The 72,089-nt window shown below is 35.9% G+C and overlaps 2 protein-coding genes and 1 non-coding gene across 3 annotated transcripts; 1 reads left to right on the top strand and 2 right to left on the bottom strand.

Annotated features, from left to right (window-relative positions):
* Positions 1–34,090: 34,090 nt before the first annotated feature.
* LOC128287311 (small nucleolar RNA R71) lies at positions 34,091–34,197 on the top strand. Its single transcript, XR_008278010.1, has one exon. It is a non-coding gene; the product is annotated as a small nucleolar RNA R71 (small nucleolar RNA).
* A 26,310-nt stretch (positions 34,198–60,507) lies between these two features.
* On the bottom strand, positions 60,508–61,308 carry LOC108462108 (uncharacterized). Its single transcript, XM_017762102.1, has one exon. The coding sequence runs from the start codon at positions 61,306–61,308 to the stop codon at positions 60,508–60,510; it is 801 nt and encodes a 266-aa protein (XP_017617591.1).
* A 4,076-nt stretch (positions 61,309–65,384) lies between these two features.
* On the bottom strand, positions 65,385–67,265 carry LOC108462109 (uncharacterized). The gene is made up of 2 exons (XM_017762103.1): positions 66,482–67,265; positions 65,385–66,397 (listed from the first exon to the last, which is right to left on the bottom strand). The coding sequence occupies exons 1-2, from the start codon at positions 67,263–67,265 to the stop codon at positions 65,385–65,387; spliced, it is 1,797 nt and encodes a 598-aa protein (XP_017617592.1).
* Positions 67,266–72,089: the final 4,824 nt, after the last annotated feature.

Genomic DNA, 72,089 nt, shown 5'->3' with positions numbered 1-72,089 from the left:
ACAGAAAACCCGAAGAGGTAGTCTCAATTTAAACTCTTTCTTCTCATATGCTTCTAATCTTTGAGTTTGGTTAGTTCTAAATAATTGTCCTGTTTTAGGTTCCTGTACTATTTAGAAACTTTCAGAGTAATAAGCAGAACTCTTTTTGTGAAAATGGTTTTTAGTCCATTAATCATCATTTCAATGTAAAATGCTTGAAAAAGATTATAGTAATGATGGAATTTGAAATTTATCAGAAACAAAATTTGAAGGGAATAGATTCATCACGGACAACAAACATTGCTGGAATAAAAAATAAATAAGAAGGGAATAGGTGCCCCAAATATCGCAACGTGAGCTTCTCTGTACTGGCTTCTTGAGGACTCCTTTTTGCCCAATATGTGTTTAGGGGATCTAGAGTACTCTTGTAGATGCCCCAAAATGTAACATCTCTCCTCTTTGTTAATTTTAGATATCATAAGACCATCGCATGCCCCTCCTTTGATTAAAATTTGAATCGCCCTTTACGGGTTTTCAATTTAAAATCCCTTTGGTCTCAAGGTGCTTTTTGCGAGTTTTCACCCTAGCCTCTCCCCCTTTTTTTATTTTTTTTTAGGCGAAGTATTTCTTAACCGAGTCCAAATTTAAGGGATTGGGTAAGGTCTTGCCATCCATTTCAACCAATATCAATGCTCCTCCAGAAAAGGCTTTCTTTACCACATAAGGTCCTTCCCAATTAGGCATCCATTTTCTTCTAAAATCTTTTTGTATGGGCAGGATCTTTTTCAATACTAGGTCTCCCTCGTGGAATTCTCTGGGACGAACCTTTTTGTTGTAAGCTCGCATCATTCGCTTTTGGTACATCTGACCATGATGGATAGCCCTTAGCCTCTTTTCTTCAATCGAATTCAACTGATCATATCGGGACTGGATCAATTCTGCTTCATCTATCTTTACTTCTGACAAAACTCTCAGGGAAGGAATCTTGACCTCGATAGGTAAAACCGCCTCCATTCCATAGACTAATGAGAAAGGCGTTGCCCCGGTAGAAGTCCTGATAGACGTTCGATAAGCATAGAGGGCGAATGGTAACTTCTCATGCCAGTCTTTATAAGTTTCAGTCATTTTCCCACGATCTTTTAATGTTTTTATTAGTCGCCTCAATCGCTTTGTTCATTTTTGGCGTACGGTGACGAGTTGTGGTGTCTGATCTTGAAATGACTGCAGACTTTCGCTATCATGCTATTGTTCAAATTCAATGCGTTGTCAGATATGATCCTTTCTGGCATTCCATATCGACAAATAATTTCCTTTTTTAGGAACTTGCTAACTGTCGATTTTGTAACATTGGCATATGAAGCGGCTTCCACCCACTTGGTGAAATAATCGATGACCACAAAGATGAAACGATGTCTATTTGAAGCTTTTGGTGAAATTGGCCCAATCACATCCATGCCCCACATCGAGAAATGCCATGGCGAAGTCATGACATGCAGAGGTGAGGGAGGTACATTAATCTTGTCTCCATAGATTTGACACTTATGACATCTTTTGGCGTAGTTAATACAGTCTCCTTCCATGGTGGACCAATAATATCCAAACCTCATAATTTGCCTAGCCATTGTAAACCCATTAGCATGTGTCCCACAGACGCCCTCATGGACTTCCTTTAAGATTTTCTTAGCCTCTATAGCATCTACATATCTCAACAGTATTTGATCCTTCCTTCTTTTGTATAGGATCTCCGCATCTAAGACATAGTCATGGGTTAGTCTTCTCAACGTTCTTTTGTCATTCTCGATAGCTTGATCGGGGTATTCACGATTCTTCACATATCGTAGGATATCATGGTACCAAGGGCGATCATCAATTTCTCCTTCTTCTTCGAGGTTGTAACAATGAGCCGGAGCTTCATAAATGCTCATTTAGATTGGTTTCACATCCTCTGGTTGGTTCAACTTGATCATAGAAGCTAAAGTTGCTAGGGCGTCAGCCATCTGATTTTCTTCTCGTGGGAGGTAGTAGAAGACAATATCATCAAACTCTTTAATTAATTCAAGGATCAACCTCCGATAATTGATCAATTTGGGATCTCTTGTCTTCCATTCACCTTTGAGTTGATAAATTACTAGGGCAGAATCTATATATACCTCTAACACCTTGATTTTACGTTCTATGGCTGCACGTATTCCCATGATACATACTTCGTATTCTGTCATGTTGTTCGTGCAGTCAAAATCCAATTTACTAGTGAAGGGATAATGATCTCCGTTCGGGGATACCAGGACTGCTCCGATTCCATTGCCCACGGCATTTGATGCTCCGTCAAAGTTTAGCTTCCAAGGATGACCTTCTTGAGAGTTTTCTTCAGTGGTTGCTATGTATATTAGATCTTCATTTGGGAAGTCAAAGTTTAGAGGCTCGTAGTCCTCTAGGGCTCTGCTGGCTAGGAAATCTACTATCGCACTCCCCTTTATGGCCTTCTAGTTCACATAGACTATATCAAATTCAGAAAGTAGAATTTGCCATCGGGCCATCCTCCCGTTCAAAGCAGTCGACTCCATCAAGTACTTCAAAGGGTCCATTTTAGAGATTAGCCAAGTTATGTGATACAACATGTATTGTCTCAGTCTTCGGGTTGTCCAGATTAAGGCACAACACAACCTTTCAATGAACGAGTATCTCGTCTCGCACTCAGTGAACTTTTTACTGAGGTAATATATCGTCATTTCTTTCCTTCCCGATTCATCGTGTTGGCCAAGCACGCATCCCATAGAATTTTCAAATACCGTCAAATACAGTATCAGTGGTTTATCTGGACTAGGTGGTGTCAACACTGGGGCATTAGACAAACATTGCTTAACCTTGTCAAAGGTCTTCTGGCATTCTTCGTTCCAAATGCCAGGGTCGTGTTTCTTAAGGAGACGGAATATGGGGTCACATTTCTCGGTTAGTTGTGAAATAAACCGAGCGATGTAATTTAATCTTCCTAGGAATCCCCAAACTTCCTTTTGAGTACGCGGCGGAGGTAACTCTTGTATGGCTTTGACTTTATCTGGGTCAATCTCAATTCACCAAGTAGTTTTCCAGACCTGGCCCCGAAGGTACACTTTGCTGGATTGAGTTTCAGCTGGAATTTTCTCAACCTAAAAAATAATTTCCTCAAGACTTGTACATGCTCTTCTTCAGTTCGAGATTTGGAAATCATGTCGTCGACATAGACTTCAATTTCTTTATGCATCATATCATGGAATAGGGTTACCATGGCTCTCTGATATGTTGCTCCCGCATTTTTCAATCCGAACGGCATCACCTTATAGCAAAAGGTTCCCCACATAGTCACTAATGTGGTTTTATTCATGTCTTCAGGATGCATCTTGATCTGATTATACCCCGAGAAACCATCCATGAAGGAGAAGAGTGAGTAGCCTACCGTGTTATCCACTAAAGTGTCAATATGAGGCAACGGGAAATTATCTTTCGGGCTGGCTTTGTTTAAGTCTCTGTAGTCTACACACATCCATACCTTTTCATCTTTTTTAGGGACAGGGACAATGTTGGCTACCCATTCCGAGTACTTAACTACTTGTAAGAAGCCTGTTTCAAATTGTTTCTTGACCTCCTCTTTTATTTTCAACAAAACATCGGGCCGCATCCTTCGAAGCTTTTGCTGAACTGGCTTGCATTTTTCTTTGATGGGGAGCCTGTGTACCACAATGTTAGTACTTAGCCCAGGCATATCTTGATATGACCATGTGAAGACATCCTTGAACTCTTGGAGTAACTCAATGAGGTCCCACTTTGTCTCTGTGGTAATGCAAGCTCCGATCTTTACTTCTTTCCTTTCCAGTTCATCTCCCAAGTTCACGATTTCTACGGTCTCTTTGTGGGGTAGAATCTGTTTCTCCTCGTGTTCTACCATCTTTAACAAATCAGGGGATAAGTTACAGTCTCCGTCATCCTCAAAGTCCTGAGATCCTTCTAGACACATATCCCGCTCAAAAGGAGACTCTGAATGAGTAGCAACGTCGCTCACATCATTGATATCTGGAGACCTGTTGTAGGTGTGAAGGAAGATACAAAAAATAAGAGAATCTAAGAACAAATATATGTATGGTATGATCATGAATGAAAGAATAAATGAATATTTGTATGGAATAAGTCAAAAGGATGCATTTTATTGAAATAACGATTTCGAACATAAGCCTATTTCACAAGAGGACACTTGTTACTCCTAGGCCTAGAGCAATAAGTGTGTTTTGGACATTACTCTGAGTTAGTTCTAAAGACTACAGAAATCTCTTCCACAGTCCAATTATTCAGAACGTTTCCCGGCTCATAGGGGCGAATGCCCGACAAATTTTTTACCCCAGTTCCTTCTTCATATGTGGCGTTGATGTCCAAACTCTCCATCATTCTTTCCAAGATTTCCTTTCCCGACGTCTTCCGCTCGGAGTGAATGACCCCTCCAGACACAAAAGTCTTCGATATATGGGGGAAGATCATTGGTTCCCATTCGATTTCTCCCCCGCTCAATCGCACTCTCCTTCTTTCTTGCTTCTTCTCAAGTTCCTTCTTTCTTTGTTTCATGTCTGGCTTAAACCCTAACCCAAAACGGTCTTGTTTGTCTTTCATCATTGGTACATTAATCCTTCCTTGGAGGTATCTCCCGAGTCCTCTTCCCGGTAGAGCCCCTTTTCCAATAGTTAGTCGTAGTCCCATTCTTGTAGTCTTAGATAACCTCGGTATTGGAATCTTATTTCTTTCGGTGATAAATGTCACGTTCACAAACTCCAAAGATCAAAAAGAGCACTTGATTGCTTCATCATTTGCCTCGAGATATGGGGCGTCACTGGTTATTGTCGCGATGATATCCTCTTCAGCATTGATCGTTACTAACTGACCTTCAGTCACTAATTTCAACTTTTGGTACAGTGATGAAGGGACTACCCCTGCCGAGTGTATCCATGATCTCCCCAATAGGCAATTATACGAAGGCTTAATGTTAATGACCAAGAAATCTACCTCATACGTGCTCGGTCCTATTAAGAGGGGTACTTCAATTCTCCCCATTACCTTTCTTTCTGTGCCATCAAATGCTCTTACTACACTTTGGCATGTCTTCATATGGGAACTATCCACTGGCAACCTACTCAGCGTAGATAGGGGTAGGACATTCAGCGCAGACCCATTGTCGATCAATACCCCCGGTAATGTGTACCCTTTACAGCGAGCCGTGATATGCAAAGCTTTAGTTAGTCCTCGGCCCCCTGGCGGTACCTCATCGTCATTGAAGAATATGAAGTTGTCAGCACTTATATTGTTGACTAAACGGTCCAGTTTGTTTACAGAGATATCATTAGCAACATAAGTTTCATTCAGCACCTTCATCAATGCGCTGCGATAGGTTTCAGAGCTTGAAAGTAAGGCCGATCTGATATATGCTACGGCTATTTGTGCAACTGTTCTACGACACTATATTCGTTGTGCTTTAGAAATTTTAAGAATTCCTTGGCTTCTTTGTCAGTCACTGATTCATTAACAGTTGGTTCAGGCCCCGTCGGCTTCTCTTTCTTTTGCTCAATTGCTAATGATTTTTCTTTAACCTGTTCAACTTTTGTACTTAGGGTATAACGTCTTCCGCTGCGCGTATAAAAACCCTCGTCTTGAACTTCCTCTGATGCATTAATCGGGGTCTCCTCTCCCGGGAATGTCACATTGCAGCTATAGTTCCACGGTACCCTTTTGCTATCCTTGTAAAGGAAAGCAACGGGCTTATGGATCACGACCTTTAGCGCAACTTGTGCCCCGGCTTTATTCATTCTCGGACGTGATATGATAACTACTGGGTGGTTGGCTTTGTAAACACCCTTCATCGATCCTTCTTCGGAGGTACACACATCTGTTTCTCCCGGGCTCCCGACATATTTGGGGTATGGAGGTTGCATTGGCTTCAGATAGAAGGGAGACACGACATGTGCATCAAATAAACTCTGGTATAACTCCTTGTACGTCATTGGAATGGGCGTAAATTGAAGTTTCTCCCTATTTTGTTTTGTGTTGGGCTCTGGTCTGAGTGGGCCCTGCTGTCCAGTAGTTGTCGACCTTGGTTGGCTTACGGTGATCGATTTCGAATATGAGCTCACATTATTCACCTCGTGCTCTTTCTTTCTCTACACGACCTCTTAGCGTTTTCCCAACCTCTATTTTCCCACATCTTATGGCATTTTCTATCATTTCTCCAGACATTACTATGTCCGAAAAACTCTTGGCTACGCTACCCAGCATGTGGTTAATAAAAGGTGCCTTCAGGGTATTGATGAAGAGCAGAGTAGTTTCCTTTTCCAACAGAGGGGGTTGGACCTGTGTGTCCACTTCTCTCCATCGCCATGCGTCTTGCCTAAAGCTCTCATTATGCTTTTTCCATATTCGTAAAGTGATTCTATCAGGGCTATGTCCGCCACATGACCGTCTTCTTTGCATGAAGGCTTGTGCTAAATCTTTCCATGAACTGATCTGGTAGCGACTCGGTTGGTTGTACCGCCTAGAAGCATTTCAACCAGACTTTCTTGGAAGCAATGAATTAATAGTTGGTCATTGTTGACATGGCCTGCCATTCGTCTGTAGAACATAGTGATGTGAGCTTCGGGACAGCTAGTCCCGTTTTATTTCTCAAATTCCGGAGTTTTGAACTTGGGAAGGAGTACCAGGTCCGGAACCAAACTTAATTCCTTAGCATCGATTCCACCATGATAGTCGGTGCTTTCCATTTCTTTAAATTTTTCTTCCAACCATCTACACCTTTCTTCAAGCTCTCTCGGGAGTTCTACCCTTGTCTTTTCTGCTTCTGTTACTTCATCAAGATTGAGGATCACAGGGTTGGTTGGGTTGTCCCCCGGATTAGAGCCCGAGCCGGCCTGATAATTCATCGGTGCTGAAACACCGGCCTGAAATGGTTGGGGCCTAATTGTGACCGATAACCTTCTTGGGTACATGTCAGGTTGTGTCTGAACGTTCGCTAGGGCAAAACCCGGAGGGTAGGTAGGATCTTCATTATCTTCTCCCGCATTGATCAAAGGGCTTTTCTCTTTTTCTAATCCGCCAGCCAATAGACGAGTTAATTGGTCCATCATGCTTTTCTAGGACTCCAACATATGGTCCCTCATATCTTGCTGGATTTTGGCAAGCTATTCTTGCATACGTGTTTGTAATTGATCTTGCATCTCTTTTTGCATTTGTTCCAATCTCTCTAACCTTTGATCCATTGCTCTTGTTTTTCCTCTTGTACCGTAATGATGTTCCAGGGTAACTACCATGATTTTTAGGGTTTTTTGTGAGTTTTAGTGCGTGTGATGCAATGCCGATGCATGAATGCAATGAATGCAATGAATGCAAAAAAGCGTTGATTCCAATTCGATTTCATTAGAGTAACTTTTCTAGAAAACAAGTTTCTTTACATAAAATATATTACATATAAGGCTTGGCCCTGATACTTAAGGCCTTGACCTCCCTAAGAAGCCAAGCTAGCTTTCGGCCTCGATCCGATTCTGACTCGTATTTTAAACTCAGTACATCGGCTTGTACTGCTAATGTTTGCAAGTGGTCAGCCACTTCTCGCACTTGAGTCAAAGCTTCGCCCATGACATAGTCCCTGCTCCTGACTTGGTCTTGAGATTGATGAAGTTGCTCCTTCCATCGCTCGTTATTTACCTCGAGAAGTTCTATCTGAAGTTCACGATTTTGCAACACTATTTTAAGTTCTTCTATATTCTCTTTTAATTCTTCGATTCTATTCTGACTAGCTTTCAACTCGATTGCAGAGTTACGCGAGTGATACTGATACAATGGCCTCTCTAACTCTGATACTCGGGTCTTTAACCCTTCTTTCTCATTCTGGCTTTCTACCAAACTTCTTTTTAGAGCACCTTCTCGAGCTTAAGCATCGCGAAATTTTTCTTCCCACTGGTTGGCTTTGCTTTGTTCTTCTTTAACTTCATGTCGCCACTGTTCGGATGTTTTTCCTAACCCAGCAGTTCTCATTGATCTGTGCAGCTTCTTATAGTCCATTTTCAAATTGTCCAAGTCCTCTTCAGCCTTGTTTTTCCTTTTTCTGAGTTTTTTAGCTTCTAGTTTCTGGACATCGACATCTAACCTTAACTGCATCTTTTCTTCTTCCAACTGCTCGATCCTTTTTTCTAGCTCCAGACTCTTTCTCTCAAAATCTTGCCTGATGATTTCTAGCTCAGAGGGGATTACTTTCAAGTGCTCTTCTATCGACTGAGGATTCCCTTGATCTGATGTAGGGATGTTGTCGTTAAGTCTCTGATTCCACCATCGGTCGTATTCAGGAGTAGTCATGGGATTGGCAGCAATTTTTTTCATTCTACGAGTCTGGTTCCAAGCATGTGATATCTCGCGAACTTTCTTTTTGTAATTATTCCCTGTGAACATGAACTCGCACTAGGCTAACCCATATGTTGGTGGTGTAAATTGTCTGGATCTATACTGTCGCAATGCAAGTAGAGGAGCATACCCGACAGCTCCCCATATTCCTAACAAGGGAACCCAATCGAAGTCTCCGCATCGATATAATATTTCATCAGGAACCATCCACGGGGCTCTCATTTCAACATCTTCTTCTTGCAAATTTTGGAGAATCGTCATCCAATTTTCTTCTGTAACATCATCTCGCCTCGGTGTAGCCACTAACTCTTTCAGCGGAGAGTAATTTTCAGAGAAGATACGATACGTGACCTTTTTCACTTTCCAAAAATGGCTGTGGAACCAAGATAACAAGAGCTGTGCGCATCCAATAAATCTCCCTTCACCCGCTCTTCTACAAGCATTCAATGATATGAAAGTTTCAGCCAAGATTGCGGGTATAGGTGTGGTTCCTTTACCAAGCCTGTCAAAAATTCGGCAACAGCCTCGTCTACATGCCCCAAAGCTTTGGGGAAAATGATCAGTCCATAAATGCTCAATGGGAAGACATCTACCCTTTTCTTCACATCGGGGTGCGCTAAGATTAGATCCCTCAGGTTCCTCCAAGGAATGCATTTACCATCTTCTTTTTGTTTGATCCGAGTTGTCAGCCACTGTTCGCTCATCCCTGTGATGTTCATCAGCTTTTTTGAAAATGTTGGGACGTTAGCAGGTCTGGCATAAATTCTGTTAACCTGAATCTTTGGGCAATAGAGCAAGGTCGTATATTCTTCTATAGTAGGTACCAAATCTACTTTCCCAAAAGTGAAGCAACTGTAAGCAGAATTCTAATATTGGGCAAGGGCTCGAAACAGGTGTTCATCTACCTTGACATCGAGCAGATAAGGTAAATCACCGTAATGACAATAGAATAGCTGTTTGACCTCGTCATCCCACTGGCCCCATATTTCTTTCATCTCTTGGAGATTATTCTGAGTTACGCTGATCCGAGTAAAATTCCATAACTCTGACACGTACCCATCGGTAAGACCGTTACCTTTCTCTTGTTGTGTTGTCTAAGCCCATATCCAGACAGCCGCGTTGTCTTCTACTTTATCAAAAAACCCCTTTTCCATGATAAGCTATCTATTTAGGAACCAAATGCGAATCAACACCTTTTATGATGAAAATGCCATGCAAATGCAATCAAAGTAAAACAAAGCAAGTCAGTAATTTATACGCAGTTCAAAGCAAGCAAAGAATAATAAATATAGCACTTGCTCAGGTAACCACTAGGGTTTCGGAGTGGCTCTACCTAGGGTGGGTTCTTAAGGCTTGCTACATGGGGTTTGGTTCTAGAATAAGGGTACTTGAACCAGCAGATTCCTCAATCCTCACCCATTATAGGCTCATCTGCATCGAAGTTCGATTCGGGAATACATTTCCTATGGTCGCACGGAGATGAAAATCTCACGAAGACATAGGTACGGATGTATCCCGAAAGTGATCCACTATCCTGCACGAAGGTGAAAACCTCACGAAGGAGTAGTTTCTCACTCCCACTTAAAGAGGTGTGAGCACAGCGGCCATGCAATGCAATATGCGAGGATATATGCATAACAACTCGAAGCGATTAAAGAAAATAGGAGTAAAATGATGAAAACCGCAAGGAAAACGGGTGAAATGCAATGAAGGGATCGTATATCAAAATCAAAATTTTAATTTTCGACAAAAAGACAAGAGTTAATCAACTTGTGGCTTGACTCTCTTATTCGTGTCTTGTCCCCAGTGGAGTCACAAAGCTGTCGTAACCATTTTTTGAAAAAAACGGGGATCGACTTTGGTTTTGAAAATGGAAACGAAAATTGGGAGTCGCCACCAATCTTTTTAGGTGTGATTGGATCACCTTGTAAAAGTGGTTGTTTTTAGTAAATGGTTTAATTTATTTAAACAACGATTTTGGTCCACGTAAATTAAGAAAACAGGTTCGGGAGTCGATTACGCACGAGGAAGGATTAGCACCCTCGTAACGCCCAAAAATTGGTACCTAGTTGATTAATTAATGTCTTAGTGTCAAAAATTGAAAGCTTGAAAGACACTGAAATACGATCCTTCTTCGTAAAAACGCTAATTTGAAAATGACCAAATAAATTAAAACAAATGTTAAAGACTTTCTCATCTCGAAGTAATAAAATGTGGCCTTGATGAAGTTAGGACACTATATCTCAAACTTGAGAATGAGCTTGCCTTTATTTAAAATTCAGATATTCTAAAATTTTTTAAATGTTGTTCGGTTATTTAGGATAAACAAGAAAAGTCGAAACCTAGTAAGTTAGGGCACGTTTTCTCGAATTTCCTAATACCAAATATTGCCTTTATTTTAAAACAAATTCTTACTTTGAGGTGACAAAGTGTCATACCCAGTAAGTTAGGGCACAACACCTCATACTTCTGAAAATAAGTATTATTTATTTTTTTTAAAAAAAACTCGTATAGCGATTTAAAAGAGTATTCCGTATTTTAAATTAAATGAGAAAAAATCGAAACCCAGTAAGTTAGGGCACAATTTTCTCAAATTGTCTAAATATGAAACTTGTTTTGTTTTAGAAAACACAATTATATGCGTCGAGTAAAGGACCAACGTAATCATAATCACATGGTGAAATGAGAAGCAAATCGCAGCATTAACATGCATAATAATAACAAAGGTGATGACATAAACACCATAATAATGACGAGTAACATAAACTTGCAGATATATAGATACATGTATGAATAAGCGAATAAATATAATGAAATAATGATAATGAGAGCAAAACAAAATAAAATGAAATAAATATGATGATAAATGAAATAACAAAACAAATTGTAGTGTAAATTTGATTCTAAATCGAGGATAAGCAAATAAACATATGAGAAAATAAACAAACTTAAAAAATGATAAAAAATAATAATGGTATAAATATAAATAAGTATTATATGAAACAAAATAATGATACAAAATAAAAAAATTTCAAAGTTCAAATTACATGAAAGTATAAACGAATACATAATAAAATCAAAGTATTATATAAGAAAAACGTAAGTGTATAAAAGAGAAACCATAATAATAATAGTAGTAGTCATAATAAAAGTAAGAATAATACTAAATATAACAATAGTGATATCAGTTAATAAAAATGAAAAAAATAATAGCTATAAAAATAAAAATAAGAACCATGGCAATAAAGAATAATGATAGTAATAATAATAATGAAAATAAGAGTAATATTAATAGTACATTAAAATACAATTGTAAAATAATGACAATAGTAGTTATAATATATGGGTAATACATAATAGAAAGAATACAAAAATATAATAATAATAATGATGATATAAATAATAATATATATACATAAAAATAAAAGATAGAAATAAAAATAATGGAAGTAGTAATAACAATACAAAAATAATGGAAGTAGTAATAACAATAGTAATAGTAATAAAGATAACAACAAGAATAATAATAATAATATATTTAATTCATTAATTTAATTAAAATATCAAAAAATAAGAAAGAGGACTAAATTAAACCTAGAGTAAAAGTTCGGGGCCAAATCAAAAAAATAAAAATAAGGGGAAGGACCCATTTGGAGTGCTTGCGAATAACATGGGGGACTAAAAGGAAATTTTCCTTTCCCAAAACGCTGCACTTTAATCGGGACCAAAATGTAAACGAAATAAAATTAAAGGGGTGAATTTAAAAACATAACAAATTTAATTGAAAAATGATGAAAAAGCGGAGGGGCCAAAAGCGCAAATAACCCCTCCGCTTAAAAAACACGCGGATCTAAAGCCGGACGGGTCGGGTCGGGTCGGTCCAAGAGCAAAACGACGTCGTTTTGGGCATTTGAGGTCAGCCCCAAAACGACGTCGTTTTGGGGGCCTATATAAGTCAAATTTTTTGGAAAAAAATCATTTCATCCCTTGTTTTAGAAAAAAAAAACTTCAAGAAGTTCTCTCTCCCCCTCTTCTTCAGTCCTCATTCCGGCCATAGATCCAGCTCTGTCCGCCACCATCGCCGCCATCGGCCATCGTCACGTTCATCACAAGCGGTGGTGGAACTCGAAAGGTAAATTTTTTTTTAAAATATGTATATATATGTATTTAGTAAAAAGGAAATAGGTTCTAAAAAAAATAAAATGAAATAACCAAAACGAAGATAATAAACCTTTTATTGAAGCCTTTGAACTCTTCTTTTTTTTTTTTGCTGCGATTTTGTGCCCGTATCTTTATCTCTTTCTTGTGTTTAAATCCATTCTTTTTATTGATTAAAAAAAAAGTCCCCACTACATTGTGTTTTGATGGCTTTTATAGCCTTGTTACATGCTTTATTTTATATTATCTATCTTTTCTCTTCCTTTTGCATGTGTAAGTAGAGTGGTGGCACAGTGGTAGTGGGGTAGGTGGCCAAGGTGGGTGGCCGACAAGGGTGGTGGAGCAGGTGGCCAAGGTAGGGCGACGGCTAGGGTTATTCTTTTCTTTGCTGAAAATTGTTGAGGTTTGGGCTAGGGTTTTTTTTGGGGGGCTAAATTGGGTTGGTTAGGGTTGGTTTAAGTTGGGCCAAAATTGGGCCTCAACAGGCACTATTCAGATTTCATGGGAATGTATTGGATGCTTTTATTCCAGCTAAGAGAAGTAATGAGGGTAAGAGGTTTGGGTTTGTAAGGCTTACTAAGCTGGAGGATGCTTAAAGGGCAATTGCTAAGCTCTATGGCTTTGTGATGTTAAGAAAAAAGATATGGGTGAAGATGGCCAGGTTCAGCGGCAAAAGAAAAATCTTGAAAAAAGTACAGGCTAAAGAAGATATTAGCCAATTGAAGGTGAGGGAGTTGAGAGGGATGGAATATCAGGATAGGAGTGGGGATATATCGAATGTCAAAGTGGTGAACAATTCAAAAGTCGTTGTTGGCCATGTTGAGAACGAACAATTATGGAAGCTTCAACGTTGCTTGATAGGGGAGACGACATCTTTTTGCAACTCATATTGCCTATCAGAGAGAATTGCTTACATGGGCCTTGGAGAATTAAAAGTTAAGAGAATTCAGGGTAGATATTTCCTTATTGAAGTCCCTGACGAAGAGCTTCTAGAGATGTTAAGACAAAGAGAATGGGCATATCTTAAAGAATTCTTTATCAATGTAGAACCATGGTCGGAAAAATTTAAAGTTTTGGAGAGGGCAACATGGATTGAAATTGCAGGGATTCCTCTTCATTGCTAGAACTATCAAACATTTAAGAGAGTGGTTGATTTATATGGGGTGAGATTATTGCGATGGGTTAAAATCTTACAATGGCTAACAATTTTGAAAAGATAGATATTTTGATTCTTACTAAGCAAGATCATAAGCTTGAAGATGTGATAATGTTGGAAGTCGAAAGTGAAAAATTTCCAATTCGTATTACAGAAAGAGGCCTGGTGGAAAAATCAAACGAAAATCATAAAAAGGGTTAATGATTCTATCGATTAGGGGCCTAGGCCCTTCAAGTTTGTAAATGCTTGGCTTAAAAACAAAGGTTGTATGAGTTTGATTGAAAGGGAATGGTTAGGAATGGAGTGTTTAAGAGGGAAAATGGCAGTTAAGTTGCTAAAATTGAAGAGAGCTCTTAAAAAATAAAATGTTGATGATGGAAACATTCTGGAAAAAAGAATTATCGAAAGCGAAGTTAGAATAAAGGAGATTGATAAAGCAAGTGAAAAAGAAAGTTGACCGAGAAGGAATTGGAGGAGTTAAAACAATTAAACATCGAGCTTTAGGAAGTAATAAAATTTAAAGAATCCATTTGGCATAAGAAATCGAGGATGTTATGGTTAAAAGAAGGGGATGCCAATAGTGTTTTTTTCCATAAAGTCATGAAAACCAATGCTAAGAGAAAAATGGAGTTTAGTTTAAGAATAAAGGGTCAGTGGTTCAAGGAGCCTAAGAAAATGAAAAAAGGGTTGTTCAATTATTTCAAAAACTACTTTGATTGCTCTGCAAGAAGATGGAAAATGGGATTAGACTTGAAATTCAAAATGCTTAACTAGGAAAGGTCGCTGAAATTAGAGGAAATGTTGGGAGATTGTAAAGAATGATTTATTTGTGTTGGAATGTTTCACATCCGGGAAGCTTGAGAAAAGTATAAACTCATTTTTTATTACTCTTATTCTGAAGGTGGAAAATCCTACTGAAATTTCAGATTTTAGGCCAATTTGTATGGTGAACTCATTGTACAAGATTGTGTCAAAGGTGTTGTCTCGAAGATTAATAGAGATTGTAGGAGAGGTGGTTAATGACACACAATGTGCTTTCATCAGGGGTAGACAGATTTTCGATGGGGATTTAATAGCAAATGAATTAATCCATACGGTAAAGAAGAAATGTGAAGATGGGGGGTATCTAATTTTTAAATTAGATTTTTCTAAAGCTTATGATTGCGTTCGGTGGGATTTTCTGGAGTTGGTGTTATTCAAAATAGGGTTCAAGGAAAAATGGAAAGGCTGAATGTTGGAATATTTTTCTACGGCGTGAGCAGCCATGATCATTAATGGCTCGTCATCAAAAGAATTTGGTTTCCGTAGAGGGCTTCGACAAGGAGACTAATTTTCTCCTTTCTTATTTATTTTAGTAGATGTGCTTTATTTGGCGTTAGATAATACTGTGGAATTAGGATTAATGGAAGGACTTAAAAATATTATCCCTAGGTTGAGTTTTTCTCATCTTCAATTCGTGGACGACACAATTCTTTTCTTAAAAGCTGATGAAAATGAGATGAGCAATGTGAAGTATATTCTAAGGTGTTTTGAGATTTTCTTGGGTTTGAGTATTAATTTAAAAAATCTTGCTTAGTGGGATTCGATGTGAATGAAGAATTATTATTTAGGTTGGCTGCTATTTGTAAATGTAAAATTGGCTCTTTGCCTTCAATTATTTGGGGATTCCACTAGGTGCGAATTCGAAGAAAATAGCCATATGGGAATCAAGTATTGATAGTGTTAGGAAGAAATTATAAGGCTGAAAATGTCGTACTCTATCTTGGACTGAAAAAGTTGTCCTCATAAATGTTATGTTGTCGCCTTTGCCGATTTATTTTATGTCTTTGTTTCATGCTTTGGTGATAGTTATAAAAAGGGTCGACAAGATTAGAAGGAATTTCCTTTGGGGGAATTTGATAGGAAGAAGAAGATGGTGAAGATTAGATAGAATATTATTTGTAGGCATAAGGTTAAAGGCGAAGCAGGTGTGGTAAATTTAGGTGTTAAAAACAAAGCCTTATTGGCTAAATAGAGTTGGAAATTTGCGATTGAAAAAGAAGCGTTATGGCAAAAGGTTATTCTAGCAAAATATGGGTCGAACGTACAAAGGTGGTTGTTTAAGACACCTTTTCAAAAAGACATGTCAGCTGTTTGGAGAGGTATAATGATACCGAAGTAACTAAGTGTATGGGGATAGAATCTTTCTATTGGAGGATTAGGAATGGTAGGGCGGCTTTGTTTTGATGGGACATTTGGTGTGGGAATCAACCATTAAAATTGATGTTTCCAAGGCTTTTCCGTCTTGCTAAAAAAAAGGATTGTATAGAAGTTGAAGTATTAAATTTTTTTAGGGTATGGTAGAGTTAGTTTGAATGAATTTTTTTCTAGATCGTTGTTGGGTAGGGAGGAAGGGATGTGCAAAGAGTTGGCAGAAAGGGTGAGTGGTATGCTGTTGAATTCAGACATTGAGGATAGGTTGTGTTGGACAAATGATAAATTTGGGGAGTTTTCGGTTAACAAATGCATTGAATTTTTATTTCGGATGACGGGGAGAATATTAATTTTGCTTGCGGTAAATTATGGAAAATTAAGGTTCCTCCTAGAGTGCGTTGTTTCCTTTGGATGCTCGTGATTTACAGAATCCCGACTAAGCATTTCCTGGTTAAAAGAGGGGTGAATATTCAAAATTTATAGATAAAATGTCTGTGGTGTGTTGGAGTGCCGAGTGCTCTTCACGCCTGTTCTTTAAATGCAAATTCATTGAAGGATTTTGGGTAAAAATTTTCAATTGGTGGGAGGTGGCTCGGAAGTAGGTAGATGGCTTTGTGGACTTATTTTCTTTATGCAACAATGTGAAAATGGCCGAAATAAGGAAAAGCTTATGGTTGATATCTATTGCGGTAGCTTGCTGGACAATTTGGTTAGCAAGAAATGGGTTGGTTTTTGATAGAAAGAGAGTGAGTATGAAAAATTTCGTGTTCCAATCAAAGATGAGAGCCTTGTTGTGGATTAGATCTATTCATGATGAAGTTATGCTGCAAGAGAATTTTTTGTGGATTTCGCCACACAGATGTTAGGTCGATTCCTCTAAATCCAAACCTGTTGCTTCCTTTTGGAGGCCTCTTCCACATGGTTGGTTAAAGTTCAACGTGTGTGGGATTGCATTAGAAGATAGCGTAGGGCGCGAAGGTGTTTTGAGGGATATAGAGGGTGTCGCAAGAGTGCTATTTTCGGGTGCTGTTGTCGCAAATGATGCTGAGGTGGCTGAGATTGGTGTGGTGAAGGTTGCTCTTGAAGTTTTTTTAGCTATGAATTGTAAGACTTATGAATCTTTATTTATTGAAATAGGTTCATTGATGGCATTCTCGTGGTGTGCTAACAAGGTTTTAAGACCTTGGTCGCTTCAAACAATTTTTGTAGAGATTGAGATTGCTATGTTTAATGTGGGAACTGTTGTTTTCTCATTGGTGGACAAGAATGGTAATGATATGGCTTTCTCCTTGACGATGGTAGGTGTTAATCGGGCGCAAATGTTTAAAGCTTGGTGGTGAAATTTTGTTTTGTATAATTAGCAGGTTGTTTTATTTCTTTTCATGGTTTGTGTTCTAAGTTCTGTTTGCTGTAAGTTTGAATTGTTTTGTTGTTGCTCTGTTTTGTCTTCAACAACAGTGCAATTTGAATGAAGCAAAAAAAAAAAAAAATAGATACAAGGATCTCTAGATTATCCAATTGGATGGTGACCTCATTATATTCCTGTTTCTGAAGTAGAAGTAAGCCATCCAAAATGCCCTAGAGCTCAGCTACAGCGATCGAACATTTCCCCAAAAAGCGATTATAGCTCAAGATCCAATTTGTCTTACTATCACATATTACTCCACTTGCAGCAGAGAAATTGAAACCAGAGTGAAAATCACCATCAGTATTAAGGTAAAAGTACATACCGGATTTCGGGCTTTTAGAAGTCTAGTGTGTATTAATCTCCAAAACTTCATTTTGGACAGAGATAAATTGTTTCGCCTAACTGTAAGAAACCTTAATGCTTATTATTGAATACAATATTCTTTAATTAATGCACATTTACATTTCTTCGTAAATATACCATTACACATATAACCTCTCTTTTTTTTTTTTTTCATTCTGAAAATCACATATAACCATTTTAAAAATTAAAACAAATTTGATAGAATTTGTGTATTCAACCAGGTTTTTTTATATTTGTTATTGGCCGTATTTATTTCAATTTTATTATTTTCTATTTTTAATTTCATTTTATAATACAAATACTAATATATCACCTCCTTAAAAAGATTTCGTTAAAATTAGAGAACAAACAATTTATATATCAGATACATAGAATAAGAAAATGCTTAAAGAATAAAATGAGAAATGTTTAAAAGAATAAATATAACATACTCTAATAAATAAATATGATCTCAGACAGAAATGTAAACTAGTTAGAATTAAAATCAAGATTGAACTTTAAAAAATCAAAAGTATTAGCTATTATTTATATTAAAATGCAAATCTTTCCTTTTAAAAGTAAAGTGGAAAAAAAGTTATATCAAAAGAATTTGGAAGCTAAAACCCTTTACCAATGCCCCATTCTTTGATTCCAATCATTATAAATAAATACCACTCCTTATAATTCATGAAAGTGTAATTATTAATTATAAAGAATTGTATTTTTATACATATTTGGCTAATAAATTGTGATTACATCATAATTATATATCATATTTGATAATAAAATTTATAATTACACATTTATATAATTTATATTTAAAAATTTATTAGTATGATAAAGTTAATTTCTAAACAAATAAAAGTTTAAAGTCAAATCATCATATTTATTATGTTAGTCTAAAAGATATTTGATAATATGATTACTAAATAAAAATAGAAACCATATACAATTTTATGTAATTGTTCTAGCGCATATTTATTGGGTTGTTCCCTCCTTAATATTTACAATATACTTTTTATCATAATCTGTTGCTCATTGGTTGAGTTCATCATCATCGTCTGAATTTGAATCTACATTAATATTATCAAGATTTCCTTTTTTCATGTACTCTTTGAAGTATAGGCCATCTCAATTCTACCTATGATTGAAATTATAAGATATTCAATATGTCAGTATGACTCAACATTTTTTATGCTGTGGGAAATATTTTTAGATTTGAAATATGAATCATCTCAATTTTACCTATGATTGAAATTATAAAATACTCAATATGTCAATATGACTCAACGTTTTTTATGCTATAGGAAATATTTTTTTAGAACAACAAGTATCTTCTCATCCGTATTTCAAAGCCTTAATGTCTAAAAGGAAAGGGTTCGCGAGTTGTTTATAATGTTTGTGTCTGGCATCGTTATTTCAAATGGTATCATACCCGATGATATAGTGCAAGAAAACATTTTCTATTTTCATAATTAGCACAACCTTATAATATTTGAGTATATAGTCCAAATAATCTGTGAATTTAATTATAGAAACTTATATAAACTTAACTTGGAAAAAATTTATGTTAGGTTATATCCCTTTTATAGAACATAAATTAAATAGAAATAATATAAAATTTATAATATATAACCTTTACAAAATAGTTGTATAAATTGTCCAAACATTATATAGCATTTCCATAAACAATATAACTTTTACTACAACTTTCGAAAACTATTTTTAAAAATATATTATGATAAAAAATTATAACATTTTCTATAAATAAATATATTATTTTTATAATATATAATATGGAAACATAAACAAATTATGTCCATACTTCCTTATCATAACCTTTTATAAATAAATATTATTATAAAACTTTTATAACATGACGATTATTTTTATGATAATTTTTTTCCATAACTATAAAAACATTTAGGATTTAAATAAAATATATTTTTATAATTTTATAAAGTACACAAATTATTTTTATAATATATAAAAATTTTCATAACCATTTCAAACAGTCATACGTATTCATGCTTATAATATAATTCTTATAACTTTTATAAAAATAATTTTAAAATGTTGAAAAGGTATAATTACCTGCATAATTACTCTAATTCTCACCCTTCTATTAAAAGTTAGAAGTGTAATTGAGATATTCTAATTACACCTAATTCAGTAAGCATTAATTACCATGATTACCTAAATATACCACCCTTATATAATGATAAACAATCATATCTAAATTTAATTATTAGATGATTTTTCAATCATTATCAAAATTTCTTGATAATCAACCAAATAATAACTCTTTAAATATTAGTAGAGTTGTTGTTTGTGTGATACGGGTGGATTTAGCGGTCCACTTACCTTAATTTCTAAGTCATCTACGTGTGTATCTTCCTGAGATAAGCAAACACCGATAAGTGTCTCATGACCAAGTGTTCGAATATTCGTAGACTTTAACCCTTTATCCAATTGCTTCAATTTTGTAATTATTATTTAATTTCGTCAAGATAAGGTTTAAAATTGCCACAAACACAGACATCGAAAAAGAAGAAAAAAACAACATAATATTAATATCATTGAGATGGATAAGAATAAAGTTTAATTTTGTCATTTCTGTTTCGGTATCGGCTATTTTAGTTGATATGTTCTCTTCTGTTGCAAACCAGAATCATTAATTTTATGTTCTAGTTTCTCAAATTTGGACATGTTTTAGTCAATGTTGATCTGTATATATCATTTAAAATCTATTTTAATTTTTATAATTATATTAAAATAACTATAATTTATCAAACTTAATAATTTTGGAGTTTACATTATATATATTTGTATGTCATATTAGCGCCATGTAATTAAAATACATAATATATATATATATATCTTTTTATTAATAAACTAGAAATTTAAATTCATGTGTTAGAGTTTGTGTGATTCGAATCCCGTCACTTGTTGAAAAAATAAATACAGTGACAAAATAAGAGGGTCTGTGGAGGTGAGAGGTCGAGGGCCGTGCCGCATAAGTTGAGGCTGTATAGAACTATACTTCTACTATTTAACTTTGATTAGAGCAAGATTTTTCAACTCTTAAATAAATGTAATCGAAATTTCTATTGTATAATTTATTTTCAACATTAATAAATTTCTTTTCCTCTACCCGTGATTTTTTCCCTAAAAGATTTTCACATAAAATTTGTATATTCTTATTTTTCTTTTCTTATTATTTTGCGATCATTCTATTGTCATTATCAACATTTATTATAACAATATGTATTAGTAATAAGACTTTAGCAATATTGACAAATGTTTAGGCTTAGGACTTTAATGTCTCAAGTGTGATTTCTACTCTTTGTGAGTTATTTCTAAATTCATTCGACTTAAATTTAACTTATTTGGCTTCAAATGTATTCGAATTGTTAGTCCATGAGTTTTTGTTACATTCATTAGTTTGATACAAGGTATACTTTTACTAGTAAATCCTTACAAATCTTTAAATCAGAGAAAAAATGTGTCCTCCTCCTAATTATTGCACTGACAATAGTGTTTTTGATAAAATTCAATCCCCAATTTTAATTTATTTTTAGTTATGATTGAATTTGTAAAGTTGAAAGAAATATTAATCGCTGTTAAAAAAAGTACAACTCATCACATATAATTTTCTGATACCGATGATACATCATACTTAATGAAGACATTGAGCTCTATTAGCACTGGAACGAAGGAATTAGGGCAATCCAAATTTTTTAGTGATTAGCAACGGCACAACAACATAGCGATGTTGGATTCTTTTATTATATGATGAAGTGTTAGGTCAACCAACTGCATTTCGTGTAAAGAAAGCATAGATAAAAGGGGATAAACCTTGCGCCAATCAAATATGTGTTTCTTGCTTGAATTGAACATGTTTTGTAGACATCCAGAACATTGAATTTTAGACCCGTATGGTGTAAAAAGGGTCTCAATGAATATGTTTCAAAAGTTTCAGTAGTCTCATTTTTTGCAAGCAAGGAAATTGCACCGAAAGTTTCCCAAAAGGGCTGAGCCTTACGGTTTCATTTCGTTAATTGGAAAATTCCTTTCGCTTTTCGTGCTTTGCTTAACAATAATAATTCGCTTCTGGAAAAATCTAACGATGTTTGCTTGCTTTGTCTAAGGGATGGGGTGCAGTGCAAGCTGAGAACTGAAGGCAAAATCAACCTCAGGGAGCTCCCACCAAATTCTGGAAACCTTAAGCTAGCTGTAAATATGACTATTGAGTAAGCAGAGAGAAGCAAACAATGGCGATTTGATTTTGCAGTGAACATAGTGATTTGCGTCATATTTCAGATTAAGGTGTTCGAGATTTGAATATGAGCTTTGTTGGGGGTTCATTTCCTGCTATCAGCTCTGCTTGCACTGCAGCTCTTTCATCCATTTTCATTGTATCTATTCACACTGCAAACTTAAAGGAAGATTAATTTAATTTCATCAAAAACCAAATAAGAAGTTTTGAAAAGCGCAAGGAAATGGATTTCCTGGAAACTGACTTGAGTTTCATATTCAAATGAATATTTGTTTCCAACTTTCGGTTCACTTTCCTTTCATGCAAACGTGAAACAATCTTTATCTGCTCTTCAAATCCCAAACACAAGAATAAATGAACCAAGAAATTTGCCCAGTTGAGGTAGGAAGTTATATTTTTCTCATTGCTTTGCTATGCTAATGCTATGAAACAACGTAAACAAGTAATTTATGGTTAAGGAAGATTTTTTTTAATTCATTATCGTAATCCTTTCCAATTCTTAAATTGGAGGAAAAAAAATATCATCTTAACTGTTTTTATAGTAATTATGTCAATTAAATTAAAACTCAAAGTAAAATATTTGTTTATTTATTTCTTTGCTTCTAATGTTTTCTATTTGAGAGATAATTGTGATTTTATTATCCAAAAATCAGAAAAACTCTGCTACAAAACAAACAACTGTTTTACTGCTGCTAGTGATTCACATCATCTCTCATTTTATTTCATTTACTAAAGCTTAAAAGCTAAAAACGTCCTCTTAAAATAAAATGCATTTTGGTGATGCAGCATGTTTTTCGACGACGGTGGACTGTGGTCTTTGAAGGGCATTGAGAAATTTGGGCGTTTAGGTATGTGGAAGGGTTCTATTATTGTTGGGTTTTTTACCTGATTTCTGGATTAGAATCTAGTGGGGGATATGTTGTTTTTGACCCCAAGACAAGCACATGAACTTCTGTTATATATCAGCATTTAGCGGTTCATAAAGGGAAGAGGAGAATAGTTTACGTGTTTTGTCGGTGACAAGACCCAAGATATAGCCGTAATATTTCTTTTGGCAAGTATTCATCCGTTGTCGTCGTTTTCTAGACATATTTCCAGTAAGAAAATTTTATTGACTTAATAAAAGTAAAAATTAAAAAGTCAATTAAATTTTTAATCAAAACTATTATCAATTGGGTTTTTAATCGAATTAAGGTATTGAAATTAATTTTTTTTGAAATCATTGGCAACCCATTATATGATAATATGGTAATTGATATGATGGTTGACATGATAATTTAAAAAGTATAAATTAAAACTTGTAAACAGAAAAGCCTAAGGAAAGAAAGCTAAACTAACACTATTGTTGCAGGGGTTAATTAGGCATAAATGTCAAATTTAAAAGATAATACGAGAATTAGTTTGATTTTCTCAAATTTAGGAAAATAGATTGATTTTGAAAAAAAAAATAAAAATTATTTTTTGGAGGAGGAATTTTCAACTGGGGTGGCAGTTAAGGGGCTAAAAGCGCGTCTAACTCCTGACTGCTACATCAGTTGAAAACACTTCCAACAAGAAATGTTTTCGTCTAACAATCATTTTATCCAACAATCAAAAATATGAAACGGCCAATGGTTAAAATATCAAACAACTAATTACATTTTTACCCTCCAACGGCTATTTCATTTGCTATATAAACCCTACTTATTTTCTTTTTTCTCCATTCAATCCTATTCTTTCAATTATTTTCTTTTTTCTTCATTCAATCCTAGTCTTTCAATTCTCTCAATCATATTCTCTCAATTCTCTCTACTATTTTATTCTCAATTTTTCATTCAATTTCTCTCAAATTCATTTCGTAATTTCTTTGATTTTATTTAATTTTTTATAATTTTAAAATGTTAATGCCGTTTATTCATTTAGATGACAAACACATTTTCGATGTTCAATTACAAATGGTAATAAAATATTATTATATTTTATTTTAATTAATATAATCATTAAGTTGTTAACATTATTAATTTTAAAATTTTTATATTTATACAATTAGATGAAGACTAGATTATCGAGACGTATATACACAATTTAAGTCTGAGGGCATCGCGTGTTACTGAACAACACTTGCAAGAGGTGAGATTCTTGGATTATCGGATTCTTGCACATGTCTCAAATGCTTGGGGGGACTAAATTGGAGCTCACACTTATCAGTGATTTGCTGGAAAGATGGAGACTTCAGACACACATATTTCATCTTTTGTACGGTGAGTCTTAACCATAACAGGGAATCCCAAGATAAAATTTCAGAACTTAGGAATCCCGAGATAATTTTCAAACATCCCATCCTGGGAATCCCGGATGGTTATTGGCTCCCACATATTTTTTTAAAAATTTTCCCCCCCAATTGCTCCCTTCTACTCCCTCAGCTCCCTCGCTCGCTGTCCTTTAAAAAAAATGATTTTGTTTTAATTTTTTTTTGGTTGAGTGTTGAAATTTTGGGATATAGATGACACTAATGTCAAACATTATAGGGGCCATTCATATTTAAATTTACAAATTTATAGTATTTTTAAGAGTAAGAAAACTTGGAGCCCATTAGTGTTTAAATTTAGATATTTATAGTCTTTACTTAGTATTGTTAAGAGAAAACAAATAGAGGCAACCCTACCATCAATGTAGTTTCATCCGTTTTAAAACTATTCCATATTCAGGAAAAGAATCGAACCTTTAATTACTAGTAAAAATAGGAAAGATTGTTACTATCTCACTTAATCTCGTAGTTAATTCATATTGATATTTTAATTGGCAGCTTTTGAAGATTTTTTTTCAAACTATCTACGCAATAAAAACATATAGGACTTATATTTTACAAGATAAGCTGGAGTTGGCCAAAGAGTTCCCAAGATTAAGAAGAGTAGGCGTATCAGGATAAATGGTCTAAGACTCTAAGATAATGCTTTGGGGATATTTTTGAAGTTGAAGATGTTAGAAGTCTATTAATATAAGTTGTTAAGTTTGTTATTCCAAATCTGCTAGTAGCCAAATCTGTTAGCAGCAGTTATGAGCTCACAATGTCCTTTATATACCAGAGTTGTACAAGTTCAAGGATACAAAAATAATATAGAAATTCCTTTCAAATTCAATATAGTTTTGAGTATTACTTAGCTTATTTCTAGGAGATCTTTCATGGTATCGGTCGCCGCAATACTGGAGATCTGACCATCGCTTTGCCGTCATGACTACCACTGCTTTTCCTGACTCTGCCTCTATTGAGCTTGGAGGTCCAGTGTTTTCTGGTGCTCAGCTTATTCAATCATTCCCATGTCATGACACTGTTAAATTGGAAACTGGAAGTTTCATTTAGTGGCAGCAGCTTATTAGACTGATAGTTGAAGGTTACGAACTAACCTTGATCGAGGCCTCTGGCTCTCGAATTTCGGAGGCGAAAAAGTTTGAGATTATTCTTGCAGGTCTCCATTCAGAGTTTGATGCCGTACTCACGTTAGCCTTATTCTCTCCTAAAACCTTACCTTTTCAATGCCTTGTTGATGTTCTTTTGGAGTATGAAACACGTCAACTGTACGTGGTTCACGAACTACTAATGCATGTGAATCTTGTGGACTCTGCGCCGTCACCATCAATCGTGGATTCTCTTCGTGGTGGACGTCCATCGACTGGCGGTCTTGGTAGGGGCTTTCGTTCTTGCATCCAGTGCTAGATTTGCAGTTGATTTGGGCATCTCACCCAGCAATGTTACTATTGCTATAATCGTGACTATTCTGATCTACAATTAGTGGCTCGAGCGACTCAATCGGTCGGACATCAGGACTCAGACTTAGGCGCTGGGTTTTCGTTTCCTTCTCAAGCTTCTAGTGGTTTTGATGTGGCGTCACAGGGTATGTTTTCTGGTGGTTTTGATGTACCTCAAGTGACTAGAATAAATAGTAGGGTTTCGAATCCCTTTGTTGACTAATGATCATTTTATGATTCACTAAACTAGACTACGATCACGACAAAGGCAAGTGTACCTATCGAATGGTAGTATAGTTATTGTGAGTCTAGAATATCATATCCACAAGGACCAAAAGTACTAGTATTAACTATCTTTCTATTATTTAGCCTAAAATATAAGGGATTTGTTTTAATCTAAATTTAACGAAACTAATTAACTAATGTACGCGACTGTGAGCGAATTGGGAAAAATACTTGAAGAAAACTTATAAAGAAGACAATACCCAAGAAAGAATCCACCTAGACTTCACTTATTATTTTGACTCTAAATCAAACGATTTATTCACCTGTCTTGATCTGTAGAAATCCCTAAATTATGTTAATATCTCTTTCAAGAGTAAAAACAACTGACTCTAGGTTGATTAATTGAAACTTCTTTCTAATTAAAACCCTTATTGTCGCATTAACTCAATCTATAGATTCCCTTATTTGATTTGACTCTAATCCAACAGATTTATGTCACCCTATTTCTAGGGTTGCATGCAACTCCACTTAATTATGGTAGATCTACTCTTAAACAGGGACTTTTGCTCCACTGAATAAGCACATCAAACTTGGAATAATATCCTAAAAATATTAAAGCAAGAATTAATAACACATAATTAAAAACAAGAACAAGTATTTATCATGTAATTTAGATAATTAAATAATAAGATCTGTAACAGCCTGATTTAGGGCCTAGTCGGAACAGTGGTCTAGGGACCACAAACCCGAAGTTAGAAAATTTATTTTATTACTATTATTGATTCATGGCATGATTATATTAGTGCATTAAAAATTTGGTGAGTCAATTTTAATGTTTGTGAGCCCGATTGAGAAAAAGGACTAAATCGCATAAAAGACAAAAGTTGTATTTTAGTACCAAGATGTGTTAAATAGCTAGAGAACTAAAATTAGGGGCTTTTAAAGAGCAATTAGACCCTAGAAACAAGGTGGTCGGCCATAGGAAGCAAATTTAGTCAAAAGGTCAATGTTAGGTGACTTGATGACATAATCTTGTGATAAAATAATACCTATGAGCTTAGCTATCAATTTATTTCTTCTCCATCCCTTCTCTACACCGAAAATATCAGCAAATATGGAGGTTTAAAAGCTAAAAATTTTTAGAAACTTATTCCTCTCATAATGTAAGTAATCTTGATGAATTTTACATTTTTGGCATGCTTGTATCATGGGCATTCAAATGAGAGGACTATTTTGAAAAATGATGATAAGTCTAGGGATTTACCATAAGAGAATTTATGTTGTTTTCTGAAATTTTATAGAAGAAAATGAATCTTAGAAGAGCTCTAAACAACTTTTGTGTAATGTGTTAGCATGAAAACACCTAAAGGGACCATTTTGCATGAGTTGCAAAATAGGTGGTAAGTGTGTGAAATAGTGAGAATTTTGGGTTGCTATAAGAGTAAAAAGGGGTCGGCTAGGCCTAAGATAAGAGGAAATTTGATAAAAATCGATTTTCAAGCATAGGGGCAAAATGGTCATTTTAACTAAGATGTAAATTTTAGATTGCCTAATTGTGTTTAATGAATAAATGAGTGCATTTTGCTATTATAGATCAAGATTCACCGAATTCGAACCTAGACCAGGGGAAAGCCAAGCAAATCGACTAGTCGAATACATTTTGTAATCCGAGGTAAGTTGTATGTAAATAATATAAATACATTGTTAATACATGTATTCGCATTGTCATTGAATTGATATAGCACAAATTGCTAAATTGCGAATTGAGAATGTTTAGTAATAATTGAGATAGTAGAAAAACCCCGTTGAAACCTTAGGAAACAAACAGGATATTCATGCCATAACATTTGGGTAAGTTGTATGCCAGTGTAAGACATGTGTGGGACATGCATCGGCCATATTATGAGAGGCAGTGTAAGACCATGTCTGGGACATGGCATCGGCATTGAGACGAGTGCCAGCGTTAGACATGTCTGGGACATGCATCGGCCTCGAGACATAAGCTAGTGTAAAACATGTCTGGGACATGCATTGGCTAAGAGTTGTGCTAATGTTAGACCATGTCTGGGACATGGCATCAACACGTAAGTACGAGAGCTAGTGTAAGACCATGTTTGGGACATGGCATCAGCCTCGATGATGATAGCCAGTGTAAGACCATGTCTGGGACATGGTATCGGCAACTTAACCCATGTTTGAGGCTTATAGAAATCTGGTAGTATTCCGAAAGGCTCAACTTTAAAAGTTATGAAAGTGAGTTAGTAAGAAAGGTATAATAATGTTGCGAGCGGTACAGGTACCTATTTGGTATGCATGAGAATGATCACAAAATAGAAAATGTGACTAGAGTAGACTGTAATGTGTAAGTCAAGCTTATGCCTATCTTTGTGCTATGAGTATGATGACTGGAGGTGAAATTGTTGTTGTATATTTTTTTATATGCAACTTACTAAGCTTTATGCTTACTCTCTTTCTTTTCCCTTTTCTTTTAGTGCCGATTTATTTGCTTAAGGATCTCTTGAGGTCAGAGATATCGATCACACTATCAGCTGTAATACTTGGTATAGTTGGATTTATATTTTTTATTATGGCATGTATAGGGCTAGACCTTATTATTTTGTGTCTTTGAGAATTGGCCAAGTGTGTTGGTTTAGAATAGATTTCACTCTTTATATTAAGCCTTGAATGAGGGCTTTCATTTTGAGTCTATAAAAGATGCATCTTCATGGTTGAATGAATGTCTATTATGCTTGTTTTGGTGTTGGTTGGTATTTACATGAAAATAGGTACACTAGGGTGGCAAAGAGGCTTGGTAGATAGCCCCATATTGTCCACACGGGTAGACATATGGGCATGTGTCTAGGCCATGTGTGACACACGGTCAGCCCCATGGGCGTGTGAGAAGGACATGCGTCCCATGCACCTAGAAATTTTAAGTCAGAAGGCATGGTAAGGGTCACACGGGCAGAGACACGGCCGTGTGTCTCAGCCGTGTGGAGGGCACGGCCTAATACACGAGCGTGTACCATGGTCGTGTGATGCTGACGTCAGAAACAGAATACCTAGGTTTTTGCACATGGGCTACGCCACGGGTGTGTTGTGGCCGTGTGAAAGAACACGGGCAAAGGACGCGGGCGTGTGTCCAGGTCGTGTGAAGTCTACACTTGTTTTATGAAAATTGTAAAAAAAAAATGAAATTGACCACACGGGTGCAAGACATGGGCATGTCCCAAGCACACGGGCGTGTGCCCTATACCCACACGGGCGTGTGGATCCTTAAAGCACGAAATTTTCTAAGTTTTTCTTGAACCCCCGGTTTGGTCCAGAACCACCTCGAATGTATGTTTTGGGCTTCGTAAGCCCTATTAGGGGACAAATTGAATATGAAATGAAAAGTTTTAAAGTGATCAAAATTTTATGGCCTGAGTTCCTAAGATTGGTTGAGTTTAAGTTCGGTAGCACCTCAAACCCTATTCCGGCGTTGTGTATGGGCGAGGGGTGTTACAAGACCCATCGTAAGTTTCATCCTCCCTAGGTATTTAGGGAGTTTAATTCATAATGTAAAAGGAAAACATCTTAAATTTAGAAAAACAATAAGACATAAAAAAACCCAAATAAACTTCGAGAGAAATTTGAATGGAAATATTCAATCTTGAAGTGGATCTACTTCTGAGATGATTCCAACGGCTTCCTTAGAGTAATTTCTGCTTTTTTGCTTTGTATCCCCCTTTTAGGTCTTCTTCTAGTGTGTTTATATAGACTTTAGAATGCTTAGAAACCCTAAAAATTGGCTTTTTCTGCATGTTTGGGGAACAGGGAGCGATATCGACACCGGATGGCACATGGGCATGTGGCCTGTCCGTGTGGATCACATGGGCATGAGCCCAGCCCGTGTGGATCCTGAAAACTCTGATTTTGGCCCCTTTTTTGCTCTTTTTGCTCCCAAATGCTCTCCTAAGTATAGAAACATGAATTTAAGGGATTAGGAGCATCAAATTCATTAATTCTCATAATAAATCATCCAAAAATATGCCAAGCATGGAATTAAAATATGTTACATTTATGATTTATCAAATATCCCCGCACTTAAACATTTGCTTGTCCTCAAGCAAAATCCTCAACTCACAATTAAAATTAAACATTCTCAATTCATAATTCTCATCAATAATGTTTTATCATAATTCATAAATAATTACACGTTGATAATTCAACTAAAAGACTACTAAAGATTCAAACAATCCAAGTCAAACATTTTTTTAAAGTATGAAAACATAGGTATTTCCCCTTATCTAAGTAATTACCTTTAATTCAAAACTGACAAGAATTGACATCCTCACTAAAGATTCACTCAAATCACTCAAAGTATTTAAGGTTTAAAAATTAAGCACTCAAAAGTCAAACATGAAAAGTTATTACCATAGGCTTGCATGAAAATCAAATCTCCACCATTAGAAAATGAGATGATACACAAATCAAAAGGTCTTTACAGGGTACCTAACTAGAAAAATAAGCTAATGCTGAATAATTACATCAATCGAAATTATTAAAGAATAACACGAGCTTCTTCTCAGAATATGAAATTAACTACTTAAGCTCAAAAATATAGAACTAGTAATAATCAACATAAATGTATTTTTTTCACTTTTTTTTCATTTTTTTAGAACAATAGATAATAAGAGAAAATTTAACAACTGAAACAAAAGAGCATAGTTAAGTAACTAACCAAATCAAATCTCGACAAAAAGGGAGTCAATAAAATGGGAAACAATTCTCAATGAATCAAAAATGAGTTATGGATTAATATTAATGGGTAAATCAAGAAACGGTTTGTTAGGCTTAAAGGGGGTTCACTAAGGGTTAATTATTAAGGTAGGCTTATGGGATAAGTGGGTTAAAACCTAGGTGCCTTTATCATCTCAGTTTATCAAATCAAAGGTGTGGTCTCGACATGTATAATCGAAGCAAGTTTTAGAATAACCAATCAATATTGACACATTCATAACCAATAATAGAGTGAGTAAGAAAAGTGTATGCTCTAAAGGCTCAAAATCTCACAAAAATTATGGTTTTTGATTGTTAATCTTGCAAATCTCAAACTTTAAGGTAATACTTCAATTTAAGGAAACAACCTAAAATTTTTAATTCTGAAAATAGACTTATTATGCTTGATTCTCTAGTCTCTTAAAGTTTAAACAATTAATGCACAATTACCTATGAATTTAGTCTAAAACACATCAATGATAATCATAAATAAAAAAGAATTCATTCTAATAGTAATGTAAGAAAATTACTTAAACACAAGACATAATTCAGGGGTTTTCTAATAATTTTATAGATAACTTCCCCACACTTAAGATGTACATTATCTTTAATGTACAAACATATATAATCACAGTATAAACAGAATATCATAAGAGAGGAAGAAAACTGAAACTGCCCTGAATACTGAATGAAATGCTCAGAATAGTGAAAAACGAAATTGTAGTCAAATCTAATTGTAACTCATGATTTTGAGCAAACTAACAAGAAAATAAACACAAATAATAAAGAAAATTAAGAGGTTATAACTCGATTAGAAACAAGCATAAATATTTCAAAAGATAGTAATGAAAATAAGTTGAAGAAAATAAAATAAAAAATAAAACAACTAAAACAAAATTAAAAAGGAAGATAGAGAAATAATAATAAAAATAATAAAATAATAATAATAAACTCAATGATATCAATAAACTTAAATGTAATTGTAATGTCAATAGTAAAAATATACGAAAAAGAAAAAAATAAAAATAGCAAAATAAAAATAAAAATAAAAAATATATAAAATTACAATATATAAAAATTTAAAATATAAGTATAAGAATTAATTAATTTATTAATTAGTAAAATAAAATAAATAATATAACAATTAATAATAAATAAAATAAAATAAAATTGGGGTGATTAACTCAGTTTTCACATGGCCATGGACATGCACGTGTGTCCAAGCCGTGTGTGTTTTCTTTTGCTTCTCCTACACCCATGTGAGATCCCGCACACCCATGTGGTCAGGCCGTGTAACTCTCTAACTTTGAAAAAAATTAACTCCAAGTTTCACACGGCCTAGGACACGCCCGTGTGTCCAGGCCGTGCGGGTCACATTGCCATGTTGCCAGGCCATGTGTGTTTTCCTTCGCTTCTCCCACGCCCATGTGAGATTCCACATGCCCGTGTGGCCAGACCGTGTACTCCACACACCTGTGTGGCCAGGCCATGTGGGTCAAAAACACACTATTTTTTTTTAGATTTTGAAAATTAATTAATTTTAAAAAAATCATGAAATAATGTTAAGAAAATTAGTAGTGTTAACACTCGGGTTGCCTACCAAGAAGCACTTATTTAAAGTCTAAACTCAACTTACCTCGTATTTGCATGGTCACAGTGGATTACGGAGTCGAGACTCCTCTTTCTCGCTATCAATTCCTTTATTGAAATAATGTTTAAGTCGAGTACTATTTACCTTAAAAGTGCCAAAATGAGAATGAGTTACCTCGACTACACCGTACGGAAAGACATTGAGTATCATAAAAGGAGTTGCTCCATTTGTGTTGAGCTCTGTAATGATAATTTGAGGGTCATTTTTATCTAATAAGACTTGGTCCCCAACCTTGAATTGATTGGTTCTATCGTTACACTCGATATGGTTTTGCTTCTGTTCCTCCTTGCCATAAATCTGCCATTTGTGTAGTTCATCTATCTATAGCATTCGTCTTTCATGAATGGTTCCATTGTTAGTGTTTGAACTAGAACGTGGCTCATTTATGCTTCTCGAAAGTGTTTCCTGCAAAAGGGATTGGACCACATGATTAGTTTTATTAACCGGATTTAAAAAGTCATCTTCATTACTTGATATCTCTATCAAATCACGAGCCTGAAGAGTAATTGTTTCATCATTTGTACGAAGTGTGAGTTCACTTGTACCAACATTAATAATATTCCTGGTAGCCACTAAAAAGGGTCGCCTTAAGATTAAAGGGATGTCACCATCCTCTTCCATGTCTAAAACAACAAAGTCTACTGGGAATATGAATTTATCAATTTTTACTAGTACATCTTCAATGATACCCCTAGGGAATCTAATAGTTTTATCCGCTACTTGTTAGTTTATTCTGCAAAATGGCCGAACAAACTGCATTCAACTCCACGTGCGATGAATTATCTAACTTCCGTTTGTTCGCCAGAAGTTTTTTTAAAAATTTTACTGAGTTGGGCATCTGCAAAAGAGCTTCAATCAATTGTAAGTTAATATGCAACTTTTTCAAAAGGTTAAGAAATTTACCGAATTATTCATTTGTTCGGTCTTTTTTTGTTGCATTAGGGTATGGCACGCGAGGTGTATATTCTCTGCTCACAGGTTTTTGTTTATTCAGGCTTACTTCCACCTCATCTCTACTTACCACGCCTTCTTGCCTTGGTTCTGGTTTGGAATCAACTAACCCTTCTTCATCTCGAACAGTAATTGCATGGAGTTACTCTTTTGGGTTAGTCTTGGTGTTGCTAGGCAAGCTACCTTGTGGTCTTTCTAAGATCAGCTTAGCAATATTTGATTCTCAAGCCCTTGAATCGACGCTTGCTAATTTTTAAGCGCTGTTTCGGTGTTTTGGCAACATGTTTCTAGCATCAAGATGAATTTTATTAGCATCTCTTCAAGGTTCGACTTATTTTTCCTGCTGGTAAGGTGGTTGAAACTTGGAGGGGGTTGTGGTCTTTGATTGCCTTGAACACCCCAAGAGAAATTGGGATGGTTCTTCCAATCTGCGTTGTAAGTATTACTATAGGGGTTATTCTGAAGTCTATAATTGTTTCCCATAAAGTTGACTTGTTCGTTCGTAGTGCTAGGGTCGTAGGCTAGGCATTCTGTATTATTTATTCCTCCTCCGCTTGTGTTACACTGCATCACCAGATATACCTGCGTAGAAACACATAAACCATCAATCTTTTTATTTAAGAGCTCTACCTGGTTTGATAACATGGTGACCGTGTCAAGGTTAAAAACATCGGCTGCTTTATTAGGCTTTGTCCTCATGACTTGCCACTGATAGTTATTCAGTGAATCTCTTCAATAAATTCATAAGCCTCCTCAGTTGTTTTGTTATTCAAAGTACCACCGGCGACTACATCGATTAACTGTCTAGTTGAGGGGTTCAAACCATTGTAAAAAGTTTGAACCTGTAGCCATAAAGGTAACCCATGGTGAGGGCACCTTCTCAATAAGTCCTTATACCTCTCCCATGCATCATATAAGGTCTCTAAGTCCATTTGCACAAAGGAAGAGATATCATTCCTCAACTTTTCTGTCTTAGCCAGTGGAAAATACTTTAGTAAAAACTTTTAAGTCATTTGTTCCCAAGTAGTGATGGAACCTCGTGGTAACGAGTTCAACCATTATTTAGCTTTATTCCTCAGTGAGAAGGGAGATAACCGAAGGCGAATAGCTTCATCAAAAACACCATTTAACTTGAAAGTATCACAGAACTCTAATAAATTGGCCAAATGAGTATTTGGGTCTTCATCCTGTAAACCATCAAACTGAACAAACTATTGAATCATTTGAATAGTGTTTGGTTTCAGTTCAAAATTATTTGCAGCAATAGCAGGTCTAACAATACTCGATTTGGCCCCAGTGAGAGTGGGCTTAGCATAATCGTACATAGTACGAAGAGTAGGATTCTAATTTACAGGATTCGCGGCAACCATAGGAGGTAGCGGATTATTCCAATTGTCAGCCATCTCCTTGGTAATATTGGTACCGTCCTCGTGCTCTTTCTCTATGTACTGCAGACTCCGCCTTATTTCTCTACGATTTCTGCGAGCTGTGCTTTTAATTTCACTATCAAAAAGTAGAGGTCCTGACGAGTTTCTTCTAGTCATAAACTACAAGAACCTGCCAGAAGCAAACAAAAGAAAAATTAGTACTTAAAATAAAAATAAAACAAAAATAAAATGCAATAAAAATAAAAATGGCGAAATTAATAAAAATCAAGCATTCCTAATATCTTAGTCCCCGGCAACGATGCCAAAAACTTGATGATCGTTTTATGATTCACTAAACTAGACTACGATCACGAAAAAGGTAAGCGCAACTATGGAATGGTAGTATAGCTATTGTGAGCCCAAGATATCGTATCCACAATGACTAAAAGTACTAGTATTAACTAACTTTCTATTATTTAGCTTAAAATATAAGGGATTTGTCTTAATCTAAATTTAACTAAACTAATTAAATAATGTACGCGACAGAGAGCGAATTGGGAAAAATATTTGAAGAAAACTTATAAAGAAGACAATACCAAGAAAGAATCCACCTAGACTTCACTTAGTATTTTGGCTCTGAATCAAACAATTTATTCACTTGTCTTGATCCGTAAAAATCCTTAAATTATGTTAATATCTCTTTTGAGACTAATTAAAATCTCCGGGTTGATTAATTGAAATCTCTTTCTAATTAAAAAACATATTGTCGTATTAGCCTAATCTATGGATTCTCTTATTAGATTTGACTCTAATCCGACAGATTTATGTCACCCTATTTCTGGGGTTGCATGCAACTCCGCTTAGTTATGGTAGATCTACTCTTAAACAGGGACTTTTTCTCCACTGAATAAGCACATCAAACTTGGAATAGTGTCCTGAAAATATTACGGTAAGAATTAATAACACATAATTAAGAACAAGAACAAGTATTTATCATGTAATTCAGATAATTAAATAATAAGATACATCGTAGGTTTAATCCTCCCTAGGTATTTTGGGAGTTTAGTTCACAATGTAAAAGGAAAACATATTAAATTTAGAAAAACAACAAGACATAAAAAAACCAAAATAAACTTCGAGAGAAATTTGAATGAAAATCTTCAATATTGAAGTGGATCTACTTCCGAGATGATTCCAATAGCTTCCTTAGAGTAATTTCTTCTTTCTGCTCTACATCCCCCTTTTAGGTCTTCTTCTAGTGTGTTTATATAGACGTTAGAATGCTCAGAAACCCCAAAATTTGGCTTTTTCTGCATGTTTGGGAAACAGGGAGCGATATCGACATGGGATGGCACATGGGCGTGTGGCTTGCCCTTGTGGATCACATGGGTTTGTGCCCAGCACGTTGGATCCTGAAAACTCTGATTTTGGTCCCTTTATCGCTCCTTTTGATCTTAAATGCTCTCCTAAGTATAGAAACATGAATTTAAGGGATTATGAGGATTAAATTCACTAATTCTCATCATAAATCATCCAAAAATATGCCAAGCATGGAATTAAACTATGTTACATTTATGGTTTATCATTGAATTCGATGGTGGTTTTGGATATAATGTTGATGATGGATTTGGGTCTAATTATGGTTTTTGGGCTAATAGTGCTAGTGGTTTTAGGTTTACAAATGTTAGGCCATGAGTTCATTTTGGGCCTAGGTATACAACTGCCCCTTTTATTCCACATGGTACTGCTTCTGCTGGATTTGGGTTTGCCACTAATAGGCAGCATGCTTATGGGCCATATTCTGGTCAACCCATGCGTGCCAGGCAGTCTAATCAAAATCAGGATATTAAAAGCACATGTCATCTTCATGGGCCGAATGGTAATAATTTTTCGAATAGGTCTACTTCTATAGAAAATAATTGTGTGGAGTTTGCTACTCATCTTGAAAATAGACGTGAGATTCGACCTTTCGATAATGGTTGTTATCGTTCGTCTGGACCGTCTGTTCCATGGCGAACAAATTCACAAGCCCGTGTTTACACTGGGTCCAATCCGTGCATTGGGCTCCCCCGTATACGTAACTTTCATGCATCTGATTTTTCCAAGTCTACTAGATCAAATGTTCGTGCTAGTCAGTCTGGTTCCAACCTTGATGGCATTGATTTTTATATTCCTATGCCCGTCAAAACTATGCCATGGTATCCAGATTCCGGGGCCACACATCATGTGTGTCACGATGCCTCTGCATTGAATGATTCTACGCCTTATTTAGGTAATTCTTCTCTCTTAGTGGGTAATGGGGCTCCCATTAAAATCTTGGCTGTTGGAAATTCCATATTTTCTACACACAGTAAGTTACTTCATTTATCTAATGTTTTGTGTGTTCCGACTATAAGGAAGAATTTACTGTCTGTATCCCAGTTTGCCACTAAAAATAATGTATTTTTTGAATTTCACCCAACCTATTATGTTATTATGGACATCTAGACTCAAGAGATTCTACTGAAGGGCCACATTCATGATGGGCTATATCACTTCTCTCCGCCGGTTGCAAGTATTCCATTTGGTGTGACTCTTTCTACAGCTAATGTTGGACTTCAGCCTCAAGTTGCTAGTTGTGGTAGTTTTACTTTGTGCACAAATGTCTTGGCCATCCTTCTACTTCTGTTGTTAAATCTGTCTTAGATAAATGTAAAATTGCTTTTAGTAAAGTTTGTTTGGATAATGTTTGTATTGCTTGCCAAAAAGGGATGTCACAAAAACTACCCTTTCCAACATCTACCACTGAATATACTGATGTTTTTGCTTTGGTGGTTTCTGATCTATGGGGACTTGCGTCAGTTGCTTGTGGACGCCATTGGTATTATGTCTTGTTTATTGACATGTGCACTCGTTTTACCTAGATTTATCTTATTCGTCAAAAATCTCAAGTAGTGGAATGCTTTGCTTAGTTCCAACAGTTAATCAAAACTCAGTTTGAGAAAAGTATCAAACAATTTTAGAGTGATTGGGGAGGAGAGTGTCGCAGCTTCACATCAAGGGATAATACATAGGCTGTCATGTCCTCATACATCTTAAAAGAATGGAGTGGCTGAACGCAAACATCGACATATTGTTGACATGTGTGTTACAGTTTTGGCTCAAGCAAACCTTCCCATGGATTATTGGGGCTATGCTTTTTGTTGTGCTGTTCACTTAATCAATCGTCTTCCTACCCTAGTTCTGAATAGACAATCTCCATACAAGGTTCTACATGGTCAAGATCCCACATGTGATCATCTATATGTGTTTGGGTGTTTTTTTTTCTGTATCTACGTTTCTTTCTACATCACAAGTTGAATTTTCGTTCTCAACCTTGTACATTCCTAGGATATAGTTCTCAGAATAAAGGGTATCATTGTCTCACACCAGATGGTAAGGTTGTTATTTTGCATCATGTTGTATTTGATGAACACCGGTTTCTATTCCATTCGCCTACTATAGAATGTACCACATCGTCATCTAATCCATCTCTATCACCAACATATGTTCCTATTATTCAACTTGTCTGTTCTCAACCCTCGGAGATTTCCTCTGCTCAACCTCCTGTGATCTCATCTCCTGATATGTGTCCCTCATAGTCTCTTCTTAAAGAACCTCTGGTTGGTTTGGAATCCATACGTGAACTCTATTCTGTCCCTTCAATACCTGATAATGAAAAGCCAGTTTCAGACTGTTCTGTAACTCCTATCATTCTGACAGCTCTTTTGCCTCTCACAAATACTCTTCCAATGGTTACCTAGTCTAAAGCTGGTGTGTTTAAACCCAAGGCTCTAACTATTGAAATTACTGAGCCTCACATTATTGAGGAAGCCATGTCTACCACTGAATAGCATGCTGCTGCTCAGGCTGAATATGATGCCCTTATGCATAACTCCACCTAGGAGCTTGTTCCATTAGTAAATAATTGCAAAGTGATCGGGTGTAAATAGCTTTTTAAAGTCAAGAAAAATCTTAATGGCACGATTGCTCGTCAAAAGGCTCGATTAGTAGCTAAAGGATGTGCTCAGGTACTTGTAACACCCCGAATATTAGGGCTAGAAGTTTTTGGGTTTTGTGGTTAGGGTCTGTGAGAAGGTTACGCTATTGTGTTTAGTACCACGTTTAAGTGGAAAAATGGTTCTGCTGGTCTAGTGGTTGAGTGAGTACTACTTTACCTCAAGGTTTTTGGGTTAGAGTCTTGGGAGCGCATTTTTTTTGGAGAGCCTTTTATTTTGTTTTGTTTAGTTAATAATTATAGTTATTTATTTTTAATTTTAATTTTTATTCTCTAATTTTCTTGGTTCTAGACATTATTCTTTCTTCTCTTCTGACTTTTTTTTTCTCTTTTACTTCTAAAGGTTTTTTTTTATTTTCTTCTTTTTCAAAAACGGGTTGCTGGTAGATTTTGGAGAATCGTTTCCTTGTCGACAAGTCAGAGTCTAAACGTCTTAGATTGCAAAACAGATATGGGATTTGAACCTTAACTATTTTGTTTTACGATTTTTTTTTTTTGGCTTTTCTAGTATGTGTTATAACTCCTTGATTTAGGAGTTTTGTTGTTGGAAAGTATAGGGAATATTGCGTATTCCGATATACTTTTGATATTAAAAAGGTTGGAGACTATTTTGACAGCTTAAATGAGGTTTTTGACCTAATCTTAAGGAGTTTCACGACTGCTTGAGCGGCCACACAGTAGTGTGCTTGAGCACACGGCCGTATGGAGTTAGGAATTAGGGTTTCTGGGCTGATTTGGGTGCCAGATGGCCTGGCCACACGATCGTGTGGCCTATTTGAGGAGTTTTGCTAATTTTCATACGGTCGTGTCCTTTGGGCACACGGGCATGTGTGATTGAGAATTAAGGATTGAGTGACTTGGTGCCACACGGCTTGGCCACACAGTCATGTGGCTAATTTAGGGATTTAGGGATCCCACAAGGGCGTGTGTTTTGGTCACGCGATCGTTTTTAGTGGGCACATGGGCGTGTGAGACCTTCAAACGGCCGTATCAACCCTATACTCAAATTTAGTGCAAATAGACATAGAGTTACATGGCTTGTTCCCACGACCATATCCTTGATCCACAAAGGCGTGTGCCTTAGTCACACTGTCGTGTGCGTCTCTTCGTACGAGCTTTTGACCTGTCACATGGCCTGGGCAATTCCCACACTGCCAGAGCACACAACCGTGTGGTCCTAAGACACCAAATTTTAGTTTGTGTGCATGTTTGATTTGAAAATATGTCTGTGTTTTTCGACCCTTGGCTAAGCCTTAGTAAGGGCATTCAAGTTTTCGTATCTGTGGCCATGTACTCTACTTATGTGGTTGCGACTGTTAAGCGAAATGTTTGGTTCTGAATTTGGACTGTTAGGTGTGCGTGCTTATTTGTCTCTGTCTAACTATCTGTTGATGTGGTATTATTTCTGTGAGATTCAATGCATTCATGCACTTGCAAAAAGTGTTTTGGGTGGGGTTGCAAAGAGAAGAGAGTCTGATCTGGTCTGGCAGTTTTACTGCAACTTATTCGTATAGTAATTTATCGCACTGTACCCCATGTGCGTCAGCCTTGCTGCGCATTATTATCTGATCTGGCAATATAACTGCAACTTGACTATACAACGAATTACCACATTACACTGTACGACACATACGCCAGCTCTGTTGCTATTTATTATCTGAGTAGCTTAGTCCATATATATGGTGTGTAGGGTTGGATGAGCCTTTCGAGGTCCTAATTGGTGTGATTAGCTGGATGAGCTTTAACAGCTCTTTTGGGGTGTGATCGGGGGATGGAGAGGTGTGTTGGCTGGATGGGTGAGTTTCCATTTTCTGACTGCATTTCTTTCGTATATGTCTATGAGATTTGTCTGTAATATCAATTGTCTGTAATCTGTATGTCTGTACATCTTTCATGTCGAGTTTTCTGTATGAATTTGGTGTGCTTTGGTTGATACGTTTGGTTCAGATGTTAATTCCAAGTTTACTATCTGACTTTGTGTGAGCTTGAAATTCTGTTACGTTTCTGATTTGAATACTATAATTCTGTCTCTTGTTTTGTTACAAACTCACAGCGAGCTCGAGTAGCTCACCCCCTCTTAGTGTTTCTTTTTCAGGTACACTCTCGTTTTCTACAGCTGGACTAGGCAGGTCGGAGGTTTCATAGTCAACTCGTTTTTCTTTAACTGGTTAATAAAGAACCTCTTTTAATCTGAGTTTTATGTAAACGGTTTTGGATTGTAATTACTGTTTTAAATACTGTGGCACAAATTTTGATTTAAGTTTTAGTCATTTTTATTCCGCTTATATATACTACCTTATCTATATTTTTATTGAATGGAATTTAAGTGTTTAAATTATTCGATTTGTTGGGTTAACTTATTTTGCACAAATTACCTACGATCACTTCGGTGATCAACGTGACATCTAGGATTCGGTCTAAACTCCTAGGCCGAGTTCCGGGTGTTACAATACACGGGTGTGACTTCAATGAGACATTTAGTCCGGTAATAAAACCTACTACTATTTGAATCATTCTATCTATTGTTGTTTCAAAAGGTTGGCAACTTCGTCAGTTAGATGTGAATAATGCCTTTTTGAATAGAGATCTAACTGAAGTGTTCATATAGCAACCTCCAAGGTATGTTCAGTATGGTTCTAATGGTAAACCTTTGGTCTGTCATCTAAAGAAGGCATTGTATGGTCTACGACAAGCTTTGCGTGCTTGGTTTGATAGATTAAAGAGCTTTCTTCTTTCTGTTGGTTTTTTTCTATCCAAGTCTGATGCATCTTTGTTTATTAAAGTCACACCTAACTACACACTCTATGTTATTGTGTATGTGGATGATATTATCATTACTGGAAGTATGTCTACATGTATAGATAGCTTTGTTCAACGACTGCATGAGAAGTTCTCACTTAAAGATATGGGTGATCTTTATTATTTTCTAGGGATTGAAGTTACATGATCTAAAGACGAGTATCTTCATCTATGCCAATAGAAACACATTCGTGATTTGTTAGACAAGAGTTCTATGACTCATGCAAAGAGTGTTCATACTCCTATGATTAGTTCGTCTCCTCTATCCAAGGATGACAGGGATCGTCTCAGTGACCCTATTGAATACAGAAGTCTTACAGGTGCTTTACAATATGTTGTTCTTACTCGACCTGATATTGCATATGCGGTAAATCAAATATATCAGTTCGTGCATGCGCCTACTACTGTTCATCTAATTGCTTTAAAACGAATTTTGTGACATCTATGTGGTACTCATGATTATGGGGTTGTTTTCCGTCCTTCTACTTGGCTTTCGTTAGTTGGTTATACAGATGCTAACTGAGGACTGGATTTTGATAATCGTCGATCTACAACTAGTTACTGTGTATATTATGGTCACACACCAGTCTCGTGGTGTTCCAAGAAGCAACAAGTCATTTCACGATCCACCGCAGAAGCTGAATATCGAAGTCTTGCTGCCACTACTAATGATATTTCTTGGTTGGCCTAGTTACCAAAAGAGTTACAATTTCACGTTAGCGATCCACCCAACATTTGGTATGATAACTCCAGTGCAGTTGCAGTAGCTGCCAACCCTGTCTTACATTCCAAATTCAAACATGTGGAGCTTGATTAGTTCTTTGTCTGTGATAAAATTGCTCATGGGTCTATTCTCATTGGTGAAGCACCTGTGAATGATCAAGTTACTAATATCCTTACCAAGCCACTTTCTGTTTAATCTTTTGCTCGGTTTAGAAGTTGTATTCGGGTTTTGCCTATCGGGAAGATGAGTGAATGTTATAAGTCTGTTAATATAAGTTGTTAAGTTTGTTATTCTAAATATGTTAGCAGCAGTTATGAGCTCACAATGTCCTTTATATACCAGAGTTGTACAAGTTCAAGGATACATAAATAATACAGAAATTCCTTTCAAATTCAATATAGTTTTGAGTATTACTTAGCTTATTTCTAGGAGATCTTTACAGAAGATAATATCTATAAACATGATTGACTTGTTGGTCATTTATTCCAATGGAGATGCTGACTTGAATTATTGAGTGAAAAAGTGTCAGAAATGCACATGTTACACTTAGGAACCGTTTCGAGCTATTTTTGTCATTGTTTAGTGTTTGTTAATGATTGGAAGAGAACAATATTTAAATAAAGATGAGGCTGTAACTAGTGAAATTTAGAGTTAGGCAGGATTATTATTATTATTATTATTATTATTATTATTATAATTATAGTGAATTGTTTCTTTAATCAACACCTTGTAAATATGAATTAAATTTGAATTACGTTAACAATTTTATTCAACAGACTCTACATTTGTTCTTACTATTGTTATGCCTATTACAATTATTATTCATAATTTATAAATAATAAAATGTATCTAAATACTTAATTTTGTCCGGATTTATGATTGTGAATTTATCAGACTTTAAAATTGTTAGATAAGAGCTACAAAATGATTTCGAGTCAAAATTGATTTTTATTTTAAAGTCAAGTAAAATTAGCTTGGAAATTAAAATCAAATTTAAACTTTGAGACAAAGACTAAATCGAATTGATTTTACAAGATTGGTGCTTGAATTGGATTTTGCAATGATATACATTCATCCATATGTAAAATCATGGTGTAATTATAAAAGGAAAAATAAACTTGATTTGAGTTTTTCACAATTATATACCATAGAAAATGAAAAGAATATTTTGATTCTTTTTTTGGTAAAATAATCAAAGGATTATATAAAAGTGTTCATAAAGAAAATGTCAATAGTAATTTCTTCTTTCAGGACTTTTTTAATCTTTATAGGGGCCCTCAAACATCTGTAAAACTTCATCATTCGAGAGAACTATTTTCACTACAGCATCGCCAATCCTGTTAGTCTTTCTAGGAACATATTTCAAGGATCACTTTTATTCATTATCTAGTATATGTTGAATCCTTCTTATAAGAGTGCATTTTGGTCCTTCAATCTTGCTATCACTAATAGATACAACAGTCTTTAATTTATCCGATTGGATGGCGACCTCATCGTATCCTTGTTTCTGAAATAGAAGTAAGCCATCCAAAATGCCCCTAGAGCTTAGCAGCAGCGACCGAACATTTCCCCAAGAAACAATTATAGCTCAAGATCCAATCCTCCTTACCATCACACATTACTCCACTTACAGCAGAGAAACTAGAACCAGAGTGAACAACACCATTGGTAATAATGTAAAAGCACATACATGATTTCGGGTCTTTAGAAGCCTGGTGTGTATGAATCACTAAAACTTCATTTTGAATAGATATAAATTGTTTCGCCCAATTTCGCCAAATTGTAAGAAACCTTGATGATTATTTAATACAATATTCTTTGATTGATCCACATTTATGTTCCGTTATAAATACACCATTACATATATAACCTCTCTTCTTTCTTTCTTTCTTTCTTTTTTTTTTTACTTTTTAAAAATCACATATAACCATTTTTAAAAATTGAAACAAAGACTCGATAGATTTTGTGTATTCAACCGATTTTTTTATATATTTATTTTGGCTGTATTTATTTCAATTTTATTATTTTCTATTTTAATTTCATTTTATAATACAAATACTAATATATCACCTCCTTAAAAATTATTAAGATCAATTATGCTATTATTTATATTAAAATGAAAAAACTTTCCCTTTTTTTTAAGTAAAGTGGAAACGGACATATCAAATGAATTTGGAAGCTAAAACCCCATGTCAATGCTTCATTCTTTAGTCTGACAGCCTTTCTTTGACTCCAATCGTTATAAATAAATACCACTTGTCGAAACTATTTTTTTTATTTTGAAAAACAGGAATCGACTTTTTAAAATAAATTGTGGAGTGGCCACCAATCCTTTTTGTATAGGTGAGATTGGATCACCAAATAAAATATTTTATTCCATTTAAATCAATTTTGGCCTACGTAAGTTTGAGAAAACGGGTTCGGGAGTCGGTTACTTTTGAGGAAGGATTAGCACCCTTACTACGCCCAAAATTGGTACCAAATTGATTAAGTATTGTCCTTATATCTAAGTTTTAAAGCTATTTTTGAAATATGGTTCCTTTTGAAGCATTTGAATGGCTCAAACTGGTCGTCAAAATTCTCTTATTTCAGAGGAATACAGCATCACATCCAACACGATAGGACACGATTTTTTATACCCTAGAGAACACGATAAATTTTGACTTCCAAAAGTTTATATGTTGAAAATTACAAAAGGATGCCCAATTATTTAGTCTAACGAAAAACCGAAACCCAGCATAGTAGGGCACGATTCCTCAAATCTCTAAACATCGAACATTGCATTGTTTTAGAGTTTAGAGAACATGAGTGAAATTCTAAAGAAATATTCGATTATTTGAACAAACGGGAAATTGCAACCCAGCACGATAGGGCACGATTTCCCGAATTTCCAAACATCGAACATTGCCTTCGTTTTAAGGAATTTTCAAAGTACGGATGAAATTTCAAAGGAATATTTGATCATTTGGACAAATAGCAAATCGAAACCCAGCACCGTTGGGCACGATTCCTCGAGTTCCCAAACATCAACTATTACCTTTGTTTTAGTGAATCTACAAATAAACGATTGTAGAACTAGCTCAAAGCGTATTAATTTTACTTGAACTAAGATGAAACAATTAATTAATTATTTTTTTTAAAAAAAAGGTTGAAAATTATAATGCAACATTTATAGACTAAAGGAAAAATAAAAACATGGGGTAATGTACACTCATAAAATACAATGCCAATTAACAAATTAATAATTAACAAATTAACAAAACCAATAATTAAGTATGACTAATCTAAGACAAATGTAATCGAACTTCTAAACATGGATGGAGAACAACAATACAACAAATATACATAAAATAATTTAAAACAATTGACCCATGAGATACTAAACAACATAAAATTAATATGATACAAAATAATTTCTAAAGAATGATGCATTGATGAGCAAACAACACATGTTAGAATTTAAGATAATTTATAGAAACGAAGAATATATAAATAATTTTAAAATAGATACTACAAAACGAAGACGTCTGAATCAAATGATATGCAAAATAATCTAAAAAATACATTTATTTACGGTTGACAATATGTACAAATAAAGATAAATTCAAATAATGTATGAAATATAAAAAGGCATGCGATCGTACATAACTAAGTATAATTTTAAGAAATAAGTTATACATATAATAGATTTAAAACATATATAAATAATTTAAAACAACTATATGAAAAAGTAACATGGAATTAAATATGAATCTAGGATTAAATATATGTACTAATTTATGTAAAAACATTAAAACGAAATGCTATATAAAATATTAAAATAATATGATATAAAAAGAATTTTAAAATGGTAATTTTATATAAAAAAAGTGGAGTTATTAAAGTATTTCAACACCTATAAAAATATTATGAATTTTAAAATAATAAGTATTTTAAATGGAAAGCTCAATTAAAATAATATATATGTATAGTTATATAAAATATTTAAATGAAATATTATACAAAATGTTAGAATAATATAACATGAAGATTTTAAAACAATGATTTTTTTAACAAAGTAAGATTAATAAAGTAATCTCAACACATAAAAAATTTAAATGAATCCTTTTAAAATAAACATTGTATAGATAATAAACTTAATTAAAATAAATTTAAGATAAAAGGGATAATCTGTAAATAAAATAAATTAGCGGAATTAAAATAGGGACCAACACGCAACATGTGCGAATACACAAAGACCAAAGCTGGAAATATTCCAGACCCCAAAACGCAACACCTAGGCACGCACTAAAATGAAAAAGCACACAAACTTTTGGGGAAAATTTAAAAAACACATAAAATGCCAATAGGGGTTAGCTGAAATGCGGCGCAGAAAGGGAGGGATTAAGCGCAAAAATTTCCCATTTGAAGGGCAGAGGCGCGGGTCCAGGTCTGGGATGGGTTGACGCGCGGGTCTCCCTGCCCTTATATGGCACTGTTTTTAACAGGTCATTTAAAACCCCTTTTTTTTCCTATTTTCTTTCTCAAACATAGCCAATCTTTTAACAAAACTCCAGCCCTAAAATCAATCTGCTGGGGTTTATTTTGCCATAGCCGCCGAACCACCATCACAACTGATGATCAACAGTGCGCAATAGTACCCCGATCCCGCTATTGAAGGTGCTCGACCTCATCTAAAGGAATTTGGTGAGTGTATTCTTTCTCATTTTCTTCTTTATTTTAAAAAACTTCAAATCCGTGTTATTTTTTAAAGAAAAAAATGAAGAAAGGTTCATAGAACAAGGGAGCTTTCAACACTATTCGATCCCTCGCCCTTACCTCCGCATCTACGAAGTATTTTGGGCTCTCATCGATGTCGATTCACATACTAGAAAATTGAACCAACCAAAGAGAAAATGAATCGAAAGAGAAGGCAAAAAACTTGAAATCACCTTTGCTGTTTTTGATTGCTTTTTCTCTATTATGTGTGCGTAACCTTACAGATGATTCTTTTCTGGGCTTTATAGCCGAAGGAATAATAAAAAAATAAAATAAAAATACAATATTCTTTTTTTTCGTTTCGCTGTGCATTTGTCTTCTTTGGCTTGCAGTGCACGGGGTGCAGGGCTAGTGTCGAGCACGTGGCACTTTCGGTGTAGGGCGTCTGAGCTCGGTGGTGCTGAAGCTATTGGAGTGTCTGAAGGCATGGTGGCACAGCTACTGCCTGAAGGGAGAAACCCTAGGTTTCTGATGTTTTAATTTTTGGGCCTGCTGGGCCGTATAATCTTGGGCTAGGGTTAGTATTAATTTTGGGTTTGTAATGTTTTGGGTTTTGGGGTTATGTAGTTTGGACTTTGATAGACTATTAATTTGTTTTTATTTTTATGGATTTTTGGTTTAATAGTTGGTTTTATTCTGGTTGTTGGGCCCCGGGCAGATTTGGGCCTATACAACTGCCCCTCTTTGCTTATTGTCGTGGAACGAGAATAGAGCAAAGACTTCAAAGATGACCAATTTTGCCCAGTCTCGTCGAATCATAACTTCTTTGGTGCTCTTCTTCTTCGAGGTAGCTTTGTTCCAATCCTCTGCAACTTCAGGGGTATAGGAATTGTCGCTCTAATCCACTCCACTGTAACTCTAGAGAGACTAGCCTTGTAACTTTTAATCTACTCTATTGCAACTGCTCCACTGCAACTTCAGGGAGATAAGGCTTGCGCATTTTTATCCTGCTCTACTGCAACTTCAGAGAGACAAGGATTGTGGCTCCGATCTGCTCCACTACAACTTCAGGGAGATAAGATCTGCTATCTTCAGTCTGCTCCACTGCAACTGCTCCACCGCGACTTCAGGGAGATAAGACTTGTAATTTTCAGCCTGTTACCCTACTGCTTAGGGAGTTAAGGCTCACCGTCTTTGACTTGCTCCACTACTGCTTAGGGAGACAAGATCTACAATCTTCAGCCTGTTACCCTACTACTTAGGGGGTTAAGGCTCACTGTCTTTGATTTGCTCCACTACTGCTTAGAGAGACAAGATCTACAATCTTCGGCCTGTTACCCTACTATTTAGGGGGTTAAAGCTCACTGTCTTTCATCTGCTCCACTACTGCTTAGGGAGATAAGATCTGTGAATTCACCAATGTTGCTTCACCGTCCTCTAAGGACATGATCTGTAGTATCGGTTTCATGCACCTATGCTTATGCCAAATAACTAGGATGCCATGATCAAAATGAGTAAAATGCTTGATGCGTCGTTGAGAGCACCAAAAATATCCTATTCCCTGTAAAATAATGAAAGAGAAATAGTAAAAGGGAAGTAGGTCGAATCCTCAGGGACCGGATTATACGAATGCTTGTTTCTCGAAATCCTAAGCAGAATCGTGCCCAAGAAAACCTGCGTTCCTGGAAAAAAAAAAAAAAAAACAGAATTTAAGAATTGATTTTGGAAGCAAAAAAATAAAATAAAAGCAGAATTTAAAATTTCTGAAATTATGATTACGAAAATAATAAAAATAATAAAGAGAGTTTTAAGAGAAAAGAAATTCTTATGGGAAAGTTCCAGCCTCCGATTGTCTCATTCCGCCTTGGGCTCAATCCTTGGCTTTTGGATGATCCTTCTCGACTCAAGTAAGCCAGTTATACCGGAAGAGGACGCCTACGACCACCAGCTCCAAAGATTAGACTTACGATTTTTAGGGAACCTGACTCTAGCTAGTAATCTATGCTAGATCAACGCTTCTCAATGGCGAATCCCACGCCATTTTGTCTCTTTGGCTCGCCAACCCACGTGATAAGTTAATGAACCGACTATGCAATCCTTCCAAAACATACAAAGCGGCCACCTTTGCATATGCTGAAAAGCTTACTTCTTAAGGGCCATGGACGGAAGCGTCACCCCGGAGTGCGGAGAAACGATGAATACTTGGTGAGAAGGCTAAGTACGGATTCTAGGCCTCAAGAACCCTTTTTGGGGAAATATTGACAACTTTTGGCTAGAAGGGTTTTAGTGGCTCATGATAATGGTGGAAAAGAAAATAAATATAAAAATGGAAAAGGAAATTTTATTGAAAGAAAATATGAATAAACAAAAGCCTAGACTTTCAAGGGGAGAGTGTTTACAGAAAAAGATCCTCCCAAATAGAGTCACTTCACCCCCTATTTATAGTGCTAAGGAGATAGTCTAATTGAACTTAAATTCTAAAAAGATAAATACATTTAATTAAAGATAAACAAAGATAATTAAAATAAAATCCTAAATTTGAATAATCCTAATAATTATCTTAATATTAATTATCCTAATAAAATAAAATAAAATAGAGTCTTCCAAAATAAAATCTCTTCTATTTGCGTTTAAGTCATTGTGCCTTCCATGTTCGCACTTTTGGTACCATATTTGTCCCACGTTGCATATTGGCCCATTTGATCTCCAAATTGACGCTTTTTCCCTTGAATTTACTTTTCGCCTCCAATTTAGTCCCTAAAAGATAAAAAGACATAAATAGCTCAAATTAGTAAGCTCAAGTTCAAAATAAACACATGATTAATATATAAAAACACATCATTTTAGAGTATTATCAAATTCCCCCTACTTAGCCCATGCTTGCCCTCAAGTATGGTTCCTATCGACTGTGAAAGCTAGATTCTGCCATAAAAGAAATACCACTCCAAAGTTTCATAAAAATTAGTTAAAAATGCATATGAAAAATAAAGAGACCTCTAAGCTTGCTTTAAGTAAAACAGAAAAAGTATTCCAATTAATTCACACAAAAATTAAGATCGACTTGAGTTATGCTATTTAGGTAAATTACCAAACCTACTAAGACACCTTAATTATTTCCTCATTTAGTCCCCGAAGTGCAACTTTATTAGTACTTATTTTTTTTTCTTCTTTTTTTCTTTTGATTTTTTTTATTTTTTTATTTTTTTTAAATTTTATTATTATTTATTTACTTAGGAATATATTAAACTTTTGACGCGAGAGAGATGACAACCTAAGCACCCCACCCCTGTTACTCATTAACATACTCCTAAAATTATTTATTTCCTTAGCGGAGTTTTACCCAACACGTCACACAACCTTTTGACGCTAAGTAGAATGACAACCCAAGCACCCTACCCCTTACTCGATCGATCCACGATTTGAGCCAAACTCATAACCTCGGCTAGCGGAGTTTTACTTGTCACGTCACACAACCTTTTGAAGCGAAGTAGAATGACAACCCAAGCACCCTACCCCGATTACTTAGTCAGTCACGATCTAAGCTGTACTCATAACCATGAAATCTTTTATTAAAAATTAAACGATATTTAAAATTCTTGAGAACTCAGGAAAGAAAAAATTTAAGTGTCAAAAATAAGTTTCAATAATCACCTAATAGCCATGAACATTAATTAAGCATGCAATCATTTTAAGTGTTCACTTTATATTAAACTTGATCAATTTTACGAAAAGCAAGATAGAATTAACCCTATTAATCACAATTATTTTAGCCTAATAAAACAAAATAGTGGAGATGGCATCAATTATGGGAAAATCATAACTTCCTTAGAAGGTAAGAATCATGCTTGTAGGTCAAGCAAGAGGCAATTCTGGTAAAATCTTGGGCATAAAAGAGGCAAGATATTCCAAAAAAAATAGAGAGCCAAAGAACAATAGCAACAACCAAACCAAAGTGAGAATAACAAAAATTCATAGTTAAAACAAAATGAATAACTTCCTCCCCTACTTAAAACACATAGTCATCGATGTGAAAGTAAAAGGAAAACAAATAGGTGGAGAAAAAAATTTAGAAAACTCCCCATGTAGTTACCGGTCGGTTGAGCGCTACAGTAGAGAAGAAGATGGCGAAGTGGTAAGAGGTGGAGACAGGGTGGGTGACGTGTGCAACGGCGGTTCAGCTTCGGGTTCTCACCATGGTGGCTGAGAAATCGGCGGCGGGTGGTGGAGGAGAGAGGAGTAGGCGGTTATGGAGAAATTTGGGAAAAAAATGTAAGGTTTGGGGGTTTTATTTGCTGAAAAGGGGTGTTTGGCTGCAGATTTTGGGGATTCTAGGGCTAGAATAAGTCTGTTTGGCTGCAGAGATATGGCATTCTGGGCTGGAATAGAACTGTTTGGTACCATGGATAGGGTTGTTTTGGTGCACACTTTCCGTCTTTTTTCTTCTTCGTATTTTCGCTCCATTTCACCTAGATGGAAGAAGAGAAATTTATTAATATTTAACTAAAATAAAATAGAAATAAAATAAAATAATAAATAATAAATAAAAAAGAAAGGAAAATAATAAATAAAAAGAAAGGAAAATAATAAATAAAAAGAAAATTAAAAATAAAAAGAAAGATTGGGTTGCCTCCCAACAAGCGCTTGTTTAACGTCGCTAGCTTGACGCCTCAACTAGAATTGGAATTGTTCCAAATGAATTCTTTCATTTGTATAGGCTTGGAAATTCTCATTTTCTATCACATCCACCATATTTGGGCTTAATCTTCCTTGCGCCTCTTTCTTTGGTTCCGTATTTTCTTTCAAGAAAATATTATGTGTGTCTTTCAGATTTGATGCCTGCATAATAGGAGGTAGAAGTTTAGTATTCATGGGAGCCAATAATTTATTAATAGATTCAAAATCATCAAACATCATTTTAGGTTTATCTCCATAAGATGACTCAAAAGTTTTTTCTACTGATGAGTCAATTATGTCGACACGGTTTACGTCCAAGACTTCACTTGGGTGACTAATAGTGCCATAAAGGTTAAACTTCACGATCTCCCCGTCAAACTCCATCGTGAGGGTTCCGCTTCATACATCAATCTTAGTATTCGCAGTACTAAGGAAAGGTCGCCCCAACAAGATGTCTGAAGACCCAGAAGTGTTATCCTCCTCCATTTTTATCACATAAAAATCTGCAGGGAAGATAAGCCCATTGACTTTGACTAATATGTCTTCGAGGACCCCTTCGGGATGGACAATGGACCTGTCTGCCAACTGAATGGTAACGCCTGTCTTTGTCAAAAAACCCGCGTTAAGTGATTCATAAATAGAATAAGGTATTACATTTATAGAGGCCCCTAGATCACACATAGCCTTCTTAATTCCCAAATGGCCAATTTTGCATGGAATAGCGAACATACCCCTATCTTTGCATTTAACCGGCATTTTCCGCTGTAGAACTGCGAAAACATTCTCACCAACACTTACCTTTTCATTACCTATTAGTTTTCGTTTGTTGGTGCAAAGTTCTTTGAGGAACTTGGCATACCGCGGAATTTGTCTAATGGCATCTAACAGTGGTAAGTTGATCTCAACATTCCTGAATGTTTCGAGGATCTCCTTATCTTCTTTACTTTTTCGACACTGATTTAATCGTCCTGGGAATAGAGGTTGGATTTTCGGTAGTGGGGGTTTCGCTCGGATCTGTTCGTCGTTTTCTGGAGTTTCCTGGGCGAGTTCTTGACCAAGATTCTTGCCAGGAACTGGTTCTAGGACCTTTCCACTTCGTAACATTACTACATTCGTATTCTGCCTCGGGTTTGATTCTGTTTGTGATGGCAGTTTCCCTTGAGAGTTTAATTTCTCAATTGATGTGGTCAACTCCCTTATGGATGCTTCGGTTTTCTGCTGAAAACCCTTCATTTCTCTTTGGAAATTGAGAGTTTGCTGTTGAAAATCAAGGACATTAGTTGCTAATTTATTGACCAAAGTTTCTAGAAAATTACTTAAATCTTGTGGCTGCTGTGGAACCCTATTTTGGTATGGCTGGTTATATTGTGGATTAGCCCCATAACTAAAGTTAGGGTGGTCCCTCCATCCTGGGTTGTAGGTATTTGCATAAGGGTCGTATCACCTTTGTAGTGGCCCAGGAAAATTTCCCACAGCGTCTAAATGGGTCATAGTATCATCATTCAAACTGGGACATGCATCAGTTGTATGTTCAGGGGTAGCACATATTCCACATACTCGGGTTGGTTTGGCTTTTTCTGCAGTAAGAGAGCTCATATTATTAGTAAGTCTATCAATTTTATCTTCTAAGGTTGAATTACTTAGCTGGTGAACCCTTCTAGGGGGTTCAGGATTAGCTCAAAACTGCTGGGAATTTGCAGCAATTGTGGAGATGAAGTCTCTTGCTTGTTGTGGAGTCATGTTGACTAACGCTCCTCCACTCGCGGCATCTACCATATTCATCTCCATGGGTTTCAAGCCTTCATAAAAGTACTAGAGCAAAAACTGTTCCGTTATACTGTGTTGTGGGCAACTTGCACACAACTTCTTAAATCGCTCCCAATAATCGTATAGAGTCTCTGCGTCTTTTTGCCTTATGCCCACGATTTCTCTTCTTAATTCAGCCGCTCGTGATGTAGGGAAAAACTTGTTAAGAAATAAACGAGATAAATCAGCCCAAGTTGTAATGGATCCATGAGGTAAATAAAATAACCATTCCCTAGCTGAATCTACTAGGGAAAAAGGGAAAGCGCGCAATTTAATTTGATCCTCAGTTACCCTCTGAAGTTTCATACTCAAACAAACCATATGGAATTCTTTTAAATACTTGCAGAGGTTTTCATTTTGTAACCCGCGGAGAGTTGGCAGTAGCTGAATCAAGCCTGACTTTAATTCAAAATCAGTATCCATAGTAGGATATGTAATACACAGTGGTGGTTGTTCTGTCGGCGCTTCGGCCAGTTGCCGAATTGTCTGAGCCATCTGCTGCTGCGCTAAATTAGGGTTTTCGTCAACCTTAGCATCAAGGACCTCTTCAAGTGAATCGACTTCTTCTTTTTTACTTTCTAACGTTCGAGTAGGGTTTTTGTTAACCCAAGACTCTACTTCGTCGTTGATTCTAATTTCTGGCGGTGGATTGCTTTGAGTTCCAACCACCCCTGACTGCTTTTTCCTTAGTTTTGTTTCCTTTCGATTAGCTTTCGCAGTCTTTTCGATTTCTGAGTCAAATGCAAGAGTACCTGGAGCAGATCTGGTCATAAAAAACAAAGAAAAACAAGATTAATATGTTTCGATCCCCATCAACGGCGCCAAAATTTGATGCGTCGTTGAGAGCACCAAAAATATCCTATTCCCTGTAAAATAACGAAAGAGAAATAGTAAAGGGGAAGTAGGGTCGAATCCTCAAAGACCGGATTATACGAATGCTTGTTTCTCGAAATCCTAGGCAGAATCGTGCCCAAGAAAACTTGCGTTCCTGGAAAAATATTAAAAAAAACAGAATTTAAGAATTGATTTTGGAAGCAAAAATATAAAATAAAAACAGAGTTTAAAATTTACTGAAATTATGATTACGAAAATAATAAAAATAATAAAGAGAGTTTTAAGAGAAAAGAAATTCTTATGGGAAAGTTCCAGCCTCCGGTTGTCTCATTCCGCCTTGGGCTCAATCCTTGGCTTTTGGATGATCCTTCTCGACTCAAGTAAGCCAGTTATAGCGGAAGAGGATGCCTATGACCATCAGCTCCAAAGATTAGACTTCCGATTTTTAGGGAACCTGACTCTAGCCAGTAATCTATGCTAGATCAACGCTTCTCAATGGCGAATCCCACGCCATTTTGTCTCTTTGGCTCGCCAACCTCTGATGCAGTAAGTTAATGAACCGACTATGAAATCCTTCCAAAACATACAAAGCGGCCGTCTTTGCATATGCTGAAAAGCTTACTTCTTAAGGGCCATGGACGGAAGTGTCAGCCCGGAGTGCGAAGAAACGATGAATACTTGGTGAGAAGGCTAAGTACGGATTCTAGGCCTCAAGAACCCTTTTTGGGGAAATATTGACAACTTTTGGCTAGAAGGGTTTTAGTGGCTCATGATAATGGTGGAAAAGAAAATAAATATAAAAATGGAAAAGGGAATTTTGTTGAAAGAAAATATGAAGAAACAAAAGCCTAGACTTTCAGGGGGAGAGTGTTTACAGAAAAAGATCCTCCCAAATAGAGTCACTTCACCCCCTATTTATAGTGCTAGGGAGATAGTCTAATTGAACTTAAATTTTAAAAAGATAAATACATTTAATTAAAGATAAACAAAGATAATTAAAATAAAATCCTAAATTTGAATAATCCTAATAATTATCTTAATATTAATTATCCTAATAAAATAAAATAAAATAGAGTCTTCCAAAATAAAATCTCTTCTATTTACTTTTAAGTCCTTGTGCCTTCCATGTTCGCACTTTTGGCACCATATTTGTCCCACGTTGCATATTGGCCCATTTGATCTCCAAATTGACGCTTTTTCCCTTGAATTTACTTTTCGCCTCCAATTTAGTCCCTAAAAGATAAAAAGACATAAATAGCTCAAATTAGTAGGCTTAAGCTCAAAATAAACACATGATTAATATATAAAAACACGTCATTTTAGAGTATTATCAATGCTCCTACTAGATGAATGATTACGAATGCAGAAATGTCATGAGAATGATTCCTTTTTAAATGCTTAAGATGTCATCGCTCATAGTTCATCAGGGTTCTATCATTGATGTGCTATCATGTCTTCTTGTTTAGCCGTATCTTTGACAGGAAAATTGAAGAAATAGTCACAATTTGTATTATTCTTTTTATAATGTTTCCCACTTTTGAATCTGGTTAGTCTTGACTAGTGGCCCTGTTTCAGGTCCTTGTACTATTTAGAGCCCTTCTAGAGTAATATGCATAACTTCTTTTGTGTGAATATTATAAGTCCAAAAATCATGATTTCAACGAAAAATGCTTGAAAGAGATTATCATAATGGAGAAGATAGAATTTTATTGAGAGAAAAACTCAGAGTGAATAAATTAAACAGGATAGCAAATCTGCTAAGGTACAAAATAAGATGAGAAAAAGGTGCCCCAGATATCGCAGCACGAGCTTCACTATTCCAACTTCTCAAAGGCCATTTCGAGCTAAATATGTGTTCAGGAGATACCGCGTATTTTGTTGATGCTCCAAGATGTGCTGTTCTTCCCTCTTGTTAATTTAGGAGGACAAGGCTACAACATGCCCTATATTTAAAATTTGAGCTGTCCGTTTTTGGGTTTTCAACTCAAAAAACTCCTTTGGTCTCAAAGTGCCCTTTGCGGGTTTTCACCTTGGCCTCTCCATTTTTGTTTTTGGTCTCAAAGCGCCCTTTGCGAGTTTTCGCCTTGGTCTCTCCCTCTTTAAGTGCTTGATGGAATCCGAATTCACAGGATTTGGCAAGTTTTTGCCATCCATATCGACTAGGATCAATACTCCTCTAGAAAAAGCTTTCTTCACTACATAAGTTCCTTCCCAATTTGGCATCCATTTCCCTCTGAAATCTTTTTGTATGGGAAGGATCTTTTTCAAGACGAGGTCCCCCTCATTGAATTTCCTAGGGCGAGCATTTTTATCATAGGCTCACATCATTTGTTTTTGGTACATCTGACCATGACGGATAGCTCTTAGCCTTTTTTTCTTCAATCAAGTTCAATTGATCGTATCGAGATTGGATTCACTCTTCTTCATCTAACTTTAGCTCCGACAACACTCGAAGGGATGGGATCTAGACTTCGATTTGCAAAACCACTTCCATTCCGTAGACCAAAGAGAATGGCGTTACCCCAATTGAGGTTCTGACTGATGTTCGATAAGTAAAGATGGAAAATGGTAACTTCTCATGCCAATCTTTGTAGGTCTCAGTTATCTTTCCCACAATCTTCTTAATGTTTTTATTGGCTGTTTCCACTGCCCTATTCATTTTCGGGCGATATGGTGATGAGTTGTGGTGTCTGATATTGAATTGACTGCAGACTTTCGCTATCGTACTATTGTTCAAGTTTAATGCATTGTCAGATATGATCCTCTCCGGCATTCCATATCGACAGATGATCTCTTTTTTCAGGAATTTGCTCACTGTCAACTTTGTAACATTGGCATATGAAGTGGCTTCTACCCATTTGGTGAAGTAGTCGATAACCACAAAAATGAACCGATGCCCATTGGAAGCTTTCAGCGATATTGGTCCAATCACATCCATACCCCACATAGAGAAAGACCATGGGGAAGTCATGACATGCAATGGTGAATAAGGCACATGGGAGCAGCGGCTAGTTGACGAATGTTTAGTTGGCCATCCTTTCTAGTTCACCGAGGTTGCCTTTTGTTTCAAAGAGTGGTTTGGTCTCAGGTTCAACCTCTTCGACTTGTTTCCCACGTCGAATTGCCTCTGTGCGAATTACTTCACTCAATTTTTCAACGTTGAACTCTAGGATCCCCTGTCCTAGCTCAATTCCTGATTTACTTTCACGTTTAAGAGCTTCTGTCTCATTTCGTCGAGCTCGCGCTGATTTCTCGATCTCTGGGTCGTATTCAAGATCTTCGGATGAAGATCTGGTCATGAAGATAATTTAAACAATTGTAAGTGTTGCCAGTCCCCGGCAACGGCGCCAAAACTGATGGCTGTCGATTCCACCAATATAAACCTACACCTAGTTTGCAAATTAAAGCAGTATAGGGAGTAGGGTCCATCCCACAGAGACTGGAATTACTGAAAATTGTTTGTTTCTTGACCAGATTAGTGTCTGGGTAGTTGTCGTGCCCGCGACATTTAGGGGGGAAATAAAATATGAAACCTGAAATAAACACAAGAAAACGTAAAAAGTAAAAAGTAAAATATGAAATAAAAATAACAAGATGAAATAAAAATAAATAACAAAATAATTTAAAGGAAAATCAATAAAACTTAGCTCAGCCTTAAGCACGGGTTTTCCCGTCTTTGACCCATTCCTCGAAATTAGGTGAACTCCTCTTTTTCGATAAGCTAGTTATAGCTACCAAGGACGCCTCGGACACCAACTCTTCCTTATGTAAATTAGTTATGGAACGTCCTATAACTAACCCATACCGATCGAACAACCTACAAAACGTTCGTGATTTAGAACTCCAGCAGCTTTGCGTTCTAGAAGAGCCTAGCTTGAACCAATGCCCTCAAACGTTGAGACATTTAAATTCGGTTACTACTTCCCTTGATGGAACCAAACAGCAATCCCCACTTGGCACGCCAATGTGTTCACGGAAGACCAATTAGACAATCGATCCATTCGGAATTCCAACTGTACGTCTAGCCACACTAACTCAAACGACGTCTTTTTTGACTTAGTGTTGTCTTGACTTTGTGAGTTGACGAAGTCATACTCTTAATCCGGAGAAATAATAAATATCAAAAGTTGGGAGTTAAACAGCTCGGGTTCGTAACTCACGGGTTTTTTGACGGGGTTAACACCGGCTTAAAGCTGAAAGGGGTTTAGTGTGGCATGAATTTAATCATGCTTGAAGGTTATGGAAATGATAGAAATTATATGAAAAAGGTAGTGAAAATGGATAGGAAAAATTGCAAAGAGAGTTAGACAAATTTTGTAAAAAGAAGACAAAATAATCTAATGCTCAATTGAATTAAGAAAAAGAAAACAAAGTGGATAATGGAATTCCAAAATGAAATAGGAATGTAAAGACAATTGATTAATGGATCATTTCCTAAGAACTAAAACTCCCTATTTATATAGATAGGGTTTACTAAAAATAGCTTAAGAAAATTAATATAAAATCTAAAATAATAATAATTAAAAATAAATAAAATTAAAATAAACTTAAAATAGAATTTCCTATTTTTGGCTTTTTACAAAGTCAAATTTATGACTAGTCCTTGGCTTGCTCCATCTTTTCGCTTTGGCCCATTCCAATAATTTTCTTCTAATTTGGCCCCTTTTTAGCTTGCTTTTGATCAATTGCATCCCTGACAAGAATTAAATCATAAAAACACTTAATTAGCAGGGTTCAGTTCATCAATAAACCAAATTAAGCACAAAAAAATGCAATTTGACATGTTTATCAAATCCCCCCTACTTAGCTCATGCTTCCCCTCAAGCATGTTGTTCTTTCAAACATTAGAATCCACTCTATAATTTATTAAAAATCGAGCCTCTTTTCCTCATACAAAATCAATTCAAACAACATGACAAAAATAAAGCAATAAATGCTCATAATATAAAGTTTGATCGACAAGTGTCATAAAGCTGAAGTATGTAAACGAGATCATTTCATTAAATTGAGTTTAAATCTAATAATTTGCAAGGCATTGTTAATTAATTATGCATTAGAAAAAATAAAATTATTGACCTGGTCAAACTTTTTTACGCGAACTAGGATGTCAACCCAAGCACCCTAGCCCGGTTACTCAGTTTAAACAGTCTTAATATTTTATTTATTTATTTATTTTTTTGTGTGAGAAGGCTCAGTTAGCGGAATGTTTATAAGTTATCGACTTGTCACTCGAACCTTTTTACGCGAGATAAGATGACAACCCAAGCACCTTACCCCGGTTACTCAATCCGATCACATTTTCGAAACTTCACTCATAACTTGAACCGTTATTAATTTACTTATTTATTCATGCACAAGCAAATATATTTTGCAAACAATCAATTTATACGAAAAATCTAGCTACATATATCAACTTTAAAACACAAATATCGACTAATCTATATATTTGAACATTTAAAATTAAAAAATTTGCCCCATTGTCCAAATTAACTAAGTATGAGATTAAAGGCTCAATGTCAAATACACTATCGAATGAATTCAACGTAAGATTGAACACATGTAAAAGAGAGACATGCGGCAAAAGTCATGCATATTTACTAACCAACTCAACCCCCCTACTTAATCTATGCTTGTCCTCAAGCATGTGTTATATGCAATAAAGTTTAGTAACTCAAACAACAAGCAAAGAAAAAGGTTAAGAATTCTCCCCATGTGTTTCAACTGATGTTGTCGGCATTAGGAATAATTGTCAGCATTTAGCACTATGTGCCCACGCTACCATCATTATCTGACTTCTGGAAAACCTCCATTACGTTCCTGAAAATAGAAAATTCACTAGATTAAATAAAAATTTATTTATTTACAACTTAAATATTAAACTAAAAAAAATTAAATAAATGAAAAGAAATTTGGGTTGCCTCCCAAAAAGCGCTTTTGTTTAACGTCTTTAGCTTGACGACCTTAAATGTTATCCTTTGAGTTTATTGAGAATTAATTTTCCCATCTTGTGCACTTGGATGTTCTTGCAAAACGGGTTCAACTTTTTTCCACTATCCTTGAAGCATTTCTCGGATTCTCCTATCATTTGATCTTCTTCGTTAATCTTTACATTTTCCTCTATTGGAATCCTTGTATGTTCTAGAAACGGTTTGATTTCCAATTTCGAGGCTTTCATCACAGCTTCACGTATTGGTTTTTGGATCTTCGATAATTTCTCTTGCTTAACATCGGGATCTACATTCCTGCAAGACACGATTTGTGACTGATCATTGAGATGTCCCATATCTTCATAAACATTAAACTTAACCATTTCATTGTCAAATTCCATGGTGAGTGTTCAACTCCAAACATCAATTCTCGTTCGTGCTGTACTCAAGAATGGTCTCCCAAGAATTATGTCAGACGAATTAGCCGAATTGTCATCCTCCATGTGGATAATGTAAAAATCTGCAGGGAAAACTAATTCGTTAACTTTAGCAAGGACGACTTCAAGCAGCCTTTCAGGATAGACGACTGTCCTGTCCGTCAACTGGATTATTACTCCTGTCTCTTTTAAAAGACCCGTGTTAATCAGTTTATAAATAGAATAAGACATAACATTAATGGAAGCCCCTGAATCGCACATGGCTTTCTTAATGCCTATATTGCCTATCTCACAAGGAATAGCAAACATACCTTGGTCCTTGTATTTGGGTGGACCTTTCTTTTGCAGCACTGAGGAGACATTTTCTCCTACATTTACTCTTTCGTTATCTATTAACCTCCTTTTGCTAGTACACAATTCCTTGAGGAATTTTGCAAAACGAGGGATCTGTTTGATAGCGTAGAGTAAAGAGATATTTACCTCTACCTTCCTAAATGTCTCGAGGATTTCTTTTTCCTCCTTCTCTTTCTTATCCCTTGCAAGCCTCCCTGGAAAATGAGGTGGCATCACAACTGGTTTTTGAACTTCCGATTCTGGCCTTGCTGTTGGATCCGAGATCTGCTTTTCTCGTTCCTCTTCTTGCCCATGATTTTTGGCTGGCACTGTTTCTAGAACCTTTCCGTTACGAAGAGTTATTGCACTGACATTCTGCCGAGGGTTCGGCTCTGTTTGAGAAGGTCGTTTACCTTGAGACTCCAAGCAATTAACTGCCATCGAGAGTTTACTAACTTGATTAGTTAACTCTTGTATTGATGCGTCTGTCCTCTGTTGATATTTTGCAGCATCGGCAGCAAGTCTTTCCACGACAGCTTCTAGAGATGTGCTCGGCTTGTGTTGTGGTGGTGGTTGTAGAGGTCTCGGTTGGTATGGTGGATTATATCAGGGATTAGCTTCGTAATTCAGATTGGGATGATCCTTCCACTCGAGATTGTAGGTGTTGGAGAAAGGATCATAGTGTCTTTGTGGAGGTCCTGGAAAACCTCCGACAGCATCTACATGTGCCGTTGAATTATCGTTAAGGATTGGGCACAAATCCGTCTGGTGTTCAGACGTAGTACAAATTCCACATAATTGGGTCAAACTCTTCTTTTCTGTAAGCAAAGATTGAACAACATTCGTAAGCTTATCCAATTTATCTTCTAAAGTTGAAACGTTTACCCTAATAACCCGTCTTGTCGGCTCTGAATTTGGTCGATACTGTTGAGAATTTACCGCCATGGTGGATATTAGCTCTCTTGCCCTTTGAGGGGTCATATTGACAAGCGTTCCTCCGCTAGCAGCGTCGATCATCTTTATTTCCATAGAGAGCAAACCCTCGTAGAAATATTGAAGAAGTGATTGTTCGGTCAATCCATGTTGAGGACAACTCGTACACATTTTTTTGTACCGCTCCTAGTAGTCGTAGAGCGATTCACTCTCCAATTGGCGAATCCCCACTATTTCCCTCCTAAGCTCGGCTGCTCGTGACGCTGGGAAGAACCTTTCAAGAAATACACGAGATAAGTCATTCCACGTTGTGATAGAACCGGGAGGTAAGTAAAATAACCATTCTTTTGCTGTATCAACTAAAGAAAAAGGAAAAGCCCGAAGTTTGATCTCATCTTCGGGTACTCCTTGGGGTTTCATGCTTGAGCAGACCATGTGGAAATCTCTCAACTGAGTGTGTGGATTTCCGTTCTTCAGGCCTCGAAAAGTGGGTAAAAGGTGAATCAAGCCCGACTTCAATTCGAAAGGGGTTCCTCTGGTTGGATAGTTGATGCATAACGGTGTTTGCTCGTTGGGAGCAGCAACTAGTTGACGAATGGTTCGGTTGGCCATCCTTTCTAGTTCACCGAGGTTGCATTTTATTTCAAAGAGTGGTTCAGTCTCAGGTTCAACCTCTTCGACTTGTTTCCCACGTCGAATGGCCTCTGCGCGAATTACTTCACTCAATTTTTCAACGTCGGACTCTAGGATCCCCTGTCCTAGCTCTATTCCTGATTTACTTGCACGTTTAAGAGCTTCTGTCTCTTTTTGTCGAGCTCGCGCTGATTTCTCGGTCTCTGGGTCGTAGTCGAGATCTCCGGATGAAGATCTGGTCATGAAGACAATTTAAACAATTGTAAGTGTTGCCAGTCCCCGGCAACGGCGCCAAAATTGATGGCTGTCGATTCCACTAATATAAACCTACACCTAGTTTGCAAATTAAAGCAGTATAGGGAGTAGGGTCGATCCCACAGAGACTGGAATTACTGAAAATTGTTTGTTTCTTGACCAGATTAGTGTCTGGGTAGTTGTCGTGCCCTCAACGTTTAGGGGGGAAATGAAATATGAAACCTAAAATAAACACAAGAAAACGTAAAAAGTAAAAAATAAAAGATGAAATAAAAATAAAAAGATGAAATAAAAATAAATAACAAAATAATTTAAAGGAAAATCAATAAAACTTAGCTCAACCTTAAGCACGGGTTTTCCGTCTTTGACCCGCTCTCGAAATTAGGTGAACTCCTCTTTTCGATAAGCTAGTTATAGCTACCAAGGACGCCTCGGACACCAACTCTTCCTTGTGTAAATTAGTTATGGAACGTCCTATAACTAACCCTTACCGATCGAACAACCTACGAAACGTTCATGATTTAGAACTCCGGCAGCTTTGCGTTCTAGAAGAGCCTAACTCGAACCAATGCCCTCAAACGTTGAGACATTTAAATCCGGTTACTACTTCCCTTGACGGAACCAAACAACAATCCCCACTTGGCATGCCAATGTGTTCACGGAAGACCAATTAGACAATCGATCCATTCGGAATTCCAACTGTACGTCTAGCCACACTAACTCAAACGACGTCTTTTTTGACTTAGTGTTGTCTTGACTTTGTGAGTTGACGAAGTCATACTCTTAATCCGGAGAAATAATAAATATCAAAAGTTGGGAGTTAAACAGCTCGAGTTCGTAACTCACGGGTTTTTTGACGGGGTTAACACCGGCTTAAAGCTGAAAGGGGTTTAGTGTGACATGAATTTAATCATGCTTGAAGGTTATGGAAATGATAGAAATTATATGAAAAAGGTAGTGGAAATGGATAGGAAAAATTGCAAAGAGAATTAGACAAATTTTGTAAAAAGAAGACAAAATAATCTAATGCTCAATTGAATTAAGAAAAAGAAAACAAAGTGGATAATAGAATTCCAAAATGAAATAGGAATGTAAAGACAATTGATTAATGGATCATTTCTAAGAACTAAAACCCCTATTTATATAGATAGGGTTTACTAAAAATAGCTTAAAAAATTAAAATAAAATCTAAAATAATAATAATTAAAATAAATAAAATTAAAATAAACTTAAAATAGAATTTCCTATTTTTGGCTTTTTATAAAGTCAAATTTATGACTAGTCCTTGGCTTGCTCCATCTTTTCGCTTTGGCCCATTCCAATAATTTTCTTCAAATTTGGCCCCTTTTCAGCTTGCTTTTGATCAATTGCATCCCTGACAAGAATTAAATCATAAAAACACTTAATTAGCAGGGTTCAGTTCATCAATAAACCAAATTAAGCACAAAAAAATGCAATTTGACATGTTTATCAAATCCCCCCTACTTAGCTCATGCTTCCCCTCAAGCATGTTGTTCTTTCAAACATTAGAATCCACTCTATAATTTATTAAAAATCGAGCCTCTTTTCCTCATACAAAATCAATGCAAACAACATGACAAAAATAAAGCAATAAATGCTCATAATATAAAGTTCGATCGACAAGTGTCATAAAGCTGAAGTATGTAAACCAGATCATTTCATTAAATTGAGTTTAAATCTAATAATTTGCAAGGCATTGTTAATTAGTTATGCATTAGAAAAAATAAAATTATTGACCTGGTCAAACTTTTTTACGCGAACTAGGATGTCAACCCAAGCACCCTAGCCCGGTTACTCAGTTTAAACAGTCTTAATATTTTATTTATTTATTTATTTTTTTGTGTGTGAAGGCTCAGTTAGCAGAATGTTTATAAGTTATCGACTTGTCACTCGAACTTTTTTACGCGAGATAAGATGACAACCCAAGCACCTTACCCCGGTTACTCAATCCGGTCACATTTTCGAAACTTCACTCATAACTTGAACCGTATTTAATTTACTTATTTATTCATGCACAAGCAAATGTATTTTCCAAACAATCAATTTATACGAAAAATCTAGCTACATATATCAACTTTAAAACACAAATATCGACTAATCTATATATTTGAACATTTAAAATTAAAAAATTTGCCCCATTGTCCAAATTAACTAAGTATGAGATTACAGGCTCAATGTCAAATAAACTATCGAATGAATTCAACGTAAGATTGAACACATGCAAAAGAGAGACATGCAGCAAAAGTCATGCATATTTGCTAACCAACTCAACCCCCCTACTTAATCTATGCTTGTCCTCAAGCATGTGTTATATGCAATAAAGTTTAGTAACTCAAACAACAAACAAAGAAAAAGGTTAAGAATTCTCCCCATGTGTTTCAATTGATGTTGTCGGCATTAGGAATAATTGTCAGCATTTAGCACTGTGTGCCCACGCTACCATCATTATCTGACTTCTGCAAAACCTGCATTACGTTCCTGAAAATAGAAAATTCACTAAATTAAATAAAAATTTATTTATTTACAACTTAAATATTAAACTAAAAAAAATTTAAATAAATGAAAAGAAATTTGGGTTGCCTCCCAGAAAGCATTTTTGTTTAACGTCGTTAGCTTGACGACCTTAAATGTTATCCTTTGGGTTTATTGAGAATTAATTTTCCCATCTTGTGCACTTAGATATTCTTGCAAAAAGGGTTCGACTTTTTTCCACTATCCTTGAAGCATTTCTCGGATTCTCCTATCATTTGATCTTCTTCGTTAATCTTTACATTTTCCTCTATTGAAATCCTTGTATGTTCTAGAAACGGTTTGATTTCCAATTTCGAGGCTTTCATCACAGCTTCACGTATTGGTTTTTGGATCATCGATAATTCCTCTTGCTTAACATCGGGATTTACATTCCTGCAAGACACGATTTGTGACTGATCATTGAGATGTCCCATATCTTCATTAACATTAAACTTAACCATTTCATTGTCAAATTCCATGGTAAGTGTTCCACTCCAAACATCAATTCTCGTTCGTGCTGTACTCAAGAATGGTCTCCCAAGGATTATGTCAGATGAATTAGCCGATTTGTCATCCTCCATGTCGATAATGTAAAAATCTGCAGGGAAAACTAATTCGTTAACTTTAACAAAGACGTCTTCAAGCAGCCCTTCAGGATAGACGACTGTCCTGTCTGCCAACTGGATTATTACTCCTGTCTCTTTTAAAGGACCCGCGTTAATCAGTTTATAAATAGAATAAGGCATAACATTAATGGAAGCCCCTAAATTGCACATGGCTTTCTTAATGCCTATATTGCCTATCTCACAAGGAATAGCAAACATACTTTGGTCCTTGTATTTGGGTGGAACATTCTTTTGCAGCACTGCGGAGACATTTTCTCCTACATTTACTCTTTCATTACCTATTAACCTCCTTTTGCTAGTACACAATTCCTTGAGGAATTTTGCAAAACGAGGGATCTGTTTGATAGCATCGAGTAAAGAGATATTTACCTCCACCTTCCTGAATGTCTCGAGGATTTCTTTTTCCTCCTTCTCTTTCTTATCCCTTGCAAGCCTCCCTGGAAAATGAGGTGGCATCACAACTGGTTTCTGAACTTCCGATTCTGGCCTTGCTGTTGGATCCGAGATCTGGTTTTCTCGTTCCTTTTCTTGCCCATGATTTTTGGCTGGCACTGTTTCTAGAACCTTTCCGTTACGAAGAGTTATTGCATTGACATTCTACCGAGGGTTCGGCTTTGTTTGAGAAGGTAGTTTACCTTGAGACTCCAAGCGATTAACTGCCAACGAGAGTTTACTAACTTGATTAGTTAACTCTTGTATTGATGCGTCTGTCCTCTGTTGATATTTTGCAGCATCGGCAGCAAGTCTTTCCACGACAGCTTTTAGAGATGTGCTCGGCTTGTGTTGTGGTGGTGGTTGCAGATGTCTCGGTTGGTATGGTGGATTATATCGGGGATTAGCTTCGTAATTCAGGTTGGGATGATCCTTCCACTCGGGATTGTAGGTGTTGGAGAAAAGATCATAGTGTCTTTGTGGAGGTCTTGGAAAACCTCCGACAGCATCTACATGTGTCGTTGAATTATCGTTAAGGATTGGGCAGAAATCCGTCTGGTGTTTAAACGTAGTACAAATTCCACATAATGGGGTCAAACTCTTCTTTTCTGTAAGCAAAGATTGAACAACATTCATAAGCTTATCCAATTTATCTTCTAAAGTTGAAACGTTTACCCCATTAACCCGTCTTGTCGGCTCTGAATTTGGTTGATATTGTTGAGAATTTGCCGCCATGGTGGATATTAGCTCTCTTGCCCTTTGAGGGGTCATATTGACAAGCGCTCCTCCGCTAGCAGCGTTGATCATCTTCATTTCCATAGGGAGCAAACCCTCGTAGAAATATTGAAGAAGTGATTGTTCGGTCAATCCATGTTGAGGACAACTCGCACACAATTTTTTGTACTGCTCCCAGTAGTCGTAGAGCGATTCACTCTCCAATTGGTGAATTCCCACTATTTCCCTCCTAAGCTCGGCTGCTCGTGACATTGGGAAGAACCTTTCAAGAAATACACGAGATAAGTCATCCCACGTTGTGATAGAACCGGGAGGTAAGTAAAATAACCATTCTTTTGCTGTATCAACTAAAGAAAAAGGAAAAGCCCGAAGTTTGATCTCATCTTCGAGTACTCCCTAGGGTTTCATGCTTGAGCAGACCATGTGGAATTCTCTCAACTGAGTGTGTGAATTTTCGTTCTTTAGGCCTCGAAAAGTGGGCAAAAAGTGAATCAAGCCCGACTTCAATTCGAAAGGGGTTCCTCCGCATAACGGTGTTTGCTCGTTGGGAAACGGCTAGTTGACGAATGGTTCGGTTGGCCATCCTTTCTAGTTCACCGAGGTTGCCTTTTGTTTCAAAGAGTGGTTCGGTCTCAGGTTCAACCTCTTCGACTTGTTTCCCACGTCGAATTGCCTCTACGCCAATTACTTCACTCAATTTTTCAACGTCGAACTCTAGGATCCCCGAGCTCAATTCTGATTTACTTGCACGCTTAAGAGCTTTCTTTTTCGAAGCTCATTTCTCGATTATTCGAGATCTCCGGATGAAGATCTGGTCATGAAGACAATTTAAACAATTGTTGTTGTGCCGCCAAAACCGATGGTCGATTCCACCAATATAAACCTACACCTAGTTTGCAAATTAAAGCGAGATAGGGAGTAGGGTCGATCCCAAGACCGGAATTACTGAAAATTGTTTGTTTCTTGACCAAGTGCCCCATGACGTTTAGGGGGAAATAAAATATGAAACACACAAGAAAACGTAAAAGTAAAAAATAAAAGATGAAATAAAAATAAAAGATGAAATAAAATAAATAACAAAATAATTTAAAGGAAAATCAATAAAACTTAGCTCACCTTAAGCACGGGTTTTCCGTCTTTGACCCGCTCTCTAAATTAGGTGAACTCCTCTTTTTCGATAAGCTAGTTATAGCTACCAAGGACGCCTCGGACACCAACTCTTCCTTGTGTAAATTAGTTATGGAACGTCCTATAACTAACCCTTACCGATCGAACAACCTACGAAACGTTCGTGATTTAGAACTCCGGCAGCTTTGCGTTCTAGAAGAGCCTAGCTCGAACCAATGCCCTCAAACGTTGAGACATTTAAATCCGGTTACTACTTCCTTTGACGGAACCAAACAGCAATCCCCACTTGGCACGCCAATGTGTTCACGAAAGACCAATTAGACAATCGATCCATTCGGAATTCCAACTGTACGTCTAGCCACATTAACTCAAACGACGTCTTTTTTGACTTAGTGTTGTCTTGACTTTGTGAGTTGACGAAGTCATACTCTTAATCCGGAGAAATAATAAATATCGAAAGTTGGGAGTTAAACAGCTCGAGTTCGTAACTCACCGGTTTCTTGACGGGTTAACACCGGCTTAAAGCTGAAAAGGGTTTAGTGTGGCATGAATTTAATCATGCTTGAAGGTTATGGAAATGATAGAAATTATATGAAAAAGGTAGTGGAAATGGATAGGAAAAATTGGAAAGATAATTAGACAAATTTTGTAAAAAGAAGACAAAATAATCTAATGCTCAATTGAATTAAGAAAAAGAAAACAAAGTGGATAATGGAATTCCAAAATGAAATAGGAATGTAAAGACAATTGATTAATGGATTATTTCCTAAGAACTAAAACCCTTATTTATATAGATAGGTTTTACTAAAAATAGCTTAAAAATTAATATAAAATCTAAAATAATAATAATTAAAATAAATAAAATTAAAATAAACTTAAAATAGAATTTCCTATTTTGGCTTTTTACAAAGTCAAATTTATGACTAGTCCTTGGCTTGCTCCATCTTTTCGCTTTGGCCCATTCCAATAATTTTCTTCTAATTTGGCCCCTTTTCAGCTTGCTTTTGATCAATTGCATCCCTGACAAGAATTAAATCATAAAAATACTTAATTAGCAGGGTTCAGTTCATCAATAAACCAAATTAAGCACAAAAAATATGCAATTTGACATGTTTATCATATTTAAACAGTCTTTGCCCATTCAGTTACAGAACAAAAGTGTCAATGAGATATGGGCCAACATACGAAGCCACAGTGGACAGAAATGCAAACAAAGCTGTTGTGAGAATATCTTTCCAAGCTAACAAGAACAATGCCTTCACCAGCTTAAGCAGGCTAACTCCATTCCCCTCAATGTCAGTTGACTCAAGCCTGTTTTTAAAATTTGAAAAAGCCCCAACTGCACTATCACGGCTATCTAGCTGAGGAACATCCTCAAGGTCTAAAGTTTTCTTATTGCCAGCAGCAATAAGAGGCCCCATCCAAGAAAATGTAAGAATGCTGAAAATACCAGCATTCGAGTATGGGGTTATGGTATCACTGCCTCTTTTCCTACTCAAGTTTATACCATTACTAACATTAGAATCACCGTCCAATAGGGGCTCCTGAAGGAGGGTCTTTGCACACTCATTTCTAGCCGAAAACCCCACAATACAAAGGAACAAACCAGTAACAGAAACAACATCGGATACTAAATACTGGCTTGGGAAAGGACCTTGTTTTGTGAAAAGAACAATGTCTATAACAAGACAATAACATGAAATTGAGAAATAAAAACCCCACCAAACTCTCAACAAAAATGGGAACTCCATTTGTCCACCAGGGTTGGAGAATTGACAATGCAAAAAAACACACATTGCACACCAAGCAAGTAATTTTACCACATAATCAGAAAGTATCACTAACTTTACCACAGAACAATCGTTTCTATACCAACAAAAACAACTTAGCAAAAACAAGACAATATTAAATGCTGAAACAACAACACAACAAGCTAAAGTTTGGTTGTACAATAGAAACTTCCTTTGTTTTAACGTCTTCATCGAATTTTCCCTGCCAGTTCTTTTAACTCTGTTCACGGCCCATAAGAGTGACAAGAAAAGCAGTAAAATTAGGTGTAATGAAGCAGAAAAGCCATGAAGGAAAATGGGTTTCAGGAGAAAATCAAAACGAGAAGCTGAGCTCATCAGCAAAAATGATTCTGAAGCAAAAAGCTTCATTCTTTTTGGTGTTTCTTCCACTGACTGAAAAAGAAAAAAGTTTTGTGAGAACTGATGAAGGTATTGTTTTGATTAGGTGGAGACTGTATACAAATATATCCTCCAACTCTTCTGTGGGATTACATTAGGTAAAATTTGACAAATTGCTGAAAGGATTCCAAGTCTTTTAGTCAAATATTTGTTTTAGATTTGGAAATCCATTTTGAGTGCCTTTACACTTATAGTGCTCAAAATTGTTCATTTATATGTGAAATCATAATGAATCCTCATTGAAATTGTACAAGTTAGTTGACTAAAAACAGTTTGCATTGAACTGGACCGGAGACTTACAGCACTTATGGATGGGGAATGGAATAGGAGTATAATAGAATAGAGTTGTAATTATTAATTTAGTTATTTGGTTAAATGGAATGGGACATATATGTAATATTATTATTGTGTATTTTAGTGTTTAATTGAATGGAATAAATGTTGTAATAGTAAAAGGAAAATAATTTAAATGATCTAAATATTCTTAACAGAATTTTTGGAGTCAAAATTAAATTATATATATTTATAATATTAAAACGTAATTTCATCATTTAAATAGTTTATGTCTTTATAACTTTTAAAAGATTAAATCAAATTTATCATTTTAAGAGGTTAAAGTATAATTTCATTATTACTAAATTTAAATTATATAAATTATAAAAGAACTTAAATAGAAAATTTTTCATTTAACGAGAAATGAACACTTAATTCAATGAGTAAATCCATTTGAAATCACCCAACTTTCACTTAAATTTTAATTTAATCCTTTTTATCACCCTTCATAATTTATTTTCACTTAAATTAATTAAGATGATAAAAGTTTCTCCTATTTTAATCGCTAAGTGAGGATTTTATCTTTATTCTAAATATGAAATAATTTTAAAATTTCTCATTAGCATATACCTTTTTAATTGACTTATAGAATACCAAAAAATTAACTATTAAACCCATTTTCACGGCTGTACTACAATTTTCACGTTTCCTTGTCGTGCGAGAAACGAAGGTTCACAAGGGACAGAGAGCGATGACCATTGACTTGATAGAGAGATTGTTGAGGGGAGCATTTAAAATATAAGGCGCGTTTCAACTACGCTGGAGAGCACATATTCATCGTGCGATGCGCCTAATTTCATTATCAGAAAAGAAAACAAAAATGAAAAAGAAAATGGGCGCGGGATTCCTACCATTACGTTGGTGACTTTTTAAAGTCAGTCCATCAACACTGGACCGCACCATACCATTTTGTATTTCGGATCAATTTAACAAGATGTATGGGGAATAAGAGTTACTAAAAATTCTGTAAATATTTGCGATATGTAAATAAAAATTAGATTGAATTATGAGTAATAACGATATTTAAACACATAAATTATCAAATATATAATATTAAATGTGCTATAATTATTTATCATGCTTTTATCATCAATTATAGAGTTAAACTTATGATACTAACACAATTAACAATATTATTAATAATAAATAACTAGCAGTGATTGTAAACTGTGCATATTAAAAATATATAATAAAAATTAAAATTAAGTTTTGATTGAGTGGTAAATTTAAAGTTTTACTACTTCAATTGACGCAGATTCAAATTTTACTATTTCCATATTTTTTTTGGTTTTTTGTTAAAATGAAAAGATCAAAATAGCCTTGAATAATATAATTTATTTTAACCACGAAAGATTTCTAATCGATTTTGACCCGGCTAACTGGTAACACCAACTCAGTTAGGGGTTTTATTGATAGTAGATATACA

Source organism: Gossypium arboreum, chromosome 13 (assembly GCF_025698485.1).
Source record: "Gossypium arboreum isolate Shixiya-1 chromosome 13, ASM2569848v2, whole genome shotgun sequence".
NCBI classification, from domain to species: domain Eukaryota; kingdom Viridiplantae; phylum Streptophyta; class Magnoliopsida; order Malvales; family Malvaceae; genus Gossypium; species Gossypium arboreum.
Note: the sequence above shows the minus strand (reverse complement) of the source record. Positions and strands in the feature narration are given on the sequence as shown.

Bases quoted from the DNA above. Each gene is read 5' to 3' on its own strand.
- LOC108462108 (XM_017762102.1), bottom strand. From the start codon at position 61,308: ATGGCAGTTAATTGCTTGGAGTCTCAAGGTAAACGACCTTCTCAAACA.
- LOC108462109 (XM_017762103.1), bottom strand. From the start codon at position 67,265: ATGTCACGAGCAGCCGAGCTTAGGAGGGAAATAGTGGGAATTCACCAA. The intron at 66,398-66,481 runs GTAAACTACCTT...TTCTAGAAACAG, and splicing joins TAATCGCTTGGAGTCTCAAG to TGCCAGCCAAAAATCATGGG.